The 71,205-nt window shown below is 30.0% G+C and overlaps 10 protein-coding genes across 13 annotated transcripts in view; 8 read left to right on the top strand and 2 right to left on the bottom strand.

Moving 5' to 3' along the window:
* Positions 1 to 8,303: 8,303 nt before the first annotated feature.
* Positions 8,304 to 12,207, bottom strand: LOC137830607 (protein cornichon homolog 1). The gene is made up of 4 exons (XM_068638054.1): positions 11,909 to 12,207; positions 11,643 to 11,824; positions 9,308 to 9,430; positions 8,304 to 8,592 (listed from the first exon to the last, which is right to left on the bottom strand). Exons 1-4 carry the CDS (start codon positions 11,984 to 11,986, stop codon positions 8,526 to 8,528), a joined length of 450 nt encoding a protein of 149 aa, XP_068494155.1. The 5' UTR covers positions 11,987 to 12,207; the 3' UTR covers positions 8,304 to 8,525.
* A 1,043-nt stretch (positions 12,208 to 13,250) lies between these two features.
* On the top strand, positions 13,251 to 17,626 carry LOC137830608 (OVARIAN TUMOR DOMAIN-containing deubiquitinating enzyme 4). 4 transcript variants are annotated; one of them, XM_068638055.2, is made up of 7 exons: positions 13,251 to 13,720; positions 14,244 to 14,284; positions 14,959 to 15,555; positions 15,720 to 15,841; positions 16,108 to 16,148; positions 16,838 to 16,936; positions 17,025 to 17,626. In XM_068638055.2, exons 3-7 carry the CDS (start codon positions 14,970 to 14,972, stop codon positions 17,194 to 17,196), a joined length of 1,020 nt encoding a protein of 339 aa, XP_068494156.1. In that variant the 5' UTR covers positions 13,251 to 13,720; positions 14,244 to 14,284; positions 14,959 to 14,969; the 3' UTR covers positions 17,197 to 17,626. The 4 variants fall into 4 exon arrangements, with proteins under 4 accessions (XP_068494156.1, XP_068494157.1, XP_068494159.1 ...); XM_068638057.2 differs by having other exon boundaries at positions 13,553 to 13,720; positions 17,009 to 17,626; XM_068638056.2 differs by lacking the exon at positions 14,244 to 14,284 and having other exon boundaries at positions 13,397 to 13,720.
* Positions 17,627 to 25,168: 7,542 nt separating this feature from the next.
* LOC137830612 (transcription factor bHLH130) lies at positions 25,169 to 28,843 on the top strand. Its single transcript, XM_068638059.1, has 6 exons — positions 25,169 to 26,124; positions 27,034 to 27,368; positions 27,461 to 27,631; positions 27,903 to 27,968; positions 28,300 to 28,368; positions 28,450 to 28,843. Exons 1-6 carry the CDS (start codon positions 25,674 to 25,676, stop codon positions 28,507 to 28,509), a joined length of 1,152 nt encoding a protein of 383 aa, XP_068494160.1. The 5' UTR covers positions 25,169 to 25,673; the 3' UTR covers positions 28,510 to 28,843.
* Positions 28,844 to 31,277: 2,434 nt separating this feature from the next.
* On the top strand, positions 31,278 to 33,774 carry RABA4D (RAB GTPase homolog A4D). Its single transcript, XM_068638060.2, has 2 exons — positions 31,278 to 31,751; positions 32,988 to 33,774. The coding sequence occupies exons 1-2, from the start codon at positions 31,525 to 31,527 to the stop codon at positions 33,427 to 33,429; spliced, it is 669 nt and encodes a 222-aa protein (XP_068494161.1). The 5' UTR covers positions 31,278 to 31,524; the 3' UTR covers positions 33,430 to 33,774.
* Positions 33,775 to 36,567: 2,793 nt separating this feature from the next.
* Positions 36,568 to 38,696, top strand: LOC137830614 (cytochrome P450 93A3). The gene is made up of 2 exons (XM_068638061.2): positions 36,568 to 37,503; positions 37,782 to 38,696. Exons 1-2 carry the CDS (start codon positions 36,589 to 36,591, stop codon positions 38,406 to 38,408), a joined length of 1,542 nt encoding a protein of 513 aa, XP_068494162.1. The 5' UTR covers positions 36,568 to 36,588; the 3' UTR covers positions 38,409 to 38,696.
* Positions 38,697 to 39,882: 1,186 nt separating this feature from the next.
* Positions 39,883 to 41,055, top strand: LOC137829468 (uncharacterized). The gene has a single exon (XM_068636269.1). It carries the CDS (start codon positions 39,883 to 39,885, stop codon positions 41,053 to 41,055), a length of 1,173 nt encoding a protein of 390 aa, XP_068492370.1.
* Positions 41,056 to 50,316: 9,261 nt separating this feature from the next.
* On the top strand, positions 50,317 to 51,161 carry LOC137829469 (uncharacterized). The gene is made up of 2 exons (XM_068636270.1): positions 50,317 to 50,966; positions 51,107 to 51,161. Exons 1-2 carry the CDS (start codon positions 50,317 to 50,319, stop codon positions 51,159 to 51,161), a joined length of 705 nt encoding a protein of 234 aa, XP_068492371.1.
* A 2,874-nt stretch (positions 51,162 to 54,035) lies between these two features.
* LOC137830615 (cytochrome P450 93A3) lies at positions 54,036 to 55,973 on the bottom strand. Its single transcript, XM_068638062.1, has 2 exons — positions 54,970 to 55,973; positions 54,036 to 54,817 (listed from the first exon to the last, which is right to left on the bottom strand). The coding sequence occupies exons 1-2, from the start codon at positions 55,882 to 55,884 to the stop codon at positions 54,191 to 54,193; spliced, it is 1,542 nt and encodes a 513-aa protein (XP_068494163.1). The 5' UTR covers positions 55,885 to 55,973; the 3' UTR covers positions 54,036 to 54,190.
* A 6,084-nt stretch (positions 55,974 to 62,057) lies between these two features.
* LOC137830617 (3,9-dihydroxypterocarpan 6A-monooxygenase) lies at positions 62,058 to 65,779 on the top strand. Its single transcript, XM_068638064.2, has 3 exons — positions 62,058 to 62,960; positions 63,895 to 64,339; positions 65,045 to 65,779. Exons 1-3 carry the CDS (start codon positions 62,446 to 62,448, stop codon positions 65,654 to 65,656), a joined length of 1,572 nt encoding a protein of 523 aa, XP_068494165.1. The 5' UTR covers positions 62,058 to 62,445; the 3' UTR covers positions 65,657 to 65,779.
* Positions 65,780 to 68,746: 2,967 nt separating this feature from the next.
* Positions 68,747 to 71,205, top strand: part of FTIP1 (C2 calcium/lipid-binding plant phosphoribosyltransferase family protein) — a 2,794-nt gene continuing 335 nt past the window's right edge. The window contains exon 1 of the mRNA XM_068638063.1: positions 68,747 to 71,205. This exon is cut by the window's right edge and continues 335 nt beyond it. Coding sequence (XP_068494164.1) covers positions 68,986 to 71,205 — 2,220 coding nt within the window. The 5' untranslated portion in view covers positions 68,747 to 68,985.

Here is a 71,205-nt window from a genome sequence, read left to right on the forward strand (position 1 = left end):
CAATTAATTATAAAAATAATTACGTATTTAGTAAATACTTAAAAAATAGAAAATAACTAAAATATCTAAAAATAAAACAATACAAATAAAATAATAAAAATTGTATATAAAAAAAAGTTATAATAGAGAATTCCATCTAAATCTGAGTAAAATATCCTAAAGAAAATGATAAAGCAATTAAGCATACACTAGTGAATCATACTGTGCTCGAAGAATATTTTCCAAAAAATACTAAGTAATGTATATATGTTAAATCAATAAAAATTGATGTTTAATATTTTAAATTTAATTGTGAGGAACTTTTTTATAGGAAATTTTAAGAGAGAGAAATATATATAAAAAAACATTTTAATTAAGATTACATTATATAGAAATTAAAAACAATTTTTTAGAAAAATTATACGAAATTTTAATTTATAAAAAAATTAATTTAATTTTTTTTCTTAAAAAATCTTGGAGAGAAGTTTTTCCAAAAAGAATTATTTTTTTATCACAACATGGATATTCTAAGAAAACAATTGGAGGGCACATTCACAAATAATTAAAAATACATATAATAATATTATTTGCATAAAAGATTATTAATATTATTAATCTTAACAATAACAATAACAACTTGTCTACTTAGAATATTATATTATTTATCTATAGATTAAAGCAGTTATAAAAATTCTTAATCGTATACCTTAGCGTGTTAAACGGTTTTTCTTTAAAAAAAAGAGTAATATTACATCGTTTTATTTGATATCATTATGTTTTTAGGTCAGTGACATTAAATTTTAAAAAATTTCTGAATAAAAATAACATAATAAAAGAAAAGAAGAGACTGAATTATGTATACCAATATTGAATTCTTAGTATTTATGTTACGATGATAAATAAAATGTTTTGTTCAGTTAATAGTATGCATTCACTTTATGGATTAAACATGATAATTACGACTGAAAGAAGTTATATACACAATTAGCTACGTCTCACCCAAACAAGTAATTATATCTACAACAAAATCAAAATATGTGGCTGCAATTACTCTAGTTATAACCTAGTTTTTTTTATCAGAGCTCATGACATATTTGAATATGGAACACACTTAAGACTTCTGGTTAAAAGAAAGAGAAATTTTAAAGATTGTGATGAACATAAACTCAACCTTTATAAAATGATAAAAAGTATTGAAATCCATTTAAAGTTAAAAATCTCCTAATATTAATCCAGAGTATGAGATAAATCATTCATCACATTGTTAAGAAATACAACTATTTATCACCTATAACCGTGTGTTGGTGTTGGTTGCATTGATACTACTAAAGAGTTTACAGTTTATCTTTATTTGAACAGTTGGAAATAGGTATGTGAGAAATTACTGAGTTTAGCAACATATTTGAACGTAATGGTTAGATGGTACAAAGCATGCAAATAACTACTCATTTATGCCAATCAAAATGCCAACTATATGCACATAATTTGCTTTGAAATAAACAAAAAAATAACAAATTCTAGCTGTGTAATGCTGAAAGGGCACACAATAGCACTATCACTGATGTGTGATGTTCTTGCTCGAAAACGAAGGTATAGTGTAGGTCCACCAGAATTCATCCAACAAGTTTACGACTGCATGCCATGCAACTTCTTCTATCTTCATATCTCTCTCACTAAGCAAAGCGAGGTATAAAATAATGGTAAAATTTGTGTGTCTCAAGAATAACATATTATGGATGGTGTGATAACGGTCTGATAGCGGGTGATTTGATAAGACCAACAAGTATTTTATTAGGATAGACTCGAAATAGCTCTGATATCATATTACGAAATGAACTTTAAGGTTAACTCAATCCTATAAAACCGACTCATGAAATGAGGTTTGTACTCACTTATATACGACGAACTGTTCTCATCTTTTGTCGATGTGAGATCTCCAACAATACCTGAAGTGTTTATTTTAATTTATTTAATTTTTATTGAAGAAAAGGAAGGATTTGTTTATGGTTATAGTTTTAATTTATATTTTAGAATATTGTGAAATGTAGGTATATGAGTAGTAGTAGGTAGTGAATAGGTAGTTATATGTTACAGATGAGCAATGAGTAAGATGTGGTCCAAAGGGTTGAAAAAGTTAAAAAGATGACAATTTAAATTTATTGTTATGAATTGTTGATAGAAGAAGTAGGGTTACCTCTTCCCACTCAGTAGTAACAACTGGTTCTTTTAGTGCTCTGATTATGACCCTACAACCAACCGTATATATGTGTACTTATGTTATCTTATCTATCAACTCTCCCAATAAACTTTTCTCAATACACATATAAGATCAAAGTAAAAGTAGCCACAACTGATACTTATATTTAATATAATGATTAAAAAGTGATTGTAATTAAATAATTATAGATGGATGGAAGAGAGAGAAGAGGGAGACATATCCTGACAAGAGCAATTGGGCCTGGTGTATGGTGGGGATAAGAGCCCATTGAGCTAAGATTTTAATGTTAGTGAGGAAGGGCCTGATCCTGAATGTGGGCCACAGAGTGTGTGTGTGTGATGCATGAGTGATGATGTGTGTGTGTGATGGAGATTCCTCTGGCTCTTATAGTGTTCACTTGCCCATACCCATCACCCATCACACATCTATGTATTGTAACTGTTAAGGTCAATTGTATTGCCCTCAAAAGCAAGGGTAGGGGACAAGGTTGCAAGAATTGGAGAAAGACATGACTTGGCACCTTCACCTTTGTCCTTCATCTTATTCATCCAATACTCAACAAACATCAAATTATATAAAATTACAAGGGTGCCCTCTATTTATGGGCTTTTCATATGGGTTATTGGAAGTTAACTTATGAATGTAAACCTTTGATGTTAGAGTCAATCATCGTATTCGAGATATTATCTGTATTAGAGATTGATATTTCGTCACAATTTTATCTTTAAAAGACACCTCAATAAATAACAAAAATATATAAATTACTATTAGTCTCGACTCAATCAATAGTATTGTATTGGAAGTTAACTTACGAATGTAAGGTGGTTATTCCGACCTTAAGTTCGAGAGATGACATCGTTAGAGTCAATCGTCATATTTGAGGTATTATCTGTTTTGGAGATCGATATTTCTTTATAATTTTATCTCTAAAAGACACCTCAGTGAATTAGAGGAGAAAAAAAGTATATAAACTACTATTGATCTCGACTCTTGAACAAACTATATCAGCAGTACCAAAAAAAATACTCTATTAGTCGCAATATGGGAATCTATCTCAAGATGAAAATGAATTGTGGAAACTATTCATCCATCCTCAATCTAACTTTTTTGCTCTTTTCTTCAACATCTATGCTGACATTTTATCCAACCATGTACCACGTTACATCGTTTTGTGTTTTTATTCATTTGTTTTCTCTTGGTCTGATAAAGGTTCTGAAAATAATGTGTCACTAACCTCTCTTTACATTCAATTCGTTTTGCCCCGGTTTCTTATAAATAATACACAACAATTCTATCGTCTCAAACTTTTTTTTTACATGCAATCTAAATTTATAAGGCTATTCCCCTGGATCTCACTCAAACACAATTAACAACTTCTCACAATAATATATAATTACTGGATAATATTATATTTAAAGTAACATTTTTCATTAATTACAGATTAATTACTAACAAATATTGGAAAAAACATCTTATTGATTATTTTTGAAACATTAAAAAAATGAATATATATTGATTTTTTTTAGTTCAATCTAACTCTTATACAAAATAATAACTTTTTTTAATAGAGATCAAATTCACCCTTTTATTTTAAAAATATGTATAATGTGTTTGATTTTCTGTTTGTGGTTCTTTAAAGTTATGAGTTTAGTAAAGTTATAATCATTTAGGTTTATGCTTGGATCATGATTTAATTTTTTTTGAACCAATTATTTAATTTGTGTAAAATAAAAATAGTATGGTGTTATGACAAATCATGCTTTTAATTTTGCCTTTGAGGTGAATTATCTAAATTATTCTAATTTGTGGAGTATTGGAATTTTAGAAAATTATTTATATCAAATTTAATTTTATAGACAATATAATATGACATTTTTTTTCATGTGTATCTGGGTAAAATATATCTGCTGTTGTTTTCACTACTAAGAAATATCCATCAACACTAATGATTTATGGTATAATTCATCCTTAGAGTGTTGAAATTAAATTAAATTAAATTAATAACGTTTTATATGTATATCATATACAAATATAGAGAATTTTTAATTAATATTTATTGTAAATTCACTTAGACTCAATTATGAAATATCCAATAACTATGTTATCTAATAAACTAATATTTGAGATTTTATGTAAGTGTGTAAACTTAATAAGGAATTCGCATAGAAGGAAAAAACTATTTTTTTTTATAATTGAAGTTAATTGAATATAACCAGACGTGATAAAAAAAATAGGAATGGAAAAAAATAAAATAGGATTTTTAAAATTTATTCTATTATTTATTTTTTAATTAATATAATTTTTAAAACTAATAATAATGATATAAGTGAATAAATAGATTTATGTATGTAATTAAATAATAGAAGAAGATCATGAAAGTTAACGGTCTAAGCTAAACTAAGCCCGCACAATATTGGCCCAAAAATGGGATATTTGGGCTAAATTTCATTTCAATCAAACTAATTATTATTTTTTCTATTAATTTATTTTCCTGGCTGAATTAATGGAAAATTCTACTTCCACCTCCATACATCCCTTGCAAAGTAAAAAATATAGTTTTAATTTTTTTTAAAATCATATTTTTAAATGATCTCAGTTGCATCCATATATTTTTCTTTTAGCAGCATATCTTCTTTCCCGGCGTAACATTTGAGGGAATAGTTCAATCATTTTAGTGTGTGAGGGAGAGTTTTATTGTATTCAACCTTTTCCAGTGAAAAAAGATTTTTTTCCGAGTTTTGTATTCTATTTTTATACCTTATTATTTTTTTTTGGTTTTGTGACTTCTAGAAAATAATAAAAATAAAATGTTATTTTAGCTCAAACTAATAATAAAAATAAATATATTTTTTAAATATCTTTCTATTTTATTTGATTATTAATTGAAAGGTACTGTTAAAATTAAAAAAAAAATTATAGAAGTAGAGAAAAATTTGTATGAAGGGGCATGAACAATTTGTCTAAATTAAACTAGTTGTGGAGTAAATTATTTATTATTATAATTTTTACTATAAAAAAAACACATGCTGAAAAATAAAATTCATTGAACCTGGTCCTTCGTATCAATAAATTCTATTATCAACTTATGCATTATTTTTATCTTTTATGCTTTTGAGTTTTCTTTAATGTTTATCTATTTTATTTACTCTTTTATTAATTTAATTTTGTGAAATTAAAAATAGCATAAACACGGACCCGCTAAAATTAGGTTACAAATACCAGTTCCTCACACCATTACAAACATGAATTATGAAAGCACTTTTATAAATATAGAAAAGCACTTATTACAAAGTACTTAGAAATTCTTCATTTCTTGGTATTTATGGCAAATAAATTTAATTCATTCTAAATACAAGCTTCAGTAACGTTGAACGAAAATGACTTAATTTTTTTGATGTTGCCAAATATATTTAGGTAACTATTATATGTTATTTATTTATTCTTAATAAAGAGTTGTAATTAATTTATACACAAACTACAAAAAAAAATTAAAAAAATTATGTGGAGAATATTTTACAAATTAATTTATGTTTAAATTCATGTTAATATATTTAATGTAACTAAAAACATATTTACTGTATGAGTGGTTTGAAATTCAAAATCATGAATATCCGTCAAAAAGAAAATTGTATTATCTAAACCATATTCTTAAATTGAAACATATATACATGTACTCACTTTATAAAAGGAGAATAAAATATACTTTTGACCCTCTAAAATCGTAAAACTCAAGTTTCTCCAAAAAAATTATTATTATTTATTTATTTTTTATATTTAAAATATATATGTATTGGTCAAGTCCGTACGACATCAGAAGGTCCGACATTCGGTTAAGAACGAGTGATACGACTAAAATCATTACATCCAAATAGAGGATTAATGAGATTAATGAGATTAATGAGTGATCAAGTACTAGGTCATACATTTAATCACAATCTAAATTTCTAATCCGGTCAAAAACAAAATATTCATAATAATCATATAAATAGACACAGATTCAAAGAATCAGGTACATCATCATTCACTATTAATAGTACCGAATGGCGAACATCGAAGTCTTACTTGAGCGTTAGAGTGTTTTTTACAGGTACCATATAAACTTGGAGTTCACAAAAACGTTGAGTAAAGAAGCAAGAGGAGTACGATAAAATTACTCGAGTAAAATAAAAAAAAAAGTAAACCGACCGATCGAGAAGAAGGATAATAGTTATTTGGTTCCAAGTGACTTATAGTACAATATACTTTTAATCTTTAAGTACGTTATAGAATGTTTTATAAAGGAAAAAAAGTTGTTTATACGGTACTTCAAGGATAAAAAGGTAAAAAAAAATGGTTTAGTTTTTTAGAAAGAGTAAAAAAATAAAAACATATTTTATCCCGACCCCACTGCTTTGTTGATTTGAAAATACAAGTGAAAATGATAGGTGGCAGCTTGCAAAGGCCCGATGGGCCCTAAAGGACACCGAATTGTGGGCCCGAAAGTGACCCAGCATGTCACGAAGCAAACACGGGGTCAACACACGCGAAGGGATAAAAGGCCCACGTGTTGGCATTGAAGGGGCCCAATAATCAATTATGAGTTGGAAGAAAGGCATACAGTAGTTCTCAAGTTGAGTACAGTGTGTCGGGTATCGTCAGATCTCAGAAAGATAATGTGGGCCCATTTTCTCTGTGCATTGTCATTTTCATTTTCATTAATCATTTTCTTTTTTTTATTATTTAATTCATTATAAATGGTTAAAGTATGAAATTCTTTAAATGTTAGGTTGTTTTGGAAGAGGAATTTTAAATTTTTGAATTATTTTGATTAAGATATTTTACATTTTTTTGGATAAATCAATTAAAAGTTTTGGTTAACATATGATAGATTAATTTATGCTACAAGTAAAGAAATTGAATTTGAATTTAATTTTTTACATTACTTAAAACTTGATGATCACAAGTTCAGCCACATGCTTGTCGAAATCACCTTCAACTAGGGTCCACACCTCCCTCAACAAAGATGACATCATGGTGCAGCAAGAGAAGGCATTATAGTCTTTTTGTTGTTAATATGGAGGTGTAGGTAGTAATAATGGAAGTGCAAGAAGAAAACGCCTACTTTTTATGGCACTGTGATTTGGAGAGCATACTCTTGTTCATAGGAGACCAATGAAGGTCAAACCCAACCCTAAGACAATTACATTTTGCACCCTTATGATTTTTTCCTACACTTCCATGAGTGTTGGAAAGGTTTATAATGTCACATACTTTAGATTTTTTAAATGTGAAATTCAGAAACATGTCCAAGATTGCACAATCTCAAAGTACATTATGAATTATTTAATCCAAAAATATATATGTTCAGAGATTATGTAATTCAGAAATACATTCTAAATTACATCATTCAAAAATGCATTAGAACACATAATTTGAAATACATTTCTAGATTGCATAATCCAATATACTTTTTTCTAGATTACAAAATTCAAATTATATAATTCATAATACATAATACATTACAAATCCAAAAATATATTTCAAATTATACCATTCATAATATGTATTTGGATTATATAACCCAAGATACATTTTGAATTTTGAATTTCAAATAGATTTCCAAATTATGCAAGAAGAAGATATGGAGGTATTAAAAGAAATACACATCATCCATGCACACCCTTCGTACACCTCACATTTCTTTTAATTCATTCCGAAACATAAAAAATGCATTCTAAACTCTCTTTTTTCGAAATGATGGGAGATGGTAAAGAAATTTGTAAAAATGTAGGAAGAAACACCTCATCCAGTCCTCGTGGAGAGCCCAATAAAGTCCAAAATGACGAATTTCGCATACTTAAAGCCCAATTTATCACAATGAAGTTTCTTTGATTGAAGTCAAATAATGACTTTTGAACAGAGCATGTTCTCAACATTTTTAGGTCAGCATTGTTTCAGTGCATGATCCCTTTAAAGAAACTACTTTCATGCCATTGAAAAGCAAATTAATGTACTTGAAATCTTTTGAGGACCAGAATAAAGGGTTGGTTACCATGTGAACATCTAAAAAATATGATACCACTGAAAGAATCTCTCAAAATAAAAAGAAAAATCGTAGGACAAGCTATTTCAAAGTGAAAAAGAGTTTAATCAATCAAACAATGTGGATACATGAGTTTGCAATGTTTCACTCAAGTTCATGCCTAACATTTCCAGAACCTGAATTCTAAGCGTAAACCTAATGTAATGGTACAGATAAAGTCACAAGTTCCCACCAAAAGGGGAACCCTCCCAACAACCAAAAATGGGGTGCAACTTACCCAGAGTCCCACATTGCACAAGTTGTGGGTTACCAAAGGTATCGTAGGTCATCATCGTCTTCAATGCCTAAATAGTAGACTGCGATTAATGTAAGCCTGAAAATAGAAAGTAGGCAGAAATGTTGACCATCAGGTTCCTTAAGGGAGTTATATCTAGCCATGAAGAATGAAGCTTGCAAGAATAATCGTAGAATATTTCAGATACCTAAAGCAAAACCATCCCTTTTATTTCCGAAGGAAAGGACATTTCAAGAGAACACCATAACAGCAAAAGAGAGGAAAAATATTCCAATATTAACTTGCATAATTACATTTGGTATGTTCTGTATTTTTCAAATTTGGAGGATAAAATACTTATAGGTCACATAATGCATCTAGACAAGGATTCTAAACATTCTCATACGTGTAAGCTTGTGTTAAATATGACAAAAAAATTACAACTTCAAAGGTTACTTGAAAAAATTTACACTCATTTACATCAATATTGGAGACCAAACGAATTAGAGAGGAGAAAATCTAGCAGAGAGGGACTAGCCAAGAAAATGTAATTACAGGATTCCATGACTCTATGATACCATGGCATCTGAAATGGTCAATTTCCTAATTTAGATAAATAGTAATGTACTAAAAAACAGTGTAGAATATTATAATTTTTTTCCTAGAACCTCTTCAAACTTGGAATTGCAGAATTTCTTCCTGCGGCAAGCATCCTAATGGAAGGTCTTAATTAAATAGATACAGTGTTAAACAGTAGACCACCTAAGCCAAAGCAGAGTAGATAAGCATGTTATATTGTAAGGGTGTGACAAACCTGAAGATAGTAACAATGAGAACCGTTAAGTATAAAGCAAGTTTGGCTATCCGAAATTTCTTCTCTGCATTTGCTACCCTAAATACCTCAGTAACATCAATAAGATGCTCTCTTTTCACATACCTGAATCATAGAAATGGAATAATCACGACAAAAAAGAACATAAAACAAGTTTAAACAAAATGTCCTAAATGGAAGAACAAACATACTCATTCATCATACTAACAAATTAATAGCTCATGAACATAGACTAGAATTTACAATGCCAAAAAATAAAAGTAAACCTCACAAAGCCAAACGGAGTTTAAAAAATTCCATCTAATTTGTCATCAGACTGAATGCAGTTTGATTGAAAACATCGGGTCGGGATCCAAATAGTATAACGAAAAGATTAAAGAATAGTTCCATGTTGATTGCCAGCCTACAATAGGAATCCAATATTCTATGTATTCACGTTTTCCTTTGTCAATCTTTTTGATAAAAGAATTTTGAAAATAAATGGCTAAAATATACAAGTGTTGAAAAAAAGTTTACAATGGTTTTATATCACTTGTTACAACAACCTCTAGACAATGTTCATCAGTATTCAACACAGGTGTGACTAATGTGAAACTTATGAAAGTTATACAGTAGCAAATGCATGGAGAACCAAATGAGTCTATAATTCTGGTTTCCTTCTCCACACTTGTCCACAGACAAAGTCGCCTGTTAGTGGAATTGTTTGAGACAATGTGGAATAGCAGAATCATGGGAGCGGCATCTCTTTTTTGTGTTCGCACATGTTAGGTTTTTTTAGATAACTCAATCTCACATCGACTAGAGATATCACCAAATTATAATATATAAATGAATGCAACTCTCACCTTGCAAATCAGTTTTGTGAGGTTTAGTTAGGCCTAAAAGTCACTTTCTAAAAAAGGGGATGACTTTAACTATGTTAGGAAATAAAAATAAATTATTTTATTGGGACCAGATAATATATCTATTGAGTTATGGAATTGCCTAGGAGAAACAATAAAGATGATTCACAAAGTTGTTAAATTCAATTCTGACTTGTGTGGTCTGAGAGCATGTCTAATGATTGAAGAGGAACTTTAATTCCCATCTATAATAAGAAGGGTGACATTCAAAGCCACAAATTATTGGAGGATAGCACTCATGAGATTCTACAAAGACAAGAGATCATATTACCAAAAATCAATTTGGTATTATGCCAAGGAGGTCAGCCGTTGTTTCCATATACTCACAAGAAACATTGATGGAGAGATATTGAAGTAGCCAAAGAGACATAAACATGGTTTTGGTCAATTTAGAAGAGGCATATAATAAGATTGCTAGAGAAATATTGTGGAAGTATCCAGAGAAAAAAAAAGTTCATAGTGGCAATATTTAAAAATTCAAAAAATGAATGATGGGTCACAGCTAGGGTGAAAACAAAAGGTGAGATCACATAGGACTTTCCAGTAACTGTAGAACAGGACTAAGGATTAACTTTGTGAGCCTTTATTAGCATCTATTTGTTCTCTTGTGTTTAAAAAATCTTCTCTGAAATAATAACATATTCAGATTGACAAGAAAGGTATGAAGAATATTTCAAAAGAATCTTTAGCGAATTCAGATGTAAACTAGTAAATTAAAATAGCCAAACAACTAAACAATAAACACTTTAAAGAATAACATCTACTTTGTCACAATGAAATATTTAAAAGGTTTCATAACAAAGTGGGTAGGGGGTGTATCAGTTTCGATCAGAACTTCAGATTCAAACAGCAGTAAAGAGAGCAATATTCCATCTACACAAAAGATTGTATAAATGCACCACTATACTCACATCATACATGTATTTCACTCCCTTGATTCCCCAAGCAAAAGTAAACCTGTGCAGGCATCCATGTAGGTATGTAGGAAAAAATATAAAACAAAATGTAAACAGAAAAGTTCCCCAAAAAGTGCTTGGTTTTGAGTTCATATAAATCCTTCGAAAGTAAAACTCTTGGGCCTCAATCTTTTTTCTTAAAGCAACCATACAAGGAAAATAAATAAAAAAGGTAAAATAAATCGAGCTCAACCATGAGTTAAAGTCAACTTATGCATTCTAACTAATATAAGAAAAAATATCCTCTAACTTCTTCAAAAGATGGGGCAACAAGTTACTTTTAGCTTACAGAAGAAGCTATTTCTTTAGCCATACATAACATTATTATAAGCACACACAGAGACAGTATCAGCAGCAAAAACATCACACCTAAATACCCCACCAAACAAACACAATGCGACTAACAACAACACAGCGTTCACTTTCATCTGGCGAAAAACCATGAACAAGTTAACGTACAGTCTGACATGGTAGCAAGTAACAGGAACTGTGAGCAAAAACATGAACCAATGGCCAGTGAAGAGGCACAGAGCACACAACGCTCCCTGCCCAATGAACTCCGGAAGAACAAAGTAGTTGATCCGAGAAGAAGCGTCAAAAGGGTTGATGTAATCCGACTCCAAATCCGACAGAATCAAAACCTTGAACCCCAACAACAAAAATCCTAATTCAGAAACATTTTTGTCAAAAAAAAAAAGAAATTGAGCAAAGGGAAAATGGAAGACCTGGTAGAAAGTGGAGGCGAGAAGAGCAATGTTGGCAGGGAAACAGATGAGTAGCCAGAAGATAAGATTCCAACCCATTTACAGAGAGGGAGGAGAGTAGGGTTTGTGAATGGCAAAAGGGAAGAGAGTGACCGTTGGAAGTGATCAAAAATTCAAAAGTGCATGAAGGAATGAATCTTTGTTGGCATCCACGCCTGTGCGAAAAGGAAGAGTAAAGTTGCATTTGGCATACGAAAATTGAAACCGTGTTTAGAAAAAGAAAAAAAGCAAAGTGATCGTGGTACAAAGGGAGAAGCACCACATCGATTATTACTCAACTGGTAATATGACAGTGACACACAATCAGATACTGTTTTTTTTTTTTTTTTTTTTTTTTTTTTTTTTTTTCTCTTTGGTGAATTTTACAATATATTTCGTCAATCTAATTAAACATGGTATTATTTTTTAATTTTTTGTTTATTTTAATACTTTTAATTTTGTGTATATTTTAATTAAATACTATTTTTGTTTAATATTTAAATATTTTTATAATTATCTAAACAAAATAGGGTGTTGAAAAAATTTAAAATACTAAATACTATATAATATCTGCTTACAAAAATCGCAATGAAACCAGTTACTTGTCTTAATTTGGTGTTTTTATTTCTCTCTCACAAATTAAAAAAAAAACTTCACCAAATAAAAACTAAAATTATGAAATCGAAAGAAGAGAAATAGAACTTTTGGTAAATATAAGTATTTTTGATCTTGTAAGATTTTAGTCACACTACAAACAAACAGTTACTTTTTTTTTCATGTTAGATTTTTCAGAATTGTGTTAGAATATCAATAAACATTATTTGAGTTTTTCTTTTTCATATAATTAGTAAATTATTGAATGAAAAAAATATAAATAATATATATATTTTTCTTTAGATGTATTCAATAAATAATATATTACTTAATTAAATATTTTATCCAAAAAATATAATAATTTCAATTTAAAATATTTTTTTACATTAATTAATATTTTTCATTTTTGGGGTTAGACTAACCATTTATGATAAAAATTGTTTTTTTAGGAAATGTTAGGAATCTAAAACTAACATATATTTGTAGGATTAGAAAAAGAAGGAAACATATTTACAAGACTAAATATGTATTTAAATTAAATAAATTGATAAATTGATAATTAAATTAATAATTAACCCTTTAGAAAGAAGTAGTTATTTGCCTTTGTTTATGTGACTAGTTGTATTTTGAAAAAGGCTCGTTTATAAAAAATAAGTGAAATCATAAAATATTACACCTAAAAATATTATTCCGACAACTACATTCTGAAACGTATTATACGTTTTAGAATGTTTATTTTGGAAAACATGTTTTATAAATTTTTTTCTAAAATGATTTTCATGAATTCTGGGAAGTATATTATGAAAAAAGCTTTCGAGAAAGATAATCCGAAATTAATTATAAAAAAAAAGTAAAACAATGTTTTTGAAAATTAATGGGGTGCAACAAGGATTTTGATAGGGTGCAGGGAAGAAATACCCAACCTCCAATCCAAGTCCCATGGGTAAAATCCGACCGATATGATTGGGCCCGGCCCGGCCCGTACTACCCAATCCAGAAGGAACTAGAGGTTGCAGAGAGGAGCTGAACGATACTGAACTTGTTGAATCATCATTTGAAAATCTTGCTTCACCCTTTAATCTTCCAACTATTGTTATTATTCTTTTCTTCAAATCCAGATTCTATAGCTTTTCTCATTCACAAAACTCTTCAGAGCCCTAAAACCCATTTACCCACTCTTCATTGCATTCTCTTCAACAGGTTTGCTTTTCCTCACCCCTTGTGTTATTCTCTCCATTGCCTTTTTTTATCTTCTCTTTTCCTCTTTATATTGTTTTGTTATTCATAAATTGCAGTGATAGGAATCATAGGGAATCTTAATTTTAATTTTATATTGAATATTGTATTATATATACTTAATTCCTGCTGCTGATAGACCCATGCTATGAAAAAACCCATTTTAAATCTTGACATGTTTTAATGTGTGGATATTTTTTTAATTGGTGTCATTTAGAATTTTGGGTTATTGGATTTTGTCAAGAGTGTACAACAAGCTGGATCCTAAAGCAACCTACCTATATAACTTTTCAATGTTTCATGCGTTTATTTCACATAAAAAGCTGTCGTACACTTTTTTTTGTTTTAAATTTTGAAATTGTATCATGGGAGTTAGGTTGGTGATTCCCTTGTGTTTGTGGTGTGAGAAACATCATACAATTTAAACATTTGAGCCTTCCAGATGTTCAGATTGATCCTTATTATTATGAAATCTCTTGCTTGCCAGTGCCATGAGTCCATAGCATCCACCCAAGCACTTGATAGAATGTAAGTAATCCTTCAATTGTGTCAAATAGAATAGTTGCTGTGTGATGATATTGAAATTGAATTTTTAACACCAGAAATTACTGAAATCAATGGAAAGAATGGGAGTGCCTCTATAGTGAGTCTTTGATTACATACATGGACAATGGCTAAAAAAGGCAAAAAAATATGGTTGTTGCTCATATCAATTTATCTTATGCAAAGTGATTTTTATCCTGTTGAGTTTGATTTTGACTAATCCTGCTGTTCAATTAGCTTTATTTTGAACTTCAGATGAACAAGTTACTAACCACAATTTAAACAGTTGACATTTATGTTGTTTTTATGTATACTAGTTTAAAATAATATTTATGCTTTGGTTGTCGGCTTCGGATACTGTTTGAAATCATGTCCATGGACTAAATGAAAAACAATATTTATGCAATTTCGTATTAATTTCGAAGTGATATGAATTTTATGGACAAGATTAACATGATAAGGACTTCCAAATCCAGTGAACTGATTGTCTTGAGAATTAAGCTAGGAGCTGGTATATAATATTGGGTTATGGGGATATTAATGCTAATTCGTATATTCTTAGTAATGTTACTCTGGGCTGATAAAATAAATTAATTCTGATAAAAAACAGTAATGTTTCTTTGAATAGTTTCTGATGAATATTGTTGGCTTTTATTCAGGCAATGTAAACATGAGTGTTTGCTTTTCTACTAGTCAATCTTCAATAAATGCTGTTGTCCTGAAAGGTCGTTCTCCATTGCTGTTGAGCAGTAACATTCATGGACTTTGGTCCCGCGGAATATCCACTTCATTTTCTTCTAGTTCATTTCCTGGGGAGTCAGAGATAAATCATGTTGATCTTTCTGTTTGCACAAAATTGTCTTGTTCTACGGTTATGGGCCAAACAATTAGAGGAGGTTTCCTAGGATCATGCTGTTCCAAGCAAAGGGGAAATACTCAATTCTTTAGTTCTGTAGTACCTCGGAAGAGATATCATGAAATTTCATTGGCATGCCAAAGTGTGAATATGAGGCTTTTTTTACCCAAACAAAAATTGCTGCATAAAGTTAAGCGAAATTTTGGTCCAGTAAGTTGGCCGCGGGGATGTGCTTCAGTTGGCTTGATTTTTGGATTACTTGTATGTAGTTCTAGTTCTGAGCCTGCTCATGCTGAATCACATTCTGAAAATGAAAATAGGAAAGATGACTGCAACCAGTATGAGTCAAATGTTAAAGTCTCACATGGGAAGAAAGTTTATACTGACTATTCTGTAATTGGTGAGCTGCACTTTCTGTTAAGACTCTAGAGTCTAGATACATACACATACAAGTCTATTCACATGCTTACTTATGCATAATTGATGAGCAAATAGATGTAGATAAGAACCTTGGCATTTGTATGTAATAACTGCAATGTTTACTAAACTTATGGTGCTGAGCAGGAATACCAGGAGATGGAAGATGCTTATTCCGCTCTGTATCTCGTGGGGCCTGTTTGAGGTCTGGAAAGCCTCCTCCTACTGAAAGCGTCCAAAGAGAGCTGGCGGATGATTTACGAGCCAGAGTATGTTTTATGTATCTCTTGCATCATTCTAACAAGTTTAAAACACCACCTTCCTCCTGACTTCCTTGAAACTAAACTAATTGGAGAAGAAAAACACAAAGGCACAGTATTGCCAACAATTTAAAGTGATTGCTGAGCTTATATCGGTTGCTGATGGATCACCATTTCAAATTATTCTTGTAGTAACCTCCTAATAAAGCGGTTGAAGTCATCTGGTCACTACTTTACCTCAGGCATGTTCTTGACTTTTGTCTTTCATTTCTCAGGTTGCTGATGAGTTTATCAAAAGAAGGGAAGAAACTGAATGGTGAGTTACCTATTGGTGGGATACCTTTAGCATTCTAATGATTCTATTGCTTGCTCCACAATTTTATCACTACAATTCTTTCAATCTGTTTTTCTCCTCATAATATGTATACAGCTAAAAATACGAAAGAATGTTTGAGATATCACATCACAACATCTGTTTCTACTGTCAATAAAACAACGAGTTTATTTTCAAACTTCTTGTTTTGTCCTAAAATGTGCTTTGGTACAAGCAGATTCCCTACTTGGTGTAGGAAGCTTCTTCTTTTTTATTATTATTATTAAAACTACTAGAAATGAACCAGGGGTAACTCAGCTCCAATGGTTAGGACAATTGGGAAGAATTTCTGAACCGTTATGAAGAATAGCTTGGTCATATATCCAGTTAATCTGGGACAGTTAACACCCCTTCTCACATTATTTGGAGTCTAAAATTTTTAGGACTGGATATTTGTTAGTAGTATAACATAAAAATGATCGGTCTTGATACAGTTATTAGAAATGTACCAAACTTAACTCAATTCCAAAAGAGCAGGAGACTTATACACAATATATGTATTAAACTTAAATCACTTTCTGGAGGAATGTATTAAACTTAAATCACAATATATGTATTAAACTTTATGTATGATGATGTAATCGATGAATGATCATTTGCTAATGAACATAGTTCTCCCATGAAATCTTCAGGTTTATTGAGGGTGATTTTGATACATATATTTCACACATAAGGAAGCCTCATGTGTGGGGAGGTGAACCCGAATTGTTCATTGCATCACATGTTTTGCAGTAAGCGTCTCTCTTCCTTTTGGGCAAGTGAATTCATATGCAGTCATGTACTATACACAGTTAATATTATAGGAGGTCCATTTTGCAGGATGCCTATCACTGTATACATGTATGATAAGGAGGCTGGTGGCTTGATATCAATTGCTGAGTATGGCCAAGAATACGGCAAAGAAAACCCTATTAGAGTTCTCTACCACGGGTTTGGTCATTATGATGCATTAGAGATTCCTATAAGGAAGGGTCCTAAGCCACGACTGTAGCATTTCATATTTAAAATGTAACAGAGATTGAAGCCTATATCTATTTCCTTTAGTACCACTGATAATGTCATTAACAGGTCCAGTTCCCAAAAACCTTGTGGCTTTCTGGTCTTGGAGGGCACAGGGTCCATGGCCACAGGGAACAAAGATATTCACTTTATTTCTGTGCCATGCTCATGGTTTTTTGTGTTATAATTTGTTTTGGCTGAAGAGAAAGAAAAGAGCCCCTTGACTTTAGTGGACCTTAAAGGTTCAATGTTCAAACTATCCACTAACTTTTGTGAACCCTTTCTGTGAAAGATAGAAATAATGGCATCCCCTAAGTCTGAGTCCACCACTATTGCTTCCATTGAGAAAATATATGCAATGTCTGATAAAGCTGGAACTTGTGGCAATTATTGAGATTTTTCATTGATACCATTACTATGTATATGGGGTAAGTTGTGTTCAGGGAATTAATATTTATTTTTTACCTAACTAAACTTCTGTGTTTATCTTTTCATCTATTATTATGTACTTTCTTTCCATGTAAAATTTGTGGACCAATGTCACATCTTCTGGTTAGAACTAGATCTAGTGTATCAAAGCAAGAATATATGCGTTTTTAATATTTTAATATATCATATAGTTTCTTTTATATAAAAATATTTACAAAAAAAAATAATATTTGGGCAAAATTTGTGTAACTATTTTAAGTATGCGACACTGAGTTGTTCTCTACTTGTCTAATTTTTTAAAATTGTTTATTTCAAATTATTCTTGGTATTTTTTTTCAATGTTTTGTATTTATTTTGTTCTTACAATTATTTTTCTATCCTTGACAGTAAATGGCAATCAAAGTGAACTTATTTATAGTAATTATAAAATACATACTCTATTACTTATACTGGCCTATAATAAATAAAAATGAAAACAGATGTAAATTAAATTCATTTTAAATTATTTTTTTTATGAATTAAATTAATTTGATTATTCTTTATACAATTCTATCAAATTTCAATAATAAATATTTGTATTTCTATTTAAACTTTTTTTATATTTTATTGGTAATATATTCATTTTTATTTATACTAATAAATATTATAAAGTGGCATCAATATTTTTTAAATACATTAATACGGAGATATTATTTGAGATGAAATAGAGGGTGAGTTCTATTAATTGTAAAAATAAAAATTTCATTGGTAAACATTGAAAAATAAAGTTAAGTGTGAGAGGTTAATTTAATACTCGTTTAGAAATGCATGGCAATGAATGTTTTTAAAAGGTATTAAATAATGTAAAGTAGAGAAATTAAATTAATTTGATTAAAAATAAAATTATATTAATTTATTTTCTTAAATATTATATAAAAAATCCCTTTCTTAAGAATAGAAACATCATTATCAATGTTTAATAAAAAAGTAGTTTTAATGCATTATTGATATGGTTTTTATACTACTAAACCATAAAGTAATTATTGTCTATTGAAACAAATGTTATAAAAAATCTTTTTTAATAATGTAATAATATTGTTTAAGACCCAATTCATACAATTGGTCCACTTAGATATGTATGAATCTATATTAGCATATAAGAACAAAATTTTTAGGATGAAATCATGAATAGAGAATTATATCCCCAACATAAATAATGTGAGTCCACATCAGAATAAGAGAATATTTTCCTTAAAAAAACTTGGACCCATACCATGGACTCTTCCCTACTTTAGCCTCTTAAGAATATGATAAATATGTTGTAGGAAATAGAGATTTATTATATATTGCTACTTTAGAAGAATATTAATTTATTTGAATATTGGAGTGGTTTTTTTTATATATATTTACTTTTGTTAATATTTATTTTATTTGAATTGAAGCATAAAATGATGATGATGGAAAGAAAAAGAAGATAATAGTTTAGTACATGTAAATAAATGTAGACATGGATGTCACTATATATTTATTCGTATAAATTATTATATATAATAACATAATTAATCATATTTTATTTGAAATATTTTTATAAATATGAGATGAGACTAATAGTTGATTTTGAGATATTTATAATTAATTATAGGTGTTTTTTTATGATAATAGTAGGAGTAGTAAATAATTTAAAAATAACATTAAAAATATTTTTTTTCACTCATTTATTTCCAATTAAATAATCTCTTTTTCTACTCCTTTTTATTTTTTATTTTATTTCTCTTCCACCCTCTATCAAAGAAAGAGACCTTCAACTTCAATAAATGGATTTCAAAAACTAAACACACATACATGAAGAAAAAAAGCTCAAACTATTTTTTATGTAGTTATTTAAAATCTTTTGACATCATTTTGACAATAGTGTAAAAGCATTTATTTAAGGACTAAATTGTTGTTTACATTAAAAGACTAAATCATTGCTCAAAATCTCATACATCTTTGATTCATATTAAATACTCTGAATAGTAAGGTTTTAGATTTCATGAAAAGTAACAAAAGAAATGGCATAGAAGGAAGTGCAGTCTCACGTGTGTGTGTCTGGCTCCATACAAACACTACCTTTTCACTTTATTTTCACTTTTTGGCTAACTTTTTCTTTACATAAGCATGCACATATATCAACCCATAACCTATTATCCTATATTTATAATCTCACTAATCAAATAACACAAAACCTAATATAATGGAAATGCTGAATTTGGTTTCATAATGAATAAAGTCTGTGAGATAGATATGAGATAATTGTACGTTTTAGAAATGATATTTCGTCATGATTTTGTATTTAAAAGATGTTTTAGTAAATTAAAAGAGTAAAAATATATAAATTATTTTTATCTCAATTCCTTAAATAAGAGATTATTTACGATATCAGAACAATAATAATTTAGGGTAAATTTATTATTGTTTAGTTTCTAATTTTTAATGTACTAGTGTAATATGTTTATTTTTTAAAAAAAGTCACATTCTCAATAAGCAGATTCTGTTAATTATTTCTCAAACAAATTATTTTTTCAAAATATTTATTTTAAGTTTAAGCAAATTGACACAAAAAAATTTCTTTATAAAAGTTTTCATGTTAGGCATCACTATGTAACTTGATATCTCAGCTAGGCTGACACCTCAAGTAACAACAATCATCTGCCATCACATGAAAAAAGTATTATTAAAAAAAGAAAAAAAATACAAAAATACAAAGAATTCACACTTAACATTTAACATTTAACATTTAACATTTGAAAGAGCATGATTTATTCTCCTAATGTTTAAGAGAGTTGAAATTGGTATTTAAAATATATATATATATATATATATATTCAAATTTATCCTTAAATATTGCAAACCTAATTAATAATAAAATGATCCTTCAGAACTTATAAAATAGGTTCAATTGCAATATATTTTATACATTCAAAGATTAAGTAAGAATTTTTTAAATTTTTGAAAAGCTAAATTGATATCAATTAATATTCTTAAGGACTAAAAAATGACTGTTTATCCAAAAAGAAAGGAATTTATGTGAGAAAAGAAGAATTAATAGTAGAAAGTTTATGTAAATTGAAAAGGGTTGAAAGATGGTATTAGATTCTATCCAAAGTCTACTTTCTGGGTATATTATAATGTGATAATGATAAAAATCTTTAGCATTTTCCTTTTGGAATAAAATGATATTAATTTTACGTCATATGGGAAAAAAGAGAAATGTTGAATAATTCTGTTGTATAATATTCTTAGTACTTTGAGACTGATTTTGTTCCATAATTGACACCACTGCACAATTATACATCATCATCAATATTCATAATCGACAGATATAGATTGAATTGAATCTATGCATTCTGTAATGTCTTCTTTTTTGAAATCAAAACAAAACAAGGGAATATAAAAAGTTTTTTTTTCTTACACACTAAGGAGAATGTCTCAATATTATGCATATGTATTATTGAGAGTTTTTATATATATATTGTTTCTATATCCTCAATGTAATCTCATTTAGCAGTTGAGGTGGTCAAAAACGGAATATCGACTTTCAAAATCAACAATATTTCGCAACGATTAGTAAGAAAAATAATATATAAATTGTTCCTCAGTAATATCTCACAGTGATTAATAGAAAAAAATATATAAATTGTCTACTCCAAAATATATGAGACTATATTAATACCAAAATATATATATATATATATATATATATATATATATATAATTTTCAAATTTATTGAAATATCTTTTAACAACAAAACAAAAAAGAAAGTATTATTATTATTCTGTGGGATGCTGCTGGTTATACTATTCCATGAATTATTGTAAAAAAAGCACATGAAAAAATGCATTATTTGCATATAGGTCTCGTTGACATTGTGCTTATGGGAGTTGTCAAAAGAAAAGATTATGACAGTTTTTTTTTATCAGAAAAAAAATAAAGATTATGACAGTAGAACCTAGTCACATAAAATTTTGATCTTATTAAAATAATGATGTTCATATTTTAATTATTGTTTCAACATCTTTACACACACCTAATTTGAAATAATTTTTGAAAGTTGCATGATTTATTTGATTATTAAAAATAAATAAATGGTATACTGAATTCTACTATTTTTTAAAAGTTGTTAGTTTTTTTATTAAATGCATAATATTAATTATCTTCCACTTTATCATTTTTATTCTACTCTACCAAAATCGTGATACATTTTTTGAGAGTTGTTTTAGTTAATATATTAAACTTTTTTTCTAATACAAAATACCATTTAATTTTAATTTTGATGTTTTTTTCTTGAGATTTGAAAGTGAACTAATATCTTAGTCTATGCTATTTATTTAGCTGCCATATGCCTCTTTTTCTTTTCTCCAAATACGTCTTTCTTTTTTCTTCTAGAATTTTATTTAGTTCAAGAAATATTTTTTAATGATTAAAATTTATAATAAAAAAATAATTTAATTAAATTTTAAGTTCGTGCCAGTATCTATGTTACATAATAGTAGTAATAATATTATTTATTTTAAAAAATATTAAATAAAAATTAATTTTAAGAATAAAAAAATCATTAATTACTATATTGACTAAATTAATATTATGTTAAAAACTAAAAAAATTATTAATAAATAATTTTTAAAGTGGTATCTAATTATTTTAATTACAAATATTAAAATTTAAAACTTGATATTTAATTAGATAAAAAATTAAAAATTATTTATTACTAATAGAAACTACTTTAAATATGAATTATTTTTTTTAGTTTATGAAATAATATTTAATTTAGTTAATGTAGTAATTAATTATTTTTATTTTTAAAATTATTATTTTTTAATAATTTTGTAGTAGTATATATGTAAACATTAATAGAAAAATAATTAAATAAGTTTTATCTAAAATATAATTAGTTTATAGAAAAATAAGTGTCATTGATATAAGACTGAATTACACTGCATTTCATTTTATATCCTGTTTTCTCTATTGGGGTGGAATCACTTGAAGGGCCATAAAAGGCCCAATTAGCCTAAAAAACCTCAAAGTTTTTCGGTACAAATAATTTTTTAAATAAAAAAATGGAAACAATTGCTGCAAAATTTCAATGAACTTTTCCGTGGAAATGCTGATCTTCAAAGAACTCAAATGTGTTTCTTCTAAACAAAATTTTAAGTTTAAATAATTTTAAGTTCTCCATTCATATTTTTTTTTAATATTTACATGTGAATAATATCGTAGTATATATCTACAAATATCTTATTCAAATAATTATAGCTATCTTTTAATTTAAACTAAACGGAGATAATGCACTTTGTATAGAAAAAGAGCCAACTTAAATATTGACATGGAATGATATTATTTTATTTCAAATTAACCAAAGTATCAAATAAAAATCTTAAATATCACTCGATTCTAAATATTAAATTAAACTATAATTTATAGACGATAAAAACAGTTGTAATTGCTAATAGATATTGTAATAAAATATATGTATACAAATTTAACATTATCACTAAGAAGGTGATTACAATAAGATTATTAAATAGCAACAAGACTTAAAAATAATTAGTTATTATATTAACTAAATTAGATCTTAATTTAGAGACTAAAAAATTATTGATATCTAAAGTAATTTCTGTTATTAATAAATATTTATAAAATAATTTATAAATTGGTATCTACATTAGTTATATAAATGTTACTAATATTCTAGATTCTAAATTAGTTTTTAAAAGACTAATAGATAATAATTTAGAATATAAAGTAGTAAGTAGTTAAAATCTTGGTAGTTAAGAGATTACATACTATTTTAAAAACTATTTTATAATTTTTTATTAATAATAAAAACTACTTTAAATATCAATAACTATTTTAGTTTATAAAATATTTTTTAATTTAATAAAATAGTAATTAATTATTTTAATTTTAAAATTATTTTTATTTAATAATTTTCTTGTAATAGATATGAAAATCGCAACGACTATTTTTTTTTAATAATAGTTGTAATGTTATATGTATTCTGTAAAAAATTATCTTTTGGAAGAAACAGTTTAAAGCATATTTCATTAATATATGATCTTATAAATTAAAAAATCATATCAAAATCACTAGCATCACCTGCAAAACAATACATGTGATATTACAAGAAAATCATATAATATCAATTATAATTTATTACAAAATCAATCAATTCCTAAAATTATGAAAAAATAATACTATATGTATTCACTGTTAGTTCTGAAGATAGTTGTAAAACAATACATGTTTTAACAATTAAATTAAGTTGAATGAAGAAGAATTGTATGTGATATTTAGTTTGTAGAAATAGTTATAAAGTTGATTGAAAGATATAAGAATTAGATGCGAAAGAGAGAAAGTAAGAGAATGAATTGAAAATGGGGAAAATGAGAAATAAGAAGAATGCGAGGTTGCAATGCAAATATGGAAAATTGTTTTGGCAAAGACGGCGCATGCGAATGTAATCTTGAAAGAGGAAGTGAAAAGGACGAGACATTGCAGAATGAGATACGACCAGAATATGGTACGCACCAGACACCACCTATCTTACAACTATCCACCAACTCAAAACCTTTTCTGTCTCTCTAATGTTTTTTTTTTCTTTTTTACATCGTATCTTCTTCTAAGATTCTAACTCACTTCTCTACTAAAACCCTAATTGCAAAAAATTCATTTTCTTCAATGTTGTTCTCCATAGTAATGTTTCCCCCAAAAGATAAACTTTATTGGTCTTCATTTTGTCAAACAAGCATACAATCAATTTCTTTCCAACTCTTTATACTTTTCAAAATTTACACAACCTCAAAAAATAATTTAAAAACTATTACCAAGGAACTCGTTTTTTGAAAAATAAGTTTAAATCTATAAACGACCTCAGGGAAAATTGTGGGAGAAGAACACCAATATGAGACTAAGTCTTGAAAATCTAAGTACAAATTTTGAAAATGAAAATAAAATAAAATATTGTTTTAGAAAATTGGAAGTTTATAATACGTTGAGCAATATCGCTAGGGTTAATCACCGCATTCGAGGTATTGTCTGCTTTAGAGGTTGGTGCTCCGTCACAGTTTTGTCCTGAAAAGGTACTCAATGGGTTGAGGAAGAAGAGAGTATATAAACTGTCATTGGCCTCGACTCTTAAGCGATGTGAGACTATATTGGTGTACGGGAACAACAAGCCTCCAGTCGAGGTCTAAGGGGAGTGGATTCCCCTATTTTTAGTTATAGTTTTAATTTTAGAGAGAAATTTTATTTTCATATCCCATAATGTTTTTTTTAAAATTTTATCTTACTATTTATAGTATATTTAATTTTGTTTTTCTAAAACAAATCAATATATTATCTTAAGTTAAATAGATAAAGTACACAAATACTAGTTGTCAATGTAATAATATAATCACTTTTAATTTAATGAAAAATATTATATTAATTCATTTAAAAAAAGAATGAAACAAATCTTTTAACATAGTGTGTTAAGCCTATAGTGTAGTATATAAATAGAGGAAGGACAGTGATGGATGGCTTTTGTACTTTCTATTGGCCAAAGTTAACAGCTTAACACAACATTCAAGATAAACATGTTCCTTTTCTCTTTCTTCATTCATTAGATCTTCCTTGTTTTCACTACTCTCAAAAGCAAATCTGAAACCTGCTTCAACACATCCTTTTGTTTATCCCTATCTCCACACACTTCTCTTCCTCTCTCTCTCTCTCTCTCTCACCCAAACCAGTCCCTTTCACTGGATCTCTCTTCCCATCTCTTCTCTCTCCCTCGAACTGTGTGCAAACTCATCTCTTTCCTTGCTTCTCCTACAAGATCTTATCCCACTCCAGCTTACTCTCTAAGCTGAAAACCACACCCAAAAACACAAAAGAGAAAAAAATTCTCAGAATTTTCCCTCCTTGGGATAAAAAGGAACCAGTCTTTTCAACAATGATTCCCCAGCTTCTCATTCCACTGTGACTTTACCTTTGTTTTCTTTTTATCCTTTTACGGTCACTTACTATTATATAATTCTTCAACAATGGATTCCCATACCCATCATCATCATCATCATCATCAGGATTACCAACTTCATCTCCATCAGAACCAACCCTCCTCTGGGTTGCTTCGTTTTCGCTCTGCACCCAGTTCACTCCTTTCAAATCTCACGCCTTTCGTCAGCTTCGGTGGTGACACTGCTGCTTCAAGTAGCTTCCAGGAGTTGGAAGAAAAGAACAACCACAACTGTTGTTCTGAGGATTTGAGTTCGATGAATTCGCATAAGGGTTATGGTGGGGGGTTGCCACCTCACTATCCAAGACATGGTTCTTCTTCTGCTACTTCGAGCTCTTCTATGGAAGGGTCTTATGGGTTGGTGGCTTCAATGGGGATGGACCATGAAGCTCCAAATAAGGGGTTTGGGTCAGGTCTTCTCAGGCAGAGTAGCTCTCCTGCTGGCCTTTTCTCCAACAACAACGTTTCCTTCCAAAATGGTACTGTTTTTCTTTAATTTTTTTATGTTCTGTTGGTCTTGGTAGTGAATGGAGCAGAGAGTTTATAACATCATTATTAGTTACTAGCTGTGTTGTACTAGATAGATATGACAATTACAATTACAAGCCTAGAGATTTTAGTGTATGAGAATAGAAAAGATAGATACTTTTTGGACATTTTATATGTTTTCTTTTGTTGACCACTTTTTTGGAAATTTTGAGTCCTTTTACTTCTTCTGTTTTCACTTCTGTTTTGAGCTCCTTCACTTTATATTCCATCTGTTTTGAAATATTTGTAAAGAAAAAGGAGAAAATGGAAACAGATAAGGAAAACTGGAGTAGACTGGTTAATGTTTACATTCATGCTTCTGGAAAAAATAATTAATTTCTAATTGTGTTACTTACTGCAGTGTTTATAATCTGAATCTATGCAATTTTTAAGTGGAATAACGAGATTCCATTGTTGACTGCCAGTTATGCTGAACTGAGCTGCATTTACAACACTTTGAAGGATAGATATTCTGGTGTATGAAAATAGAAAGTAATGATTCTGGGAAATACATTTTATGCAGTTCTTCTTTGTTTGGATCTGATGATCCACATACATTGTGTATATGTGGGTCTGAGATGCAGTTCCTAGAATTCAAACACTTCCAAGATTGAAATTTTCCCATGCTAGACATTTATTCAACTCTCTTATACTTCAACTTTATCACTTAGTATACTTAGAGACACAAGATTGGAAACTGAAGCTTCATATTCTGTTCTAGTAATATCAATCTGGGGGACTAGATTCTAGATATTATTACCTGATCCTGCATCTTATTTTTTGAAGACAAATTTCTTTTTGAAGGTTATAATTCTACATTCCTGATGGCTAATGAGAAGTTGTAAATTGGTAAACCGCAGGGTTTGTCACCATGAAAGGTGTAGGAAACTATGGTGGGGTGAATGACAATAATGGTGAACTTAGTCCATGTATTAGCAGGTTGAAGAATCATATTAGCTTCTCACCAAGAAATTCTTCTTCCCTGGGAATGTTGTATCAGATCTCTGAAATAGGGAGTGAAGACATTGAGGCAACTAGTCCTGATGATGATGCCAGTCATGGAGGTAATGATACTCAACATTTTGGCCCTGGATTCCCCTATGGTTCTTGGAGTGAGACTCCACAACTCTGTGAAAATCTCAGTGGCTTGAAAAGAGGGAGAAGTGACAATGAAAAGATCTTTTCTGAAGTTCAGGTATATATAGTATGCTCAATTGCTTTATTTTTGTTGTTGTATCTATTGCACCTTCATTTCTTATTTTTAATTCAAAAAATTGTTGTGCTCAGAATGGAGAGCCAGGAACTCAAGTCAATGTATTATCACATCACTTGAGTTTACCAAAAACTTCAGCAGAGATGATTACCATGGAGAAGTTGCTTCAGTTCCCTGATTCTGTTCCTTGTAAAACCAGAGCAAAGCGAGGGTGTGCTACTCATCCTCGAAGCATTGCTGAAAGGGTAGGATTTTGTCTTCAGCATTGAATTTAACTCGAATTTACAGACAATGTTAAAGTTTTTTATTCCATTTATGAGGGTAAGAATATCTATTCTGGTAATAATTATTTTTAAAATTGATGATTTCTGATTAATCGACCATGTAAAAACCTTATACCCCATTGGAAGGAAGTAATTTTATTTTGGATCCAAAACAACAAAGAAGAGTATTCATGAAGTAATTTGAAGAAAAGATGGTTCTGGTAACTGAGATGTTATATATGTCTTGTTGCAGGTGAGAAGAACTCGGATCAGTGAAAGAATGAGGAAATTACAAGAGCTTGTCCCAAACATGGACAAGGTAAGACTTATAAACACATTGAAGTTTGGAATGTGACAATAATTGTTACACCCTTAAGCTCTATTTATAAAGCACATAAAAAGATAAAAGATGAAAATAACGGATAACTGATAGAGTAGTTACAAGTGATAGAGCAGTTACAACTGATAACTGATAGAGCACATTTACAACGATAGTGCAATTATAAGTGATAGAGCAATTATAACAGATAAAATAATTATACCGATCAAAACAGTTATAACTGAAAATCTAAAATATTATACGAGATCATTTTTATCATCAGTGTAGTTGTGGGAAAGTTAACTAACACCCTTCTTCATGCTCTTGGCAGCAAACCAACACAGCAGACATGTTGGACTTGGCTGTTGAATACATTAAAGATCTTCAGAAACAATTCAAGGTAAACAAAGGAACATAGATTTACAAATTCAAAAGCAGTTCATATGATGTTGTTATTCACTCATTTTTCATACACATGCAGACTCTTTGTGATAAACGAGCAAACTGCAAGTGTTCAAGCATGCAAAAGGCAGATTCATGAAATGTGCAAAGATGGCTGCTGCTTTTAACTTCAATGCAGAAAGAAAGATGCTAATATAGGATGGTATTACCAAAAATAGAAAAAATGAAGAATAGAGTAGAAATAAGACAAGAAAGATGTGTTATTTGAATTGATAGAAATAGAAGATAAAGAGGGAGAGAAAATTCACTTTCCATATTTAATGAGTGATCCAAAGAATGGAAGATAAAAAAACATAGGGTAAGTTGTCTTTACATGTTTAATGAGTGATATCAAAATGGAAAGAAATACATAAATGAATGTGTAGAGGAACTTTTTATAACCATAATAAAAATTTAAACTTTTATTATACAAATTTTTCATAATTTTATATTATAGTATAAAATACTTAAAATGAAAAATTCTCTCTCTTCTTGTGCAATTTTTTCAAAGTTATCCGTGACCTTACTCAAAATGATTTTCTTCTTTTTAGTTTTTCTTACCACAATTCCCTTCCCCTTTAAATATTAAATATAGTTAAATATGTTTTCGTCTTATATTTTTCCTTTAAATATTAAATATGGTTAATATGTTTTTGTCTTATATTTTTGTTTTTGTCTAAATTTTAGATCAATACTCATAATATAAAAATATTTGAAATTGATTTTTTAATCTTAAATAATAGTTAGTTTTTCAAAAAAGTTGTTATTTTTATTACATACCGATATCTATTACAACTATATCCATTATAACTATAACTATATCCATTAAAACTATTTTTAATGAATTTAATGAATTTTACATTCATGACTCATTTTAATTATTTATTTTAATTATTTTATATGTATATAAATTGTTTAAAATTTGGAAAAAACAAAATTTAATTTTATATTATAATATAAGAGTAAAAAGAATATTTAATCTTATAAACAAAATATAATATGTTGCACCAAATCCTAGCATAATGTTTTTCACCACAATATCTAAGCTCTTTAGGCAAAAGAGTGTTTCAAATTGGGGGTGAATAAATGTATTAGCATATTTGTAATAAATGTTTTCCTTATTTAGTAAATGTACTAGTTTCATCGGTTTTTCCAAAAATGTGAAAGTTAGTAAATCTATTTGTAGCCTCCCATGATTGAATAGTTATGAGATATAGTTAGTTAGGAACACACGTTTTTGTTATGGATAGAGAAAAATTCAATTGTTTTGCCCTTAATAGATAAGTAGTACAAAAGTGTGATTGATTATTGATGTAGACCCCTAGAGAAAAGATTCACACACACCTTCATTTATGACCAACACCACTCACTCTTCATCTTCCACTTTTGTACTAAATACTGTAATTTTATTCTATATTTGGTAGAACCACCAAAACAATTTAAATTTATATATTTCAATAAATCATGTTTCCCTCAAATTATCATATCCGAATTATTGTTTATTTTTGAAATCAGTACTCCATTATGATTTTGTTATTAAAAATCACTTATGTGGATTGCAGAAGAAAAGAGTATATAAATTCTCTTTAAATTTGATTCTTAAGCGATGTGAGACTGACTGTATCGAAACAAGCTCTCAATCAAAGTAAGTTCGAAAGATAACATGGCTAAGGTCAATCATCACATCTAAAATATTGTTTACTTTAGATATCAATACTCTGTCACGATTTTATCTTTAAAAAACGTCTCAGTAAGTTAGATGAAGAAAGAGTATACAAACGATCGTGTTTTGAACGAAGTGGAACACTTCATATGCTTTGATTCCACGACTTTTAGTTAAGATTTTTTTTATAATTAAAATTGTGTTGAAATACCATGGTTTTGGTGTTGCATGTTCAATGAGGATTTTAATTAATAGTGACGAGAAATAATTTGTATGTAAAACTTCCATAGTTAATATGATATATATATAAAACTCGATTTAATTTAAAGTTTATACAACTGAAGTAATTATTATGGTGACGAAATTGAGAGCATGCTTTCCTTTTGCACCCTTTCACATGCGTTTTATTTTTCTTTTAACCTTGTATTGACCTTGAGGTGCAGTGGAAAATTTGGAGCTCCTATATAGAATTTTTGGGCTTTTAGTTCCCCTTGCTTCTATATTTCCTACTTTTCCCAGCCCTGTTTTATTTGGGCTTAATAGGCCTATTACAAAAATTGTTAATTACACCTATTTTTCCCGAGAAAGAAAATGAAACTATATTTTTAATTTTTAATTTTACAATCAAAATACTATTCTATTCCAAAAACATTTATTTATTTACCACTATTTAAGATCTCTCGTATTCATGCACTCGCTAGTTGTTCTACTCTTGCATTCTAAAGTAAGAATATGAGTCACTGACTTCAAAATTCTTCAATGTATGCATGAAAAATGTTATTCATTATTAAAATTTGAAATATTTAATAGATATATAAAGATATTAATACTATAGTATAAGCATTAATGTTACGTAGATACTTGTTTTTAGGTTTTTTACTATTAGTTATTTTAAAATGTATTTGAAGAAAACAGTAATTCTTTTTTATTTGAAAATTGAAATGATTCATTATATTTTTTATTCTTTATTTATACATTTTTTATTAATTGAAGAAAGAAAAAAGTCGTACTAAATTCCATTACGATTAATATTTTTAAAGATAAATTAAAATTATAAGGCTTTTATGTAGTTATTTAATATGTTCCTAAGTATTTAAAATTAAATCTTACATAATATAAGTAGTTTAAAAACACTATTCAAAAATATAAAAGTAAATATATATAAAAAAAAGTTGTAGTATATTAATTTTTTTTCTACGTATTCTATTCTCCCATTTGAACATCCGAAACGGCCTTTCCTTGCTCCTCACGCCTCTTCTTTTGTCAACCCAACAACCAAAACGACCGCGTCTTCCCTCTTTCTTCCTTTCACCAACATGTGATGATCACGATGATCACGCCTTCCCCCCTCCGCGATCCCAACAACAACCATTCGCAATGTTTCATCTAAACCACGCCGCCGCCAACGGCACCCTCCGTCTCGCGTAGCCATCACCGTCTCATTTCCGCGGGATGTCGAACCTGTACGGCGATTTCAGCCAGAAGATCGATTACGTCTTCAAAGTGGTGTTGATCGGTGACTCCGCCGTCGGCAAGACCCAGCTCCTCGCGCGCTTCGCCAGAAACCAATTCAGCGTCGATTCAAAAGCCACGATCGGCGTCGAGTTTCAGACCAAAACGCTCATCATCGACAACAAAACCGTCAAGGCTCAAATATGGGACACCGCCGGCCAAGAAAGGTCCATTCCCTCCTCCTTCCGCGTTTCGCTTTCCTTTGCCTGTCGTTTTGCTTCTCACGAATTCCATAACAATAATTAGGAAGAGACCTCGCAAACGCACCGTTAATTGTTCTCATCCTTCTGTTTCGTTGTACTATTGAACAATCAATCTAGAAATTGCGTGTCGTTTCGCTTGCTGGAATGTCGTTTTCGTTTTTGTTTTTGTTTATTAATTTAAGAACGTGTTTCTTGCGTGGTTTAGATGATTTGCAGTATTGGAGATTATTTGAACTTTGCTAGAGATCAGTGGTTTATATATTTTTTGTCTTATCACGAGTTTTCTCAAGTCTTCTGATTCACAACAGATGTATATGAAAACAGATGGAAAGTGCTGGAGCTAATTTGGTTTGTTTAGTGTTCGAATTGAATGGTTTTGGTTGAGACTGGGAGGACCTCATGGTGTAGGGGGAAGGGGATCAAGTGGAAAAGGAAAGGGAAATGTGTTTGATGTTCAGGCGGCAAATTTAGTTTTTATTGTTTTGAATTAGAGGATTCTGTGATCAAGATTTGGGGTTATGAAAATTGATGAAATGTTGTTTGATTTTATGGAATGTATTAATAATGTAAAGGTTTTCGTGACTCATCTAACAAGGTAGATGGTTATGAATGATAAGTTTGTTGAATTTTATAATAAACTATGCCTAGACCCATGCATGGTAACCTACATAAAGAGAAAGTAAAGGAGAGAGGAAGAAAGTATAAAATCAAATCGGTGTCTAGTACATACATCAACAAGTGATATGCCAGTTAAAAAATAATGACAGCAGGATTTTTATATAATGACAGACTACTTTAAAAGTCATACTTAAATGATTTCTGATTGGTTGACAATCAAAATATTATTTACACGTGCATGAAAATTAAACTTATTTTATGTCTTATTTGGATTTAGCTCCTGTAAAGTTCGGAATCCTTGGATGTACTTTAGTGAATTGTGGAATTACTGTTGTTGATAGTGATAAAATATATGGATGGGGTGCAAATTATGACATAGGAAAAAAATTTCAAGTGGTGATTTCCTAAACAATAAGTTTGAGGTAGCTGTTTCTGCGCGCAAGGTTATGATGAGTAATCATATTCTAATTATGTTATATATATGCTCTCTGCTTTGGCTTGAATTGTTTTCTGGATTTTATTTTAGAGTTTGAGGCTTTTATTTGCAACTTAGCTTCTGAAATCTCTTCTTTCTTCTCTCAGGTACAGGGCAGTTACTAGTGCATATTATCGCGGTGCTGTTGGAGCAATGTTAGTTTATGACATGACTAAGCGTCAATCATTTGACAACATGGCAAAGTGGTTAGAGGAACTGAGAGGCCATGCAGACAAAAATATTGTTGTGATGCTAATTGGCAACAAGTGTGATCTTGGAACTCTTAAAGCAGTGCCAACTGAAGACGCTGAGGAGTTTGCACAAAGAGAGAACCTATTCTTTATGGAGACATCAGCACTCGAGTCCACTAATGTGGAAACTGCCTTTCTGACCATTCTATCTGAGATATACAGACTTATAAGCAAGAAAACACTAACTGCCAATGATGATGCAGATCCAAATGGCAGTTCAGGGCTTCTGAAGGGAACCAAGATAATTGTTCCTAACCAAGACATGAATGCTGAAAAAAAGGGTGGCTGCTGTGGATAGTCTTAGGTTTTGCTTGTTTCCACTCTTGGGAGCATATTGCTCCCCCTGACTCCGCCCACTTGTGGCGTTTGTAGAAAGGGCAGATACTTTTCTTGGTCATCCAATCAGAAAAATGTAGGCTATATTTATTTATCACTGTGCTTGTTGATTGCAAGCATACAGTTTTTCTTCTGTTTTGATCTTTTACAGCTTTAGGATTTCAATTTGTTAGTACAAATCCCCCGGTTGTGAAGGGATGGTTCAGTTCGGACAGAGGAATGCAAACTGTAGTTGAAATTTTTAGTATTAATGTTGTCTTTGATGTGAAATATTTATTAATTATAGGAAGGGATCAACTTACACAAACTATAATTCTTGTGAAATCATCTAAGCTTTGCAGTTACATTTTGATGTTTCAGTTGCTTCCCAATAGCAATGAAAGACAAAAGATGTGTAGTATATTTTTCTTCTTAAGTATTTTCTATTCTTCCCAGCATTGCCTGCAGAGATCTTGCAGTGATGAACGCATAAAAAGATCCCAAAGAAAGACGCTGTGGCTCTTGATTATTAGTAGGCGTACTGTTCTATTTTCTTCTTCTTTTTGTGAATATACGGTTTTCTTTTCAGTTTGGTAGCCATCTTTCAATACGGTCTGGATGCTGTTTTCAGGGTTTTTTCATAAATTTATCTGAAGGATTGAATGGTGATTCAAAATCGAGATGAGTATGGATAAGAGATAGTAAACATGTGGATGAATGGATAAGAGACAATGAACATAGATTGATAGGTGCACAGGAGTTTTAAAGTGAAGCAAAACTCGTGTTAGCAACTTCATTTCACCTGTCAATGAGTAAAACTTTTCAATCTTAGTAGTGTTCATTCATAAACCAAGAACTGTGAATTTTAACCTGAGTTTTCTTTTGCAGTTATGAACTCTAAGGAGCATGTATATGAAGATTAAGATGATTTACACATGTATAAAGAAGGTCAAAGAAGACATAAAATTTATAAAGTTCATTTGGCATCTTTAACTTTTTCTTGTGTCCAAGATGCCAAATTTTTAACTTTTTTTGTGTCTGCCGATTTAAAAAAAAAAACTTTTCTTTTTGTCCATTTTCAGTTTTTCTAATTTTGAAATGGGTAATATATACTGACAATCCAGAATTTTTATACCACCACATTACAACTCTCAATACTATTATTTTAATATTTTTTATATCATTTAATTATAAATTTATCATTTATTATATATATTTATATTTAAACCCATCTTGATGAATACAACTTTAGGATTGTCAAAACATCATTTTCTTTTGAAATAAATAATGATATATTGACAAATTATAATTTTTATTCAACCACATTACAATCTTCAAGTTTATCTTTTATTACATATATTTATATCTAAACCAATCATATCAAAAATTGTATACAACTTTTAGGATATTTTAAAGCATTCTCCTACACTTATTTTTGCAAAATAGAATGACTAATCATTCTTTTTACCATGTCTTTTTTTTTTAGCAATATCACTTAGCAAAATCATAGATGCACAAACATTCTCCCTTAAGAACACAATTATATATGCTTAGATTATCTGGTTTAAACACCATACAATGTTTGATTAGGAATCTTCATTTGAAGCGAAGGTAAAGAAACATCATTTTTATTTGAGCAGCATCAATTAAAAAATTAAAGTAATATTGAGCTCGTTTAAGAGAAATTGCTTGAAGAATATGATACTTCAAAATAAGTGAATACACAAAAATATTAATCATTTGATGTTTTTGCTTTCTTTAAGCAAAAATTCATGGACTTAAACTGTACATTCTTTTTATCACTACATTTTTGGAGTGATCGTGACTTTCATAAAAGAATATAACTATTCACTTTTCATACCATTGTAGCCTCTATAGTGATAAATTTTGTCAATGACAAAAATAAAATTATTATAACTTTCTCTAACTTAAATACTACAAGATAATTTGTAATGAATCTTATGACGAAATAACAAATAACAATAAAATTGATTTCAAAATCTACCACATTTATTTAGTTATCAATGCTTGTCGTAATAGTTGTTTTTGTGTGATAAAGTCTGTGATAGTTTATTAGAAAATGATGATAATCTCAAATTATCATAACAAAAAAATTATTTATAATAGGAGAAAGGATTAGATGAACGTTGGAGGAAACCCAGAAGGACAATATACTATAGGACCACTCACGTATATTTATTTAACAAGAAAACAGAAAGATAATTAGAAAAGGTATACGGATTTTAATATTTTATCTCATTATTGTAATTTATAGGACCACTCAGTATATATTTTTAGCAACAAATCAAGAAGGAAGAAATTAGAAAAGGTACGGATTTTAATATTTAAATTATAAATAATATAAATTAAGTGCATTATTCACTCTCTTGCTATTATATTTAATCTGATCTCATATAATGTTTGATTTGATGTATGAATCATTTTAATTTTATTTAACAAACTTTAATAGAAAAAAAATATTATTTTTAACGTGTTGTGTTTCAGCAATTACTAGGCAGGTTAAAATATGGTCTACCACAAAAAAAAGTTAATGTGTAGAGTGTCCCCAGATGATTATTATAGATATTGTCTAACAAAAATGATTTTTTTTCTAGTAAAAATTATAATTAAAGATTAATTTCAAAAAAATAATTAATAGTTAAAATTTTAAATAATTAATATTAAATATCAATTTAAAAATTATTTTATAAATTTTATGTTATTAATAAATAATTTTTTAGTTTATAAAACACTATTTTTTTTAAATTAATTGTTATTTAATAATTTTTTTAGTGTATATGTGCATATATATATTTATTTAAAAAAAAATTAAAAAAAAATTGAGATGGATCAGAATTCACAACCCCCCTATCCCATAATTTACTGGCAAACAACACCCGAAATAAAATGAATTTGTTTAGCCCATTTTACCACTAATGTTTAAATAGATGAATTACACAACTAATAGTTAATATATGTTGCTGATTGATTTGAAATATTAATTATTAGGGAAAGAATTTGGACTCAAATAAATTATTGATATTTAAATAATGTTATTATATTTAATTTTAAAGCTTCATGCTCTTATATAAGAATGATAATCTTTGTTGTGTTCATAATTGATAACTGTTTTGCAACATTCATGGCAAATTTTGGTGACTATTTTTTGTTGCTTCTCTTGTGGCTAGCCTCAAGTTTGTTGTTAGATGTAATCCTCAAAAAGTTTGGTATAAAGAGACTCCTACCACCAAGTCCTAGAGCCCTCCCTGTAATAGGACACCTCTACCTCCTCACCAAGCTGCCCCACCAAGCATTTCACACCATTTCATCTCGCTATGGCCCTTTGGTCTACCTCTTGTTTGGTTCCAAGCCTTGTGTTCTTGTTTCATCGCCTGAAATGGCAAGCCAATGTCTCAAAACCAACGAAACATGTTTCCTAGACCGACCCAAAAGAACAAATTTGGACTACATCACCTACGGTTCTTCAGATTTTGTGCTGGCACCCTATGGACCTTATTGGAGGTTCATGAAAAAGGTTTGCATGACTGAACTCCTTGGAGCTCGCATGCTTCAGCAACACCTTCCCATCAGAGCTGAGGAGACAAGGCTGTTCTTGAACAGTATGATGCAAAAGGCTGGTTTGAGAGAGGAGGTGAACGTAGGGAAGGAGCTAGCCATGCTGACAAATAACATAATCACAAGGATGGCTTTGAGAAGAAGGTGTTGTGATGTTGAAGGGGAGGGGCACCAATTGATTGAGCTGGTGAAGGAGATGACTGAGCTTGGAGGGAAGTTCAACTTGGGAGACATGTTGTGGTTTGTTAAGAAGTTGGATTTGCAGGGGTTTGGCAAAAAGCTTGAGAGAGTTAGAAGTAGGTATGATGCCATAATGGAGAAGATCATAAAGGAGCATGAAGATGCAAGAAGAAAGAAGAAGGAAAATAGTGGTGATGGAGATGAAACAGTGAAGGATTTACTTGATATTCTACTTGATATCTATGCAGATGAAAATTCAGAGATTAGATTAACCAGAGAAAATATCAAGGCCTTCATTATGGTAATTACCAACCCCTTTTATTTTGAAATCATGTTTCTGAAATAAGATTTTCCTATTTTCATAATTTTGTAAAAACTACATTAATCCTAAAAAAACCTAGTTTCTACACATAAAACTTTTTGCACTGTTAAATAATAGTGAATAAATATGACTTTTACTGTGATTATGATTGAATAATAGTTTCTCTTGTTTAAATAAGATATCAAAAGCTAATGTTAATGGTGTTATATTTTAAAGGAAAAAAGAAAGTACAAGGTTTTTGGTTATGTAATTTGCAGAATATGTTTGGTGCTGGAACTGAGACATCAGCCACAACAATAGAGTGGGGTTTGGCTGAGCTAATAAAGCATCCAGAGATGATGAGAAAAGCAAGGGAAGAGATTGAATCAGTGGTTGGTAATGACAGATTGGTGGAGGAATCAGATATTCCCAACCTTCCTTATGTTCATTCCATAGTAAAGGAAACAATGAGGCTTCACCCCACTGGACCTTTAATAGTGAGACAATCCACTCAAGATTGTAATGTTAAAGGGTATGACATTCCAGCAAAATCCACTCTTTTTGTAAATGTATGGGCCATTGGTAGGGATCCAAACTACTGGGAAAACCCACTTGAGTTCAAGCCAGAGAGGTTCCTTGATGAAGAGGGACAAAGCCCATTGGACTTGAAGGGGCAGCATTTTGAACTTCTGTCATTTGGAGCTGGGAGAAGAAGCTGCCCTGGTGCTTCACTGGCTTTGCAGATTATTCCCACAACCTTGGCTGGTATGATTCAGTGTTTTGAATGGAAGGTTGCTGAGGAAGGGAAAGGAGTAGTTGACATGGAAGAGGGACCTGGAATGGCACTTCCTAGGGCCCATCCTTTGTTATGTGTTCCTGTGGCTAGGTCTTCTCCTTTGGGCTAAGGGTATCTTTAGATGGGTTTTTTCCCAAACACTTACAAGAAAAAGAAGAAAAAAAGAAGATGAAATTAGTTTTTTCATGTAGTTTCTTTGATTTTTTGATGGTAACCTATGTATAAATAAATGTTAGCTTATGATTTTTTTTAATGTGTTTAGGGAAAAATCTCTTTTAAGTGTGAAATTTATGTTTGGCATGATCACCCTTTTATTTTTCTTGTATTGATTGAGTGTGTTATTGCGATGGAGTTTATTATTTTCCTTAAATGAAATATTTGATTTTCAATCATGAAACTAGTTTTTATATAATTTCACATTCGGTAGGAGTTGAGATTAGGAATAATTTAAATACATTTTTCTCTCTTAATTCATCGAGATATTTTTTAAGGATAAAATCGTAATGAAATAAGGACGTTTAAAAAAAAATACTTTTAATTTGAATTGTGATAATTTATGTTTGGCCATGATCACAAATGTTTGATTTTCAATAATGGAATCAGAGAAAAACAACTCTAAATAGAAGATCACAAATATTTGATTTTCAATAATGGAATAAGAGCAAAACAACTCTAAATAGAAGAATAAAATTGGACCATGTTAAGGAAAGCAATAATTGATTCATACAGTAGAGGACAAGGAAGATCAAATATTACCTAATGCTTCAATGCCATGGACCACCAACAACTAAATATTAATTAAGGTAGCCATTTATTAGATCAATACAACTTTAAAAGGTTAAAATTATTAAACTTTTTGATAGTCAACCATATTTATTTTTTATTACGTTGGTGAGGTATTTTGTTGCGGTTATTAGTAGTGATTTTACCAACCCACAACTCATTTCTAATAAGTTTAACTTTGAATATATTATAAAAAAATTGTGAAAAGAAGGGGAGAAAGTGAGGAGTAGGATATGTGGGTTTGGACAATCATAAAATCTATTTCTTAAATTAATTTTAAAATTGTTACAATAGTGGAGAGTAAATAGGAAATAATAAAAATAATTCTTTCAAAATTCAAACAAAAAAAAGAGTAAGGAAAACAATAATGAAATATATTTTTTTTGTGAGGGAGTTAAAGTAAATGTCCATCAACCCACGTTTCAATTCAAAGTTTTACTTAGACTCATTCTTTCTTTTCAAATGGACACAACAAATATTAACAAATATCTCGCACTCTCCACTAAAACAGTAAAGTAACGTAGCAATATCTCCACGTCCACATCTAGCAACAAATATTTCTCTTTATAACTGATTTTTAAGAATGAAATTATAGTGTAGTTTTGTTTTGAAAACTGTTTTTCCAAAACAAAATTATATATATAAATATATATAAATTATTTAGCGTCTATAAAATATATAAATGTATACATAATATTCCCACCAAACTCACACACACTGAGTGAAGAACTATGTCTCTTCCGATTCTTCCAATTGATCTTCAACTAAAAATATTTTCATACCTTCCATGTAAGGCAATAATGAGATTCATGGTTCTCTCCCACTTACACAATTCCTTACTCATTTCACCAGATTTTATCTTTAGACATCACAGCAAGTCTCGCAACAAGCTTTTTGTTCTTCTCTCCTCCTCCATCACCTGTCTCTGCGAGGATAACGATCATCTAACTCTGTTCCAAAACTTGTTTGTGCATCGTAAATTTGGTACCAACATTATCGGTATATGTAATGGTATTATATGCATGCATAACTATCGTGATATCTTCTTCATCAATCCAACGATTCGGTATTGTTTTAATCTTCCCTTACATGAAGATAAATCCTCCAAACATACTTACGGCTATGCTTACGGCTTTATTAGTTGTGGATTATCCGATTATTCAGTGGTTAAAATTGACTTAGATGCGAAGAATTTTTATTATGCTGATAGTGATGATGATGATGATGGTGGATACATTGCTTCTCCGCGCAAAGCTTGGGTCTATACCTATCTAGAAAATGTTTGGAGACCTCTGGAAATTCCTGATTGGACAATCTGTACTACGGCTACGAATATTGCTTATAATGGTGTGGTTTACTATGGACTTTTGCACTGGGGTGCAAAGAGATGGGTTGAAGGTGCATGGTATTATTTTATTCTGACATTTGATCCTCAAACGAAAGTTTTTGGGGAGCTTTTACTTGCTGATAGTTTGGCGGCAGCTATTTATTCTTACAACGATCAAAACGGAGTAATTGTTGTTCAAAATAGTACCAAACCCTTAACTCTGTACTCTTTGATTTTTTCAGAGGAGAACTATTGTACCGCTGCCGTGTGGGTGATGGATAAATATGGGATGACTGAGTCCTGGAATCAAATCTTCACCTTTAATTATGCTCACAATTATATATCTTCAAATTTGTTTGGCTTCAATCCTGACATTCATAGTTATATAGAATTACCTTTTCTCTTATTTCATAGGGGTGACGGTAAGTTGTTATTTGATGTGGAATTGAGCACACCATACTTGGAGACATACTCGGTTTGTTCCTTGGATATAAGCAATATAAGCCATGTTCTTATCCGTAATAATATAAGGAAGTTTGATTTTGATCATCTTTATATAGGCTACTCTCCCCCAAGTTTATTTCTTTTAGATAAAGTTTCTGCATCTAGTAAGTGTTATGCTTATGCATATTCTTTTATGACTTAAAAAATATTTGATTTCATTTAAATAATATTTTTTACTAATTTGATATGCAGGGTACTAGTCTGGATTTTATTTCTAACTCCATCCGAAAGATTGAATGGTTTCTATCTCCATCTACAATGTAATAGTTGAAGACCGGAAGCAGATACACCATCAATATACTCTGGTTTTATTATCTGTCTGCTTATTTTTTTATTTTTTTTTTAAGAGTAGTTGATACCTATAAATCTCACTTTTTGGATATAAAGATTATGCGATTACAAGGAAATTATAATTTTCTGTAAAATGAGGAAGGTTCACACATATAAAACTTGTTGATAATTCATTGCAAGTTGGCACAAATTTTGGGTGCGTGTGATCAACATGGAGTGAGAATACTTTTTAGGTAGTATTTGCACACTTTGAATTGGATAATTGAAAATGAGTAATCATGAAATTTTGGGATATTGCAGAATTTCTCTTAAAAATTATTTCAAAATATTTATATAAATTTACGATATTGCTGATTGAAAATAGATTGCTTCAATTATTTTTCGATTCTATTAGAAAAATTATTATTTTATTTTACAATTTTAGAATATAAATATTTTATGTTTCTTGAATCTATACTCTTAAAGAAAATTATATTAAAAAAATAAACTCTAAGTCTATATCCTATATCACAAATCAATTATATATATATATATATATATATATATATAAAATCGTTTCTATATGTCACATGTAAACATAATAGAATCAATTATATATATAATAAATCGATTATTTGTTATATGTTATGATTATAATTTATAATTAATTATTTGTTATATGTTATGATTATAATTTACAATTAATTAATTAATTATATAATATAATAAAATAATTATTAATAAAAAATATTAATAATTAATAATAATAAATTTTTAAATTTTTATCTATACTTATATATAAAAGAGATTTTTTTTATTTCAATTTTATTCTTATATTTATGTTTTATTTTATTATTTTAAAAATATATGAGAAGAGATATTTTTTTATTTTGTGACTTCTTTATTTTTAAAAATTAAATTTTGAATTTTGTATTTTAAATTTTGAATTATGAATTATGGAGTAATTGTAAACCTAATTCAAAATTACAGCCGTCTTGAATTTTATTCTGGATATTTTTATCATCTCTCTCAAACTAAGCGAGAGTCACTCCTCTCCTTTGAGTTATTCAACTAAACATTTCTCTTCAAACTCCATTTTTCTCCATTTCTTCTTCAATGGTTCAGAAAAATCACTTAAATTTTCATGCTTTCAACAGAAAAAAAAAAAAAAAACTTTTTCATTCTTCTTAGGTATGCACATTTTCTTCACTTTACCCAACTTCTTTGTTACACTTTTTATGATTATATATTATTTATCACTATATTTATTCGCCTCTCATTTCTCCTATCTTTTCTCTGCAAATTTGTTCTTTCATATTTTCGTGTCAATATTATACGATTTTGTGTAATTTTTTGTTTTAGATCTATTCTTTATCATTCTCTTTGAACTTTTACTAAGAGAAAATCTAGAGCAAGAGGGGAGAACAATGTAGATCACATAGCGTTGTTGGTGCTTAAATGCATAGGTGATGGTTAGGATCTCATGATTATCATGAACGCTTTCGACAATGAAGATCACTTTGGCTACTTCCGACATCACATTGTCGAGGAGTTCATCATCTTTTTTTCGATCTTATCGTTGCCAACCGCACCCCTCAAGGTCAACGTGTTAATGTCACGAAGGTTCTTTTCCCTTAAATTTCATTTCTTAGGGTTTCGTTCTTTTACCCTCTTCACTCCCATTTGATAATAATACAAATAATAATTATTTGTGAGCAGTTTTAATTTTATATTTCAAAAATTTTTAAATTCAAAATTAAACATTGCAAAGTTAAGCTTGCTGAGAAACATTGCCCAATTACCTCTTTTTCTCCAATTTATCTTCACTTTTATCCTATCAAATATCTTTTTTTTTATTTTCTATTTTTATATTGAAAATTCAAAATATCAGAAGAAGTCATAGTTCCATTATAATATTCAATAAGGGAACTAGAGCAAAACAACTCTGAATAGAAGAATAAAATTGGACAATGTTAATGAAAGCTATAGTTCATACATTAGAGGAGAAGGAAGATGAAATATTACCTACTGCTTCTATGCCATGGACCACCAACAACTAAATATTAATTAAGGTAGCCATTTGTTAGATCAATACAACTTTAAAAGGATAAAATTATTAAAACTTTTTGATAGCCAACCATATTTATTTTTTGATTATGTTGGTGAGGTATTTTGTTGCGGTTATTAGTAGCCATGAAGTGATTTTACCAATCCTGCAACTAATTTATAATAAGTTTAACTTTGAATATATTCTAAAAAAATTGAGAACAAAAATATATTTATAGAAATTGCGTCATATCCGTTAATTAATTAATTTTATTATGATAAGCCAATAATTTTGAATTTTTAGCATGGTTGAATTCAAAGAGATCGAAATCTTGATGCAGTCATACTCTTTCCACTATTATTACTGATTAAAAATTGTTAAAACATTGGTATCCAAAAAATAGCTTGGTGGAAGATTGCATAGGGTAAAGTAGTTTTAGAGTATAATTTCAAGTGTGTTAAAATATTTCATGATGACTCAAAATGTTTAGGTGTTGTTGTTTTCACGGATCTACTCCATACACAGATTAACGAATGAGTGAATTGATTTTTTAAATAAAATCATTTGAAGATGAATGCCTAGACGAACGAGTAAATGGACTGAGTTTTTTTATTCCTCTCTTGTATGCAAAGATTTAAGATCATTTGAAGATGAATGTATAGACAAACGAGTAAATCGACTGAGTTTTTTTATTCCTCTATCGTATGCAAAGATTTATGATAATATCACGTTTATTCTTATTTTTACCTATAACAACCTTCCCAATTTAATTTATAAACTCAAATTTTATAATATACAACTAAAAGCATATAAAATCAATTATATATATATATATAAAAAAAGAAATCTCTGTTTTTTTGTTATTATAATTGTTTTTGTTTTTGTTTTTGTGTACACATTTTTTTCCTATTTTATCCTTATATAAGTATTTCATTTTATTATTTTATTTTAGTTATTTTGTCATTTTATAATTATTCAAATTTAAAATTAAAAAAAGTTAATATTAAATTTGAAAAAAATTGTTTAAGAAATAAAAAATAAAAATGTCAATCTAAAAGTATTTCTTTGAACCAAGATCATTATTGTTTAATCAATCAATGCAAGTTGTATATTTTTTTATTGTTTAATTGTTAATGCTCCTCATGTGTTCTGATGTCAATTCAACATTCTTGCGAAGAAGAGGGAAGAGATTAGAACATTATATATTTTCTTAAGGTTTGTTATAAGAGTTTCTCATCTTATTCTTTTTTTCTCATTATTATATTCCATTTGTTTTTAGTTTTATATTAGTTACAAATCAAGATTAGGGATTTGTAAGTTCTAACAATAGAGTAGATGACGTAATTGATTTAATATAATTATGTTCATTGTTTAATAAATTTGAATTTGTTTAATATATTTTTTACTATTTTTTATCAGTAATAAACAATAAATTAAAAATGAATCACTAAACCACCTCAGGGGTGATCCAACCCTTATACAGAACCTACCAGACCTCTCAAACCAACTCTAGAACTGCCTGACTAAACTACATCACTTAACCATCCTCATACAAACTAGAAGATTAAAGCACCAATCAGAATAAGAGAAAGTAGTTGAGGGTGACTTGGAAGTAACCTAGACCAAGCCTTTAATTGAACCAAAGCGAACAATTCCAACCCATCCCACGCCTAACTAAGTTTTCCCTAGTAGCAATTTTATTTTCCAACACCCTCCAAGCAGAGACAAGAGCAGATGACACCGCTTTACTCCTCCAAAACTTTTTCTGCATAAAAACATTCTCCCTTTCGTGTGCCCTCCTTAAACAATTATTGTTGAAGCAGGAGGAAGCTTCTTCCCTACCAAGGCTTGATGTGTGTTTGATGAAGAAAATAGCTTGAGTGCTTTGAAGTTTGTAATAGGTTTTTAGATATGTTTGTAATTAGCCTTGTAATTGTGTAAGGTTGCCTTTTGCTGTATAACCCATCCTAGATGCCTAACCAAGCTTAGATCAAGCACATGTTGTGGTTAAATGATTTTTGAAAAGCTTTTTAAAGTGTTCTTAAAAGATTTAAATCAGTACAAAAATAAATCTGTTTTGTGGAGAAAGAATCGGTTTATTTCTTCTCTGTTAAAATGCTTTTCTAAAATTCTGTTAGGACACCACAGGTAAAGCCTAGTTCGTTATTTCAGTTAAAGCTGAGCTGGCTTGTTTGCTATATTTTAATCTGTTTCACTGTGAAAGAACAAGTTTCGTTTTTGACAGAGATCAAACATTTTCAATGTGAGAAGAAGGATTGAAAGATTTTTGAAAGGTTTTCCAAAGAGATTTTCAAGTGTGCTTGTTCTAGGAAACCTTTGATCTTGGTGAAGGTGCTGGTGCAGTTCTGCAGCAAATTGAACTACTGGTTTTGAGTTCTTGCATCTTCTTTTCAGGTGTAATCTTTCCTTTATTCTTGTTTGTAAAGGTGTAAGTGTTAGTCACTCCTTGATAGGGTTTCTTGGAGTGCAAGGTGTGCTGAAATAGGGTTTTTCAGCATTGAGTGTGTTGTTCTTGTAGGGTTCAAGAACTGCTGTGTTTGTAAGTAATTGGTACTGTTTTTAGTGAATTCCACCTTGGGGTAAGGTGAGACTGGATGTAGCTCTGTATGAGTGAACCAGTATAAAAACTTTTGTGCCTTTTCTTCTCATCCCTGCACTCGTTTCTGGTTTTGCTTATTTCTGTCAAGAACTAAATCTGTTCTTTTGAAATTGAATCTGTTAATTATGGGTTTAATAAAAACTGTTCTTCCTGATTTGTTAAAGCTCTCTAATCACAATCAAAGCAGTTGTATATGCTGTTTTATTTGATCTGAAAACAAATTGTCTATTCATTGAAACCTGTGAAAGATTTATTCTTCTTAAAACCTTGTGTTGAGTAATTTTGTTTGATTTCTAAGCATAGCTGTATCCTTCATCCTCACAATAATTAAGCTGATCTGATTCTGTTATAATTCTCTGTTGATCACAATTTTACATTGGACAAATTCAAATTGTGCCAAGACTGCTCTGAAGAATCAATCTGTTTCATGTAAAAACAATCTGTTCTTTTTGCCTCTGGAATACTGGAAATTGTGTGTTCTTGCGAAAATTTTATAAGCTCAATTCACCCCTCCCCTCTTGAACTTAGACACAAATAGACCCAACAATTATAAGCAAATTTAACATAATAAACTAGAACCTCCCCATCTTTCCAAACCCAACTATCCACATCTTCCGAATCAAGGATCAGCCCTTGAAAATCCTGGAAAAAGATTCTCACAAAGGCTTTTCCCATTTAAAAAAACTCCTCCTCCAAGCTAGTTTCCATTCACAAACACCGTTAATCCTTTTCCCAACCTCAGCCATCATAGCTTTTTTGAAGAGCTCAGGGAGAAAAACCTCGGATAGACTTTCTTTAAAGCTTCATTATCGGTCCAACAATCCTCCCAGAAGGAAATTTCCTTTCCATTGCCAACCTTCCACTTGAAAGCATCTTCAAAATTCCTTCCCCAACTCTCCGAACCCCAAACTTCCTTCAAATCTTTTCACCAGAGGGAAACCCTACCAGAATTCACTCCCTCACGCAAACTTCTCCAACCACCATATTTGGAATCAATAACCTCCTTCCACAACCCGCCCTTATCCGTCCCCAACCGCCACATCCATTTCCCTAATAATGCCATGTTAAAAACCCTTACGTCTAGAATACTGAGACCACCAATCTCATGTGGCTCACAAACCTTACTCCAAGATGCTTAGGAAATCTTTCTCCCGTCAGCACCCCAACCCCATAAGAAATTCCTTTGAATCCTCACCATGTCTTTTGCCACCACGGAGGGCATTTTGAAAAGAGACAAATAGAATAATGGAATAGATGAAAGTACAAACTTAATTAGACAAATTCTCCCTGTCAAGGATAGAAACCTACATTTCCATCTACTCAGTTTAGCCTTCAATCTTTCTAACACTTCAACCCAAAACGCGCCTTTCTTATAGCATCCCCCTACCAACATACCCAAGTAAACAAAAGGGGTTACTATCACATTACATTTAAGAATCACCGCAAAACTTTGGAGACTTCATTGGTCTATCCCTAGCCCACCGATCTTGCTCTTCATAAAATTTACTTTAAACTCATAACAGAGCTCAAAACAATTCAAAGCCGCCTTAATATTAAACACACTTTTAGTGTTAGCTTCACAAAAGAATAATGCGTCATCAACATACTCTAACATGTTTGCCTTCACTTTCTTCCTTCCAATCTCCAAGCTATCAATCGTGTTTTTCTCAATTGCCATCCTTAATACTCTTGCCAAGCCCTTTCCCACAATAAGAAACAAAAAAGGGGCTAACGAATCACCTTGACGAAGCCCTTTCTTAGGATAAAACTCCTTAGTCAAACTATCATTCACGAGCATTGACACTAAAGCTGATTCCAAGCAACACTTAATCCAAAAAACTGATTTGTCACAAAACCAACCCTTTTCAACATATATAGAATAAATTCCCAACTGACAGAATCATAAGCCTTCTCATAATCGACTTTGAAAAAAATGCAACTTCTCTTCTTTCTGTTTATCTCATCCAAGGCTTCATTAGCCACTAAAACACTATCCAACAAACCCCTCCCTTCATGAAAAGGTGATTGCCTAACGTCAATGACTTTGCTAATCACATTTTTCAACCGCATCGACAGAAGTTTCAAAATAACCTTATATAAGCATCCAACCAACGAAAGAGGCCTAAACTCGCAAAGCTGCTGTGGATTTTCAACTTTTGGAATTAAACATAAAAACAATGCATTAGACCCCTTAAGCTAAAACCCTCTAGCTGCAAAATCCGTCACTGCTGACACCACGTCCTTTTTAATAATATCCCAACTAAATTTAATGAATCCAAAATTAAAACCATATGGACCAGGACTTTTCGAACTATTACCGCTCTACATAGCTTCCCTGATTTTTCTTCGAAAAATTCACCGACCAACATATTGTTATCCTCCCTTGTAATGGAATTGAATCTAACATTGTCCAATTTGAGCTAGCTAAACTCATTCCTTACGAACCTAGCTTCAAAAAACTCTATGACCTTATCTTTGACAACATCCTTATCTTCACACCACCGATCATTGAAAAACACCCCATGTAACTCGTTCATTGCCCTCCTCCATTTTACTGGCGAGTGGAAAAACTTTGTGTTTAGATCTCCCTGCTTGAACCACTTTTGTCTTGCTTTCTGGTGCACTATCGCCTCTTGCTTAAGAAGATTCTTACTAAGGTTTGCTAGAAGAGTCCTTCTTTCCACTCTCTCAGACTCTCCTAACTCACTTACATCATCTCTTGCATCTAACTCTGTAATCCTCTTTAGCAATCCATCACTAATATTGTGGACATTCCCAAACACATCTATGTTCCAAACTCTTAGATAAGCTTTAAGTTTTTTCAATTTTTCTTTGAAGATAAACATTCCTCCACCTTGCACTTTGCAACTGGACCATTTAAAACTCAGAAACTCTTTAAGCCTCGCTTTGCCAGATATACAGGCTCTGAAACGGTTTCGGGCCCCAGACAATAAACACATGTTTTAATATTGTTGCACAATGATCGAAGACTTCTCTGCTTAAGACAAATTGTTTACAATGTGACTAAGCTTCCAACCATTCCTTTAACACAAGAACCTCGTCTATTCGACTATACCAAGTAAACTTTCTGTCAACAGTATCCTAATATACTTTTATTGTAACTTAATTATTAAAGTGGTATGTTAGCTTATTTGAGAAAATGTTTCTCTCATATATATTTACATTATTTTTATTCATTATTTTCTTTCATTGACAACTAATTTATAATTAAATCTTATTAGTAACCAGACTTATCACAATATTCAATTCAAAATCTTCAGAAAATTATTTAACCATAGAATAATTATGATACAAATATTTTAACATATTTTTTTCTCCATATGTATTTATTTATTAAATAAATAAAATATAAAATTATAATAAATACATATCTAGTTAAATATTTTCAAATGCGAATAAATCATTTTAAAATTTTAAAACAATTAAACTATTAAGAAATTAAATTAATTTGAAATAGGATTCAATTGGTGTTTGTGTTGAATGCAAAATAATAAATACTAATAATTGTTTTACGTCTATCTCATTTTCTTAAACCTTAATTTTTAAAACTTTTATTTTATATATACTGAGTCTAAAGATCTTATAAATGAGAATTTTTCTTAAACATGGAAATAATTTTTGAAATGTTATCCTTACTCTTTTGTTTGAATTTCAATTTTTAATTTTAAAAGAATTGTTTCTATTATATAACTGTTTGTAACTATTATAATTAATTACTGATTTTACTTTTATTAACATATTTAATTTTATTATTTTTAAATTTTATTAATTCTTTTAAAATATAGTTGAGATTTAAGTAAAATTACATTAATATCTCATCAATGCAATTTAATTTTATATAAAATTAGTAAATTTAAAATTTAATTTAATTAATATTAATAGTTAAATTACATGATTTTTTCTTAAAAATTTAGAGAATTTGGACTTAGGATTTGTCAATAATATGAATAAACAACAAATTATAAGTAAACTAATATTTAAAATCAAATAAAATATTATTATTTGCATATTTATATGAAGAGTATATATTTATAATTTATTTTGAATAAATACGAATATATTATATGCGTATATAAAAATGATTCCTCTTTATAACTGATATTTAAGAATGATATTGTAGTTTAGTTTGATTTTGAAAACTGTTTTTTCTAAAACAAAATTATATAAATAAATATATATAAATTATTTAATTTTTCTGGTTGTTACTCGACAAACAACTTTCTGTTTTTTCTTCTTTCACTTTTATTACGCCTTTTTGTTACTTTTTTTTATTTATTACTTTTTTTATTTATGTCACGTCATTCGATTTTTATTTTTCTTATGAAAATAAAATAATCATAATACTCAACATAGCAGTCTACTTTTTATAATTTAATTAATGAAGATATTGTTAATAAATTTATCTATAAATGTATACCTAATACTCTCACTAAACTCACACTATGATGTCGATGTCTCTTCCGATTGAGCTTCAGCTGGAGATATTTTCATACCTTCCATGCAAGACAATAATAAGATTCATGGTTCTCTCCCATTTACATCATTCCTTACTGATTTCACCGGATTTTATCTCTAGACATCACAGCAAGTCTCGCAAGAAACTTTTTGTTCTTCTACTCCCTTCCATCACCAATCTTTGTGAGGATGACGATCATCTAACTCTGTTTCAGAACTTGTTCGTGCATCGTAATTTTGGTGACAACATTATTGGTATATGTGATGGTATTATATGCATGCAAACTTATCGTGATGTCTTCTTCATCAATCCAATGATTCGGTATTGTTTTGATCTTCCCTTACATAAAGATAAATCCATCTACTACTCTTACGGCTTTATTAGTCGTGGATTATCCGATTATTTAGTTGTTAAAATTGATTTAGATGCGAAACATTACTATTACGCTGATGATGATGAAGGTGAGTACATTCCTTCGCCGCGCAAAGCTTGGTTCTATACCTATGTAAAACATGATTGGAGACCTCTGAAAATTCTTGATTGTTCACTTCTTACCCCAGATAAGAGTCTTGCTTATAATGGTGTGGTTTATAATGGTCTTTTGCACTGGGGTGCAAAGAAATGGGTTGAAAACGCATTGTATTATTTTATTCTGACATTTGATGAGCTTTTACTTGTTGATAGCTTGGTGGAAGCTCTTTATTCTTACCACTATAAAAACGGGGTATTTGTTCGAAGTAGTGCGAAACCCTTAACCCTATACTCTTTGATTTATTCAGAGGGATGCGTTTGTACCGCATCTGTGTGGGTGATGGATATATATGGGATAACTGAGACCTGGAATAAAATCTTCACCTTTAATAGTTATTACAATTATATCTCTTCAACTTTGTTTGGCTTCAAACCTGACATTAATGCGCATATAGGAGTTCCTTTTCTCTTATTTCACAGGAGTGACGGTACGTTGTTATTTGGTGTGAAATGCAACACACAATACTCACTTCGTTCCTTGGATATAAGCCATGAAACTCTTATTGTGCTCCCCCATGATGTAAGGAAGATCTGTGAATATCTTTATATAGATTACTCCCCTCCCAGTCTAGTTCTTTTAGAAGAAGTTTCTGCGTATAGTAAGTGTTATGTTATATATATTCTTTTATGATTTAAAAAAGGTTTGATTTTATTTAAATAATGTTTTTTACTAATTTGATGTGCAGGTTACTAGGATTCTATTTCTATATCCATCCAAACGCAGTAGATTGAATGGTGTTTTCTATTTTTGTATGTGGTACTTACAATCTACAATGTAACAGTTGAAGACTGCTCTGGTTTTTATTATCTGTGTGCTTCATTTTTTATTTTTTTTAAAGAGTATCTTGTAATGTGAGTTGCTGCCTATAAATCTCAAGATTATGCGATTACAAGGAAATGATAATTTTCTGTGAAATCAATAATCAAAATTGGTAAAAAGTATTGTTCTATTTTCTTTGTTGTTTTAAATTTATTTATAATATGGTTTAGAGATGGGGTGCGTGTGTAAGCAATATCCTCATTGATTTTGGTCCTAGGAATGGTTACTGATATTAATGGTTTTGTACATAGTTAATATTATTTTGCGATATTGCAAAATTTCAAATCTTTTTAATTTCTGAACTTTTAAAATAAATTAATATTAGGAATTTCTCTTAAAAATTATTTCAAAATATTTATATAAATTTACGATATTGCTGATTGAAATATAGATTGTTTCAATTATTTTCAATTCTATTAGAAAAATAATTATTATTTTATTTTACAGTTTTAGAATATAAATATTTTATGTTTCTCGAAGAAAAAAAAATTATATTAAAAAAAAAACTCTACATCTATACCTATATATAGAGAAGATTTCTTTAAATAACATTTTTTTACACAAATTTTTTCTGAATCTACCCTTACTTAATATATCGCATTTTATACTTTTATTTAATATATCTTATTTTATTAGTACAATGATGAAGTATTTTATCATTTTATATGAATTACTTAAAAAATAAAATTATTTTTTATTTTAATTTTATTTTTTAAAATTAATATTAATAGACCGTTTTTATATGCAAACTAATTCTCCCGCTTTTTCCTTAATTCCTTATTTTAAGGCAACAACAAATAGAAAGAAAGAAATAGTATATTCACCTCTGGTTCTCACACCAAATCTCACATATCAAATGAAATAACCTTCATTTCCAATCACTTTCTCCACTTGATTTCGAACAACTTTATTTTTTGGTAAATTCATTATTCTTGTGTATCTACTATCAAGTGAATCCTAACATTAACGTGAACATCATACTAATGGAAGAAAACAAAAAGCTTGAAGAAGAAGAGAAACTTAAACCTAAAAAAGAGGTTGATTAATCAATTAATCATTTTTCTTTTACATATTATTTTTTCTTTTCAATTTCGACTATCCAAAATTATTTATATATATATATATATATATATATATTAAATTTCTATCAAAACAACGCCTATATTTCCAGTAATCTATACCTATATATAAAGGCCTATATTTCAGGTAATATATATATATATATATATATATATATATATATATATATATATATAAAGGAATTTCTTATTATAACTAATTTTTTGTGTACACAAATTTGTTCCTTTTTTATCCTTCTATCAATATTTTATTTTATTATTTTATTTTGGTTATTTTATCTTTTTTATAATTACTTAAATTTAAAACTAAAAAAAAGAGTTAATATTAATTTGAAAGAAACTAATTGAAAGATAACGTAAACTACATTTAATATTTTTATTATTTGAAAATAATGAGTCAAATTGAACTTTAAATTGAAAAATGGTTTGATAGACAATTACTTTAATTCTTTTAAAATATAATAGGGATTTAAGTAATATCTCATCAATACAATTTTTTTTATAAAATTAATAAATTTAAAATTTGATTTTATTATTAATGGTTAAATTACATGAATTTTTCATAAAAAATGAGAGAATTTGAATCCTATATAATACTTAGGATATGTCAATAATCTGAATAAAAGATAAATTGTATGTACACTAATATTTAAAATCAAATAAAATATTACTATTTGTATATTTATATTAAAAATATAAATTTATAATTTATTTTAATAAATAAGAATATATTTTATCTATATATTAAAATATTCTTCTTTATAATTGATTTTAAGAATGATATTATAATTTTGTTTTGTTTTGAAAACGGTTTTCTAATGGTTAAGTGCGGCTATACCTGTATCCGCACTTGTAAATCAAAGTGTTTGATTGACTATTATAAATAGTCGCATTCTTAAATGAAATTAATTTAGAAAATGTTACTGCGTTAATGAGTAGTTATTTTTATATTTTGCACTAGTGTGGACACGAGTTAACTCACGAGATTGACAACCTTATCCATGATTACTAATAACCACAACAATTACCTCACCTTCCTTGTTATGGATTGTTGCTTTCATTAACATTGACCAATTTTATTGTTATATGTAGAGTTATTTTGGTCTAGTTCAATGATTGAAAATCAAACATTTCATACACAATTCAGGAAAATAATAAACTACATCCACAATAACACACTCAATCAACATTCCATGCCAATTTGCTTACAAGAAAGATAAAAGGGTGTTCATGCACACAAACATAAATTTCACACTTAAGAGATTTTCCCCTAAACACTTTAAAAAAATTAAAAAAGATTCTCATAAGCTAACATTTATTTATACATAGGTTACCATAAAAATTTAAAGAAAAGAAACTACATGAAAAAACTAAGTTCATCTTCTTCTTCTTTTTCCTGTAAGTGTTTAAAAAAAGTTCATTTAAACATACCCTTAACTTAAAGGAGGACACTTAGACACAGGAACACATATCAAAGGATATGTCCTAGGAAGTATCACTGCAGATCCATCTTCCATGTCAACTACTCCTTTCCCTTCCTCTGCAACCTTCCATTCAAAACACTGAATCATACCAGCCACTGTTGTAAGAATAACCTTCAAAGCTAGTGAAGCACCAGGGCAACTTCTTCTCCCAGCTCCAAATGACAAAAGTTCAAAATGTTGCCCCAACAAGTCCAATGGGCTTTGTCCCTCTTCATCAAGGAACCTCTCTGGCTTGAACTCAAGTGGGTTTTCCCAGTAGTTTGGGTCCCTACCAATGGCCCATACATTTACAAACAAAGTAGTTTTTGCTGGAATGTCATACCCTTTAATATTACAATCTACAGTGGATTGCCTCACTATTACAGGTCCAAGTGGGTGAAGCCTCATTGTTTCCTTTACTATGGAATGAACATAAGGAAGGTTAGGAATATCTGATTCCTTCACCAATCTATCATTACCAACCACTGATTCAATCTCTTCCCTTGCTTTTATCATCATCTCTGGATGCTTTATTAGCTCAACCAAACCCCACTCTATTGTAGCAGCTGTTGTTTCAGTTCCAGCACCAAATATATTCTGCAAAATTACATAACCAAAAAAACTTGTACTTTCTTTTTTTTTCCCCTTAAAATATAACACTATTGTGAAAAAACCTAAAAGCCAATTAAACTCTTTTAAAGAATATTTTTCATTGGATAGAATGATTAAAAGGGTTGCTAATTAATTACCAAAATGAAGGCCTTGATATTTTCTCTGGTCAATCTAATCTCTGAATTTTCATCTGCATAGATATCAAGTAGAATATCGAGTAAATCCTTCACTGTTTCATCTCCATTACCATTATTTTCCTTCTTCTTTCTTCTTGCATCTTCATGTTCCTTTATGATCTTCTCAATTATGGCATCATACTTACTTCTAACTCTCTCAAGCTTTTTACCAAACCCCTGCAAATCCAACTTCTTAACAAACCACAACATGTCTCCCAAGTTGAACTTCCCTCCAAGCTCAGTCATCTCTTTCACAAGCTCAATCAATTGGTGCCCCTCCCCTTCAACATCACAACACCTTCTTCTCAAAGCCATCCTTGTGATTATGTTATTTGTCAGCATGGCTAGCTCCTTCCCTATGTTCACCTCCTCTCTCAAACCAGCCTTTTGCATCATACTGTTCAAGAACAACCTTGTCTCCTCAGCTCTAATGGGAAGGTGCTGGTGAAGCATGCGACCTCCAAGGAGTTCAGTCATGCAAACCTTTTTCATGAACCTCCAATAAGGTCCATAGGGTGCCATCACTAAATCTGAAGAACCGTATGTGATGTAGTCCAAATTTGTTTTCTTGGATCGGTTTAGGAAGCATGTTTCGTTGGTTTTGAGGCATTGACTTGCCATTTCAGGCGATGAAACAAGAAGACAAGGCTTGGAACCAAACCAAAGGAAGACGAAAGGACCATAGCGAGATGAGATGGTGTGAAATGCTTGGTGGGGCAGCTTGGTGAGGAGGTAGAGGTGTCCTATTACAGGTAGGGCTCTAGGACTTGGTGGTAGACATCTCTTTATACCAAACTTTTTGAGAATTGCCTCTAACAAGAATATTGAGACTAGCCACAAGAGAAGCAACAAAAAATAGTCACCAAAATCAGCCATGAATGTTGGAAAAAGTTGTCAATGAACAACACAACCAGCAAACAAAGGATTGGGGATTCTTAAAGTATGCATATTATGTCAGCAAATTTGTTAAAAAAGATTTCCTAATAGTACTGATATATTGATAAGGGATTCTTAAAGTATGCATATTATGTCAGCCAATTTGTTAAAAAAAGATTCCCTAATAGATAATCTATATTGACCAACTTGTTAAGAAAGAACGTGCTCTAAGAGTACTGATATAATTGATAATCTAATAATTATGTACAGATTATAATTAAGAATAATTAATATTTTATTGAATAAAATAATTTTGGAATTATATTATTTACCGTCTACTGTCTTGAAACACTACAAGAAAATCATAAAATAGAAACCAATTTTTAGATACCAAAATAATTAGTTACAATAGAAACTAAAATAAAGACCATTTTAGAAACTAAAAAAAAAAATTGGTTTCTAAATTAGTTTTTATTATTGTTAAATAGTTTCTAAATTGGTATCTAATTAACAACTAAGGTTTTAGATATCAATTATTTAGTTTCTAAATTTGGTCTTTAAAACCTTGGTGGCTAATTAGATACCAATTTAAAAACTATTTAACAATAATAAAAAATAATAGAAACTAATTTAGAAACCAAATTTCTTTTTAGTTTCTAAAATGGTCTCTAATTTAGTTACTATTGCAACTAATTATTTTGGTTAGAAATTGGTTTCTATTTCATAATTTTCTTGTAGTGTTCGGTTCCCACATAAAATCTCACATATAAAATAAAATAAAATAACCTTAATTTTCAATCATTCTCTCCACTCGATTTCGAACAACTATATTTTTTGGTAAATTAATTATTCTTTTGTATCTGAATCTTAACCTTAACGTGAACTTCATATTAATGGAAGAAAACAAAAAGCTTGAAGAAGAAGAGAAACTTAAACCAGAAAAAAAGAGATTGATTAATCAATTCATCATTTTTCTTTTACATATTAATTTTTCTTTTCATTTTTTACTCATCCAAAATTACTTTTATATATATGTTAAATTTCTATCATAATAGAAGTTAAGTAGAAAAGAAAAATGAAGAAAACAACAACACCTATATTTCCGGTAATCTACACCTATATATAAATGCTTATATTTCCAGTATCTACACCTATATATAAATGTCTATATTTATGGTAATCTAAACCTATATATAAAGGGAATTCTCCCATTATAAATGTTTTTGATATACACAAATTTGTTCCTATTTTATCCTTCTACCAATACTTTATTTTGGTTATTTTGTCCTTTTATAATTACTTTTTAAAACTAAAAAAAGAAGTTAACATTAAATTTGAAATGAACTGATTGAAAGACAATGGGAACTACATTTAATATTTTTATTATTTGAAAAGAATGAGTCAAATTGAACTTTGAATTGAAAAATATTTGATAGAAAATTACTTTAATTCTTTTAAAATATAATAGAAATTTAAGTAAAACTCCATAAATATCTCATCCATACAATTTATTTTTTTATAAAATTAATAAATTTAAAATTTAATTTTATTATTAATGGTTAAATTACATGATTTTTTCATAAAAAATAGAGAATTTGAATCCTATATAATACTGAGATATATCAATAATCTGAATAAAAGATAAATTATATTTAGACTAATATTTAAAATAAATAAAATATTATTATTCGTATATTTATATTAAAAATATAAATTTAAAATTTATTTTAATAAATACAAATATATTTTATCTATATATTAAAATATTATTTGATTTTAAGAATGATATTATAGTTACAAGTTATCCTCCAAAACACCATGCTGTAACCTAAATTTCTTCCTTACCTAAGAAAGAAAAGCCATTTTATTTCAAGTTCATACAGTGAGTGGAAGTGAAAGTTGACTTTTCAAATTGATGGAGAAAGAAAAAGATAATATAAATAAAGTATGCAAAAGTGGTTAATCATTAAGAAAACATTGCCCAATTATTTAATCTTGGGTAAATTAAATATTTTCTAAACTTATTTGTGTATGATGATTTCAATTGCGTGCAATGACTTTGACAATTAGAAAAAAACTTAACAATGAAAATGGAAAGGAACAAGAACTTCAAATCACTAAGATGTTAATCCTGTACGGCAGAAAGTATTTAATGCGAAATAAAAGCAATATAGAGTAGAGAATAACGCATCCAATATAACCTTAACGTGAAGAAAATAAAAATCATGGAAAAGAGATTGATTAATAATTCATATTTTTTTTACGTATATTTTTTTAACTTATTCAAAATTATTTTTATATATATGTTAAATTTTTATCTTAATAGAAGTTGAGTAGAATCATTATATATAATTATATACAAAATTGTTTCTATATCCCCTTAAAAAAATATATACAATGGATTTATATATATAAATTCGTTTCTATATGTGACACGTAACATAGAATCAATTATTTATATATATATATATATATATATATATATCGATTATATATTATGATTATATTATACAGTTAATTATATATAATTAATTATGCACATATAATTAATTAATTATATAATATTTAAGAATATAGAAAACTTGTTTTTATGATAATATTGGTAAAATATTTGAAAATAATATTTTATAAGTAATGTAAATATTTTTTTAAAAAAACTAATCGTTTAATATAATAATTTAATATTTTAAATAAAATATTGATATTTACTAACATTTAATTCAGTATTTTTAATTCTAAAAATAACTAAGATGATTATTTTAAGTCTATAAGACTTTAAGACTTTGTTTGCTTCTATGAATGCACTCTTCACAAGAAAAGAAGTGAGAGGATATCAGTAGTTTGAATCCAGAGTTTTGCAGGGAACATGAGGAAAGAATATACTTATGAACAGTAAATATTTTTTCCCCTGAAGAGATATAAAGGGAAAGTCACATTCGCATGTGTTATTTTCGAATTTACCCTCATTCATCTGTATTGGTTTTTAATATTAAAAAATAGTATTTTTATTTATTTATATATAAGATGTGATTTATTCTCACATCTTCACTTTCTTCACACTTTTTTCAAATCCTCATACATTCACTCTCTCAAATCCTCACACATCCTCTCCTCAATTCAAACACTTTTGCGATTCATTTTATCAGTACAACTTTAATTTATCAAACAAAAAGGAAACGACGAAGATTTACATTGAATAATTAAAGGAAAATAATAATAGATTAATATTAACAAGGAATGACGTTTTGAAAGACCAAAATGTGAAATAAGATGGAAATGTAATAGAAAGGAGAATAATCAGAAATATTGGACCCTTATAATATAGTAATAAAAAGAGTAACATATATATAGATAGATATAAATTTTTAAAAAGTATTATTACATCGATAATACATTAGTAAGCTAATATAACTTATCATTTTAATAACTTAATTCAACAAAAGTGAAATTTATTAAAACATAAAGTTTTGTTCAGAGTCGTCATAATAATATTCAAAACTCTTAAAACAAGCTGCATATATGTTTTTCTTTTACCCGTATCTGTGCATCTTAGTCACAAATAGAATTATTAAATTTTAGTTTTCTTTGTCACTTCACTTTTTTACGACCAATAAATTTCATAGAATTATGCTAAGAGATTTTGAGGGAATAACATTTTCTCTTTATAAATTCTCACGATATTTTCATATAGGTGGAACAGACACAACTGCAGTTTTTTTTAAACTCTCATTTTTCAGGTTGCGTAATACTTCAGAGTGGATTTTATTAGGGATAAATATTTGGATTGATGGTTAGTGAGATTTGGAGTCAATTATTTTTAAATACGAAGTTCTGGATTATTTTGAGATTTTCAATTTGGTTCAATTAAAGGTTTGGTCTTTGATATCTATTAAATATTCTTCTGTTTTTTTTTTTTCTAACTTGTGTATTGATCATTTACTTTGTTTTTATTCTCTTTAATTCCTCTGGTGTTTTTTTTTTACAAAGATAGTTTTTGAACATCTATCTGGAAGACATTTTGAAATTAGGTTATGATGGTTTTTACCAGATTATCTTTGTATATGTAAATGGATTTGATCACTCCTGAAATGATTCTCTTATACATATTACTTTATTGCTAATAAAAAAAAACTTCTAGATGACTGAGAGAACTAATTAACCATCCAACAGTAATGGAGATTGAGTGTATCATTGGCAAAGACAGAATGGTGATGGAATTAGATATAGACAATCTTCCTTATCTCCAAGCCATAGTGAAGGTTGCTCACACCACCCTTGCTGCTATGATTGAGTGCTTTGAATGGAAAGAAGAGAATTGTGGTTGTGTTGACATGAAAGAAGAACCTCATTTATTCTTTCAAGATCTCAACCCATGATTTGTATCCCAAAACCAAGACTCATGCCATTCCCTTTGTGTCATGCTAAATGCTCAAATTAATTAAGACTAAGAATAACCATGCAACACAGAAGGATTGGGTTTTAACTTTCATACTCTCAATCAACAATGTTACTTTCTTTCTTCACTTTCATTGTTCTTTTTCCTCTTTGCTTTGGTTTAGTATATCCATTACCATTTTATACTGTTTTTATCTCTATATTTCATTATATATCATACTAAATGTCAATGAAGAGATAAATATCAATGAAGTGATATAGGAGAATAAATAATGGTTTCAGAACTTATTCGAGTCTATAATTCCCTGAACGAGATACGAACCTAAATGGGTAAAGTGGAGGGGAATGGGCCTTCACAACCGGCCCAATTAAAATTTGGGTAAGAATAGGTGTTAGAAATTTACGAAAATGGTGCAATTGTATTTAAAATTTACACAAATGGACATATTTGAAAAATTGCAGGTATAGGTAAAACGTGCTCTAAACAACTACTTTGATTTTCAAAAGTTTTTTTAATCTCCACTAAAGTGATGGTATAAAACAAGACTTCATGACATATTTTTTAAGTCGTGTCAATAAATGATTAAATATTGAAAAAAAAAACATAAAAGGATGTCTTAAGAATTTTAAGCTTGATTATTTTTTTAGTCTCCGTTCTATCCCCATAATTTAAAAATATTTTTTTTATATAAAAAACTTTTATATCAAGCATCGTTATGCTACTTGACATCTCACCTAGGTAGACTATACCTATTAATAAAAAATTCTAAGAAAAAATTATATGGAAGTTTATTATACCAATGGATAATTTAAAATATTTATTATGGTTTCAATTATTTTTAAAATTATTTAACGTAATTCTTTCTATTAGATTGTCTTCTTTAAAATAAATTTATTTCGATAATTTTTTCACATCACAATAAATTATATATACTGTTTTTTTTAATGATATTATATTATATATATTTTTAAAATTGAGAAGAAGTTTAATTTTTTAAAAGAATTTGGGATGACATTAAATTTTATGAAAGATAAAATTGATTTTTAACCTTTAATACATATAGACTAAGACTTTGTTTGCTTCTATGGATGTACTGTTAACAATGAAAGAAATGAGATGATATCATGGTTTTGCATAGAAGAGAATGAGAGAATATACCTGAATAGTAAATATCCTCTCAAAATGAAGAGATGTAGAGGAAAAGCCACATCAACATGTGTTATTTCCAAATTTACCCTCATTCATTTGCAAAGATTTTTAATATTAAAAAATAGTATTTTTTATTTATTTATATAAGATGTGATTTATTATCTAATTTTATAGTATGTATTTAATATTTTAAGAAATTATTTGAAGTTCTCTTTTTATTTAATTTGTTGTTGCGTTTATATTAATATATATTTTTTACAATTATTATGTTTATGAGTTAGTAATTTATTTTATAATAGTTTTTTATGAAATTATTTTCTATTGTTAATTACGTTATATTTTTTAGTATTTTTTATTTATTTTTCATTATTATAGGTTTTTTAATAATAAAAAAATTATCTTTTATTTATATAATATCTGATTTATTTTCTAATTTTATAATGCATGTTTAATATTTTAAGAAATTATTTGAAGTTTTGTTTTTATTTAATTTGTTGAATACATGTTTTTTTTAAAGTTGTTTATTTTTAAACAAAAATAACTCATTTCATTATTAAAAAATTTTAACAGACAAGAATAAATTTGTAAAATAACATTTAACAATTTAAAAAAAAAATTAAAACTTCCTCACATCCATCATATTACTCACAAACTTTCATAAACTTTCTTCACACACCTACTCTAACATACCTCCAATCTAAACAACCTCACTTTCTTCACACTTTCTTCTCACATCCTTACACATTCACTCCTTCAAATTCACACACACTAAATAGATAATTAAGTCCACATAACCAAATTAAATAATTTTTTTTATTTTTCATGAACAAGTTAACTTAAATGAGAAGACTTAGTTATCTCCTTAAATTTTAAACTCAAGTAACCAAAAGAGATGATGGAGTAAAATTTACTCACGCATATCATTTTTGTTTCCATCAACAAACTTCCATATTTTTTTTTATAATATTTTGTCTGTGTTTGTTACCTCGTCTTTTTCTTCCATTACTCTACAAGACATGAAACATTTTCCAACGTTGTTGCAAAACTTGCACGCACTCATGGCGGAAATAGAAGCTCAAACCTATGTCAAACTCTTCCTCATCTGGCTACTCTTCACCATCGTGGTTCGCGCCATACTCTGGTCCACGCGCCGCCATCCCCGCCGTCCACCAGGGCCACCCTCTCTCCCCGTCATCGGCCACCTCCACCTGATCTCCGCCCTCCCTCACCAGTCATTCCACGCGCTGGCCGCACGCCACGGCCCCATCATGCAGATCTTCCTGGGGTCCGTTTCGTGCGTGGTGGTTTCGTGCCCGGAAATGGCGAAAGAGTTCTTGAAAGCACACGAGAGAAGCTTCTCGAACCGGTTCGTAAGTGCGGCAGTTCACCAGCTGTCGTACGAGTCGAAAGGATTCCTCTTCGCACGCTACGGAAGGTTCTGGAAGTTCATGAAGAAGATTTGCATGTCGGAGCTTCTCGGTTCCCGCACCCTGGACCACTTCCGCCACGTCAGGGAACAAGAGACTCGAAGGTCTATAACTTTACTCTATCACCTTATTCCTATATATCTATTATTACTTATCAATTTAAACTAAATATTTGAAAGCAAAATAGTAATTTTATTTTTATAAAAAAAAACTCAAATATCATAGCTTACGTGAATTAAACAAGTAAAAATAAAAAAGGATTTTAATAGAATAAAAAATAAAAATAAAATCCTTTATTTTAGGTAGAATATAAATATATTTAAATTTCCTTATTTTAATTTAAATACTGTAAAAACTTTGTATGTTGACTAAAATGGACTTCCTATAAGCACGCGACAAAATTTAATTTTTATTTACCCATTTTGCTTATTTTCTATGTAATAACATAGTTTGATTTAAGTTAATAATGTGTTCATCTATATCACAATTTAGAGAGATGGGTAACTAAACATGTATACAATCCAACCACATTTATTTGAATGAATTGTATATTACCTTTTATTGAGTTAATTATATATTTTAATTAATTGTATATTAATTAAAAAGAAATCCTACAAAACAAAAGTCAATTCTCTTGGTGGCAAAGATTCTCTTTAGTTGTGGGATGCATGTCCTAATTTGAAAGTGTGATCTTTTATTAGGTTGATCTAATTGTATTTGTTGGGTTCTTATATCTTGAACTGATTTTTTATTGTTGGTTTGTAGTGTATTATTGGTTGGAGTCTCTTAATAGGATGTTAGGAAACTTGTTTGGAGTGTTTTGTATAAGAGTTGAAACACCTTAAACTGTCTTATTTTATTTTATTTATTTTTTGCTCATAAAAAAAACAAAAAGTCAATTTTTTTGAAATAAGAAAGTAAACACATAAAAAAGGAGTTTTTTTTATTTCATTTACTTTTGAATGAGTAATTAAAAATGATTTATTTTAAATTTAAACTTGTTCCACTGGAACAACCGTTCATTTTTTATCCAACAAGGTTCCTGCGGATGTTGCGGAGGAAGGGGGAGGCGCGTGAAGCAGTGGATTTAGGCGGGGAGTTGTTGACTCTGATGAACAGTATTATATCGAGGATGGTGTTGGGACGAAGGTGGTGCGAGAGCGAGGGCGAGGTGGAGGAGGTGAGAAAAATGGTGAAGGACACCGCTGAGGTGGCGGGGGAGTTTAATGTGGGAGATTTTGTTTGGTTGTGCAAGGGCTTGGACTTGCAGAGAATGAAGAAGAGGGTTGGGAAGATTCATGAGAGGTTTGATGGGATGATGGAGAGGGTGATAAGGGAGCATGTGGAGGAGAGGCAGAGGAGAAAGGAGAGAGGAGAGGAAGAAGAGAAGGTTAGAGATTTGCTTCATATTCTGTGGGACATTCATGAAGATGAGAGCAGGGAGATGAAGTTAACCAGAGAAAATGTAAAGGCTTTTATCTTGGTAAGTAACTTTTTTTAACTTCAAACATATGCATGCTGCTCAATATCATCTCTCGAAACTTTTAGTTTCAGGATTATTCCTAATCTATTCAAAACAGAATGCTAAAACTAAAAAAATATATAATCTTTTACTTAAACATAAACACATGAAGATGGAAAAAGTTTGAAAAATGGTAAATGATGGTTTCTTTGACTAATTGCATGACTTTTTCCCTTTTCTTGAAAGGAAAATGATAAACGTGCACGAAACGTTTTGATTGATTGATTGCATCAGATTATAAGCAACTTTCCTCATGGTGGACCAACATGTATAATTAGCAAATGCATTATAAAACTGTGTTCCTTTCTCCCTCCCTCTGTATATAGATAAATAGTGAATAAATAAATATGGGTCAACAAATAATTATTCAAAAACCAAAAATAAATAAAAAGATTTAAATAATTAAAGTCTCTAAATAATCCACCATGACATTGTTCCTTACGCATCCTTTAATTAAAAAGTAACACAGCTTGCATGGATTATTAATCTAATTTCAAACACATTTTATAAAGTCAAGATGGATCTCAAAAGGTAGAGTATTTTATTATCATGGTTTTGTTATTTTCATTATTACAGAATATTTAATTATTTAATGTATTAAAAATGTTATGTTGTGTATAATAGGTTTTTTAATATTAGATCTATTCTTGAATAACTTGCATGCAGGACATATTCATGGCAGGAACAGATACATCGTCTATAACAATGGAGTGGGCGCTGGCGGAGTTATTGAGAAACCCTAACGTGATGGAGAAAGCGAGAGAAGAGATAGATTCGGTGACAGGAAATAGCAGTAGACTGATTGAAGAGTCAGATGTTGTTAACCTTCCCTACATGCGAGCCATAGTGAAAGAAACCCTAAGGCTTCACCCGACATCGCCCATGATAGGAAGAGAGTCATCAGAGAACATAAACGTTTGTGGCTTTGACATTCGAGAAAAGACATGGTTGCTTGTGAACCTGTGGTCCATGGGAAGGGACCCTAAGGTGTGGGAAAAGCCTCTTGAGTTCAGGCCAGAGAGGTTCATGGGGGAGGAGAAGCAGTTTGATGTGAGAGGACAGAACTTCCAACTGATGCCATTTGGGACTGGGAGAAGGGCGTGCCCTGGTGCCTCACTGGCACTTCAGGTTGTGCCCTCTAACCTTGCTGCTATGGTTCAGTGTTTTGAGTGGAAGGTTGAAGGAAGTGTTAGCATGGAAGAGAAACCATCCATGACACTTCCAAGGGCACACCCTTTGGTCTGTGTCCCTGTGCCTCGACTGTCACTTTCGTTCTAGTTTATGTTTATGGGGTATGTCCAATAATAAGAGCAACCTTCACTTAAAGGTGCCCACAATTTTATCAAAGAAATGTAAACTGGTTTATTTGGAGTAATAAATAATATTTATACAGTTATAAAATATGAACTTGATTATTTTTTTTCTAGATGTAACATGTTGGAGAGTTATCAACATTATGATATTCTGGTTCTGATCTTTTAAATTTAAAAAAAAAAAAATTGGCTTTGTTTATCTATTTGAGTGACTAAAATAAATACATTTCCCTTTGTTAACTTTTCTGTAGTGTCATTTTCAGAAATATCCAAGTTCGAACTATCGTATACGCAATTCAAATATTCCAAATCAAGCATCATCCCTCCTTATCAAATTACATAAAATGCATGGATTTTTGTTTGTATATGTTACAAAAGAAAATCATGTACGCAACAATTGGACAGGGGTCAATTTATTCTTAAATATGGGTTACAAGAACTTCACTATGCACAATGAATTGAATTAGAGGTTGCTTCTTCTACCACCTTCATAAATTTTCATATTTCTAAAATATTCTTTGTAATATTTCATATTATGTAACTTATTTTTTTATACATGATTAGTTTCTAAATTATGTAATTTGAAAGATTTTTTTAGATACATGATTAGTTTCTAAATTATATAATTTGGAAGTCTTTTTTAGTTTTTTATTACATAATTTATAAGTTTTTTTTTAAGTGCGTGTTCTGATTACATAATAAACTACTCGACGGAGGTGGCACAAAAAGGATAAAAAGATATTTTTACGTTTTGTATGAAATGGAGAAGAACCTATGGAGGTGCAGAAGGAAAGGAAAGAGTTTGAATTAGATTGGTTAGAAGAAGTAGTTGGTACAGTTTCAGTCTAACCCAACAGACTATTCAAAACTTTTTTTTTCCTGCACCTCATGATTATTAAGTGTACTCATACTACAAGCAAAAAGATTAAAATACCCTCTCTCGTTATATCATGTCACTGTTTTTTGTAACCCTGCCGCTATCATCAAAAAAAGAGAAAAGTAAAACAGTGAGTTTATTTCGAAAATTATTTTGAAAGATATTATAGATGTTTTATAAAGTTTGTTATAAAAAATTTATTTCAAAAATTTTATTCTAGAACATATCTCATATATTTTGAAAAGTTTATTCTAAAAATCTTGTTTTAAAAAGTTCATCCTCAAAATTTATTATGCAAAACTCGTTTTAGAATATTATAAAAATTGTGTACTAGAAATTTTGTTCTGGATATCCCGTTCTAGAAGATTTCCAAAACAGGTAATTTGGAAGATACATTTACGAATTTTAAAAATTATGGGAGGGCAGTTAGAAAGTATGGGGTGCAGAAAGAAAAACTTTAAAAAGTTTGCATTGGCCTAATTTAATATTTTTAAAATGGTATGTTTGATGTTGGTGGAAATATGAGTGGAAATATGAGGACACTTCAACATCCAAATGTTTTACCATAATAAAAGATGGTGGGTAGAATTTGAAATAGAATATAAAAACTCGAGTATTAAATCAGATAAAATAAAATTAATTCATATCTCCTTACTTAATTAATACATATACAAATTAAAGGAACAATATTTTATGGATGGTCCGATAACGATAGCGGATAACCTGATAGACTCAATAAATACTCGTTAAGATAGACTTTAAATGGCTTTATACCATATTATAAAATGAATTTTAAATCTAACTCAACCCTATAAAATTGACTCGGATAAGATTTACATCCACTTATATACAATGAAATATTATCATCTTTAATCAATATGATCTACACAACAATATATGAGCATTGAATAGAAATTGGGTTGAAATTATGAAGTAGATGTTCACACCCAAGAAAACAGAACCTTGTGGCGGTGGAAGTATGCACATCATTATTGGACTAAATCTATGGAATTTCTCATCCTTTCCACTACCAAAAATTCCCATCTCTATTTAACATTAACTTAAAGACGAATAAAGACAAGAGAATAACGTTCTAAAGCATCTTTTGAAGCCTCACTTACACCATAGCCTTTTCATTATGCTTTCTCCTTTTTCTTTGGGCTCAAAATCTACCCTTTACTTGTTTCATCTTCTTTATTATTCACTATAACTCGTGTCTTCTTCAACGCAATACATATCTCAAAGTTTCCACAACAAGATAGGTTAATGGCAAAATGGTCTTTCAGCCACAAAATTTGTCACTAGAAAAAGTTATGGAAGAGAGACAAGAGAATCAATGAAAGTAGACAGCGATTATGTTCAAGTCTACCTCCATTTTATTCTAAAAGACTATCTTTGTCTTCTCAAGTGGGGTGTCAATAAACCTTTACAAAAAAATTTGGAATTTTAACGAGTGCTTTTTCTTATCTTTACTTTAATTATCAAAGTGTTTACATGAACCACAAAATTGGGGAATGTTCCTCTAGCATAGTTAGAAAGCACATTCATATCTTTAGCCAAATAAATAAATTAAAAAGGAAAAAGAAAGCACATTGGTATCATTTTCTCAATCAGCATTTTCCATCTTTATTGGGTTCCTCTTAATTTTCTATATGCCTAAATAAATATTCTATAGTTTTCATAAAAGTGACTTTTGAAAGAGGAAACTGCAAAGAAAGAAGAAAGTTATCCTTGAACCGTGTTTGGCACAATGATTCTCTGTTCATAAAGTTTCTTGAAATTGATACAAATCTTATGATATACAAAGGAAAAAAAAATCTTTTAATATTGGTATAGCATTTGAGTTAGCCTTTATAAACTGTACTAAATTTTATTTTGATTTTACAATATTGGTTATGATTAAAATTGAGATTGAAATAAAATAATTGAAGTTTAGAAACTTTTATATAATACAATTTAATATATAATTTTCAACTCAGTATATCGGTTCTCTTATAAGTATGATCACTTATTTTTGAAAAGCATTTTCAGAAAAGTTATCACACAACTGATTGATGTTTTTTTCTGCTTAAAAAAAATAAGCTCAATCAACCAAGCACTTAATATTGAGTCAAAATTAAATTAAAATTAAAATAATGAATGAATAAAGCAACAAAGGAGTGAGGAGTACCAGAGGACCACTAAATGATTCGAACATGTAAGTAGTTTTCATGTTAGTGCCATAAAATGTCACAAAACTTTAGACTCACATTTCTATGTTTGAGAGACTCCAATGTTTGTCTTTCTCCAATTTTCATGTTCTGTTTCACTAGCAATTTACCACCCTGATTCTCATTTCTGAAAGGGAAGGGACATAGAATTTGTGGCCTTAGCCTCCAAGAAGAAATTTGAAAGGTGAAGTTTCCAAAGTCAAAACCATGAGTTCTCAAGCAGCACCAAAGGGAAACCAAGAGGACTACAAGTTGAAGGACACAAAGCCAGACCTTGGAGAAAGGTGGCCACATGGAGGGCAACGTGGAGGGAGTGGTTGGTTATACAGTGAGAGAGCCACAAGCACTTATGACTTGGTGGAACAGATGTTCTACCTCTATGTGCGTGTTGTGAAGGCCAAGGACCTTCCACCAAACCCTGTCACCAGCAACCTTGACCCTTATGTTGAAGTGAAGGTTGGTAACTACAAGGGGAAAACAAGGCACTTTGAGAAGAAGACCAGCCCTGAGTGGAAGCAGGTTTTTGCATTCTCAAAGGAGAAGATTCAGTCCTCTGTTGTTGAGGTCTTTGTGAGAGACAAAGAGATGGTGGCTAGAGATGACTACATTGGGAAAGTGGAATTTGACATGCATGAAGTGCCAACAAGGGTACCCCCAGATAGCCCTTTGGCTCCTCAGTGGTATAGGCTTGAGAATCTGAGAGGGGAAGCAAGGAGTAGAGGAGAGATCATGCTTGCAGTTTGGATGGGGACACAAGCTGATGAAGCATTCCCTGAGGCTTGGCATTCAGATTCTGCTTCAGTTAAGGGAGAAGGGGTTTATAATATCAGATCAAAGGTTTATGTTAACCCAAAACTATGGTATCTGAGGGTTAATGTAATTGAAGCTCAAGATGTGGAGCCACAGGACAAAAGCCAGCCACCCCAAGTTTTTGTGAAGGGTCAAGTTGGACAACAAGTGCTCAAGACCAAGCTGTGTCCAGCAAAAACACCAAACCCCATGTGGAATGAAGATTTGGTGTTTGTGGCAGCTGAGCCCTTTGAGGAGAAGCTTGTGCTCACAGTGGAGAACAAGGCCTCCCCTGGAAAGGATGAGGTTGTGGCAAGAATAGCCTTGCCACTTAACAAATTTGAGATCCGTTTGGATCACCGAACAGTGCACTCACACTGGTACAACCTTGAGAGGTTTGGCTTTGGTGTGTTGGAGGGTGACAAGAGGAATGAGACCAAGTTCTCAAGTAGGATTCACCTAAGGGTGTGTCTTGAGGGTGCTTATCATGTGCTAGATGAATTCACAATGTACATCAGTGACACAAGGCCAACTGCTAGACAACTTTGGAAGCAGCCAATTGGGATTCTTGAAGTGGGGATATTGAGTGCTCAAGGGCTCCAATCTATGAAGACAAACAATGGTAAAGGGTCAACAGATGCTTATTGTGTGGCCAAGTATGGTCAGAAATGGGTGAGAACTAGAACAATCACCGAGAGCTTTAATCCAAAATGGAATGAGCAATACACATGGGAAGTCTATGACCCTTGCACTGTCATAACTTTTGGAGTCTTTGACAACTGCCATTTGGGTGGTGGAGGGCAAACTCAAGGAAGTGGAGCCAAAATTGACTCAAGAATTGGTAAGGTAAGGATTCGTTTGTCAACCTTGGAAATGGATAGGATTTACACAAACTCATACCCTCTTCTTGTTCTGAAACCCTCTGGATTGAAGAAGATGGGGGAACTTCAATTGGCCATTCGTTTCACTTGTCTCTCCATGGCTCACATCATCTACCTTTATGGACACCCTTTTTTGCCAAAAATGCATTACCTGCATCCATTCACTGTGAACCAGTTGGAAAGTTTGAGGTACCAGGCTATGAACATTGTGGCAGTGAGGCTTGGGAGGGCAGAGCCACCCCTGAGGAAAGAGGTTGTGGAGTACATGCTGGATGTGGACTCTCACATATGGAGCATGAGAAGAAGCAAAGCCAATTTCTTCAGGATTGTGTCACTCTTTTCAGGTGCAATATCAATGAGCAGGTGGCTAGGTGAGGTGCAACAGTGGAAGAATCCAGTGACCACAATTCTAGTGCATGTCCTCTTTTTCATCTTGATATGCTACCCTGAACTGATCCTCCCCACCATGTTCCTCTACATGTTCCTCATTGGAATATGGAACTTCAGGTTCAGGCCAAGGCACCCTCCAGAAATGGACACCAAACTCTCTTGGGCAGAAGCAGCACGGCCAGATGAACTTGATGAGGAGTTTGACACTTTTCCCACTTCAAAGGCTCAGGATGTGATCAGAATGAGGTATGATCGGCTCAGGAGTGTGGCTGGGAGAATACAAACTGTGGTTGGAGACATTGCAACTCAGGGTGAGAGATTTCACACCCTGCTCAGTTGGAGAGACCCAAGAGCCACAAGCCTCTTC

Source organism: Phaseolus vulgaris, chromosome 7, assembly GCF_051622355.1.
Source record: "Phaseolus vulgaris cultivar YP4 chromosome 7, ASM5162235v1, whole genome shotgun sequence".
In the NCBI taxonomy this organism is placed as follows: domain Eukaryota; kingdom Viridiplantae; phylum Streptophyta; class Magnoliopsida; order Fabales; family Fabaceae; genus Phaseolus; species Phaseolus vulgaris.

Excerpts from the sequence above, each read along its gene's own strand:
- LOC137829469 (XM_068636270.1), top strand. The coding sequence starts at position 50,317 with ATGTCGATGTCTCTTCCGATTGAGCTTCAGCTGGAGATATTTTCATAC. Across the intron at positions 50,967-51,106 it reads AAATGGGTTGAAAACGCATT|AGGGATGCGTTTGTACCGCA; the intron begins GTATTATTTTAT and ends TGATTTATTCAG.
- LOC137830608 (XM_068638055.2), top strand. The coding sequence starts at position 14,970 with ATGAGTGTTTGCTTTTCTACTAGTCAATCTTCAATAAATGCTGTTGTC. Across the intron at positions 16,149-16,837 it reads AGAAGGGAAGAAACTGAATG|GTTTATTGAGGGTGATTTTG; the intron begins GTGAGTTACCTA and ends TGAAATCTTCAG. Across the intron at positions 16,937-17,024 it reads ATTGCATCACATGTTTTGCA|GATGCCTATCACTGTATACA; the intron begins GTAAGCGTCTCT and ends TCCATTTTGCAG.
- LOC137830617 (XM_068638064.2), top strand. The coding sequence starts at position 62,446 with ATGAAACATTTTCCAACGTTGTTGCAAAACTTGCACGCACTCATGGCG. Across the intron at positions 62,961-63,894 it reads AGGGAACAAGAGACTCGAAG|GTTCCTGCGGATGTTGCGGA; the intron begins GTCTATAACTTT and ends TTATCCAACAAG. Across the intron at positions 64,340-65,044 it reads ATGTAAAGGCTTTTATCTTG|GACATATTCATGGCAGGAAC; the intron begins GTAAGTAACTTT and ends ACTTGCATGCAG.
- LOC137830612 (XM_068638059.1), top strand. The coding sequence starts at position 25,674 with ATGGATTCCCATACCCATCATCATCATCATCATCATCAGGATTACCAA. Across the intron at positions 27,369-27,460 it reads AGATCTTTTCTGAAGTTCAG|AATGGAGAGCCAGGAACTCA; the intron begins GTATATATAGTA and ends TGTTGTGCTCAG. Across the intron at positions 28,369-28,449 it reads ATCTTCAGAAACAATTCAAG|ACTCTTTGTGATAAACGAGC; the intron begins GTAAACAAAGGA and ends ATACACATGCAG.
- LOC137830607 (XM_068638054.1), bottom strand. The coding sequence starts at position 11,986 with ATGGGTTGGAATCTTATCTTCTGGCTACTCATCTGTTTCCCTGCCAAC. Across the intron at positions 11,825-11,908 it reads TCGCCTCCACTTTCTACCAG|GTTTTGATTCTGTCGGATTT; the intron begins GTCTTCCATTTT and ends TTGGGGTTCAAG. Across the intron at positions 9,431-11,642 it reads ACTTGCTACCATGTCAGACT|GTATGTGAAAAGAGAGCATC; the intron begins GTACGTTAACTT and ends TCTATGATTCAG.
- LOC137830615 (XM_068638062.1), bottom strand. The coding sequence starts at position 55,884 with ATGGCTGATTTTGGTGACTATTTTTTGTTGCTTCTCTTGTGGCTAGTC. Across the intron at positions 54,818-54,969 it reads ATATCAAGGCCTTCATTTTG|AATATATTTGGTGCTGGAAC; the intron begins GTAATTAATTAG and ends GTAATTTTGCAG.
- LOC137830614 (XM_068638061.2), top strand. The coding sequence starts at position 36,589 with ATGGCAAATTTTGGTGACTATTTTTTGTTGCTTCTCTTGTGGCTAGCC. Across the intron at positions 37,504-37,781 it reads ATATCAAGGCCTTCATTATG|AATATGTTTGGTGCTGGAAC; the intron begins GTAATTACCAAC and ends TGTAATTTGCAG.
- RABA4D (XM_068638060.2), top strand. The coding sequence starts at position 31,525 with ATGTCGAACCTGTACGGCGATTTCAGCCAGAAGATCGATTACGTCTTC. Across the intron at positions 31,752-32,987 it reads GACACCGCCGGCCAAGAAAG|GTACAGGGCAGTTACTAGTG; the intron begins GTCCATTCCCTC and ends TTCTTCTCTCAG.
- LOC137829468 (XM_068636269.1), top strand. The coding sequence starts at position 39,883 with ATGAGATTCATGGTTCTCTCCCACTTACACAATTCCTTACTCATTTCA.